We start from the raw sequence: 72,089 nt of genomic DNA on the forward strand, positions 1-72,089 counted from the left end.
TAGGTTTTTGCTTTAAGTCCAGTATGGGCTCCCTGCTAAGAGGCTCAAGCTTCCTTAGACAGTGAACGCTTTCAGTCTACAAGCCACAAACCTAGCCTCTTTTGCCAAGATAAAAGGGACGTAAATCTTTCAAAAGTTGGAAAATCACTTCGGGAAGTAAAAAAGAGAAGTGAAAGGGACCCCACTCATCCACTTCTCTTTCAAGGGGATATATGTTCTGAAATCCCTTCAAGAGTTTAGAAGTTTTCTGCATTAATTTGGAGGCATGTTACAAACTTTGCTCTTGTGCAGAGGATAGACAGTTCCATATAACATTGCACAAAAATAACAAATTACTTGGATTTTTAACAAAGGCTGAGCAGGTTTCCCAAAATGCCTCCTTTGCTTCTTGAACAGGCCTCTTCCAACTAAATGGTCTCTCCTTTTGCTACCGGAGTTCAGCATCAGACTATAAATGGAATCAGCAGTAGGACGACATCTCTGGCACTGTCATGGATGCTGGTGGACAGGACCTGCCCTCCATAGCCGTGCTTCTCCTATATCACTTGAGGCATGACCAGAAACACCGGACACTCCTCCTCCTTTTTGCCTTATAACCTGACTGCCCTAGGTTACTAAATTTTGAGTTCCAGCAAAGGAACAGAAGGGACTAAAATGACTGAAAAACAGACTACATTTTTTAATATCTTCACACACTAAAAAGAGGGGGAGGGGTTCACCTATATTTTCAGCATTACAAACCTGCAGAAGGAAAAATGAGATTTTGGCTCAAAACCAAAACCTCTTAATTTGTAGCTGTGAATATTGCACACTTCACTCTGAAACATTGAAATAAATGAAGTTTTGTCATTGGTTTTCACTAGAAACTGGCATCAAGCCTTCATTTGGTAACTTCAAGTCTGTTTTACAGCTGTAAGCCAATGCACAAAGCATATGGTTTCTGATGCATTACAAGTTAGAACTGCCTAATGAACATTGTCTTAGAAGATTACTTTCTTTTATGTATAATTTATTATGTCTTCATCTGTGAAACTCATTCAAAGCACAAATGCAGAGTAAATATATTGGGGTTGAAGTTAGAGCTACAACAAGAATACACAATAGTAAATGTGCAAAACACTTTCTCTATCTTCAGTAGTTCCAATGGAAACCTTCACAAATCTGCAAAAGAGTCTATTATAAACAAATACTGTCTTCTTTCAGCAGGGTTTGCAAAGCAAAGAAAGCTGGGAAAATAAGTGAGTTTCAACTTATTTTTAGTTTAAAGAAAAACCAACCCTAAAGCATCATCCATCCCTTTCAGGATTTTCCTTGAATCAAATCAAAATGGATGTTTATCTCCATAATTTAGGGGAGAAAAAAATGCCACTCTAGACAGTATCAAGAGAGTTAAAATTTTATACTACTCTTTTTCACTGCCACTTTGTTGTCTTCCTAGCAGGTGGCTATACAAAACCCACATTCAATTACTCAAAAATACTAATTGTCCTGAAACATGTATGGCTGACTGACAATAAGAAATCCTTTTTTAATCTCACTTCTTTCAAGGTCTAAATTATTAACTTGCAGTGTGTAACATATAACTCGGTTTAGGAATAAAATTATCTCCAGATATAATATTTCCAAACTGCTGCTAAACTGATCACTTAAAGTCATCTCACTATTTAATCTGAGTAGAATTAAAAAGAAATAGAGAGTGTTTCGTATACATACAAATACGGGTGGGAGACAATAATATTAACAGAGTATTTCTTATCCTTCCTAGTTACGCTTCTTCTGTTTGTCTAAGCAGATTCTTGGCAACCTTAAAATTCATTAATATGGGAAATATTGAGCTCATTGGCTGCAACACCTCTATTTTAGAAATCAGACTACTACTATCCACCACATGTTCTGGCACAAACCCAGGTTCATTCTCTCCCTCTCCATTCTTCTTGTCCCTCAACCTCATTAAAGCCCCACAAAATTACCCATGGAAGAAAGCACTTTAGAAAAAGTCTTTTCAAGGATCATGTCTAATGCTGCCACTTCATGGTCAGAGCCACAGCAGGAGAGCACAGAACCTCATGGAGCCCATGGGGGCTCTGACTGGGTGTAGGGATGTTCTCACATGGAAGATATTATAGAATTGGAGAACGAGGCCAAGCAATTTGTTCATTTTTCACATGATCATGTATTTTGCATATGTTGTGCAGCAATGTACCTTTCAGTTGGGACTGATTATGTTAAGCTGAAGTTCATCTTATGTAATGCTGATCACTTAGACCACAGATGCTGAATTAAGTAGGCCTTCAGGAGCTGGCCTTCTCGCCCCAGAGTGATTACAGAACCAAGAGCAAAGTGTACCAGGAGTAACATAAATCAAGAACTGAAGGACAGCAGTTCAAACAGAGCTCTATATGGACTCCTTATCCCAAACTTCTCTTATTTTTCTTTGCCATCTGAGCAGATTTTGATTACTGCAGCCTGTGTCCAGGTTTTCTTAGAGTTCTGCCAGAAACAAGAGTTGGGGCATGTTTATTTCTGAGGGCAGATCCAAGGGGATAAGTTCATCCAGCTAGCAGGCGCTAGCATCCAAGGGAGTGAAAGAGGACATGAGGAAGGTTCATAAATCCATAGCTTTAGAAACAGAAATGGACTTGGCAGTGATTGTTCCTACAGACATACAGACTGGGAGTAGGGAGGGAGGTTGATGGGGTGAATGTATAGGTGGAAAAGGATTTGACTGTAGACAGAAATGAGGAATGTACACAGATGAGTATCCAGGACACAACAGAGGAGAAGAAAACTTCAAGACATAATCTGAGAAGTCTGAGGTGACTTGGGGAGGAAAAAACATCAATAGTACCAGAGTAGACTGATCATGGGTGGAAAGGCCTTGGTACAATGAGATCAAGGGAGATGGAATTGCTGGCTGGGTGATATCTGGTAGGATACAGGTTTGAGGGTGTTTGAGGATTTGGGGACTAGGGTGGAGGTAGTAGCAGATCCTTGTGCAGTATCCCAGTTTGACATTAAGGATATAACAATGACATGATGATTTCACCACAGTAAGATGCTGCTATAGCCACTGATACCCAGTATTTCCCTTTTTTTCCCATCCCAATGAGGAGGTCTGCAAGCACATTTTCTGGAGGCTCTTTTTTCACTGATAGAAGTGCAGCAGTTCTAAGTCACAGTACTAAGGAGAGCTTAAAACATCCAGAAACATGGAAAACCACTGAGTATTTCCACAGAGCTGCACTGTGCCTGAGGAAGGTTAGGAACCATTAAAAGAAATGTGGTCAGCATTGCAGTCATGCTCTTTACTCTCACAGTGGAGCTGAAGCATTTGATATTCCTCATACAAAGTACAGCACAGCCAAACAGAAAAAAAAAAAAAAAAAAGGAAAACCTGCAACATCATGAAACAATGTTGAAACATACCTTTGAAAACCTTTTAACAGGAAATTATGAAAGGCCAATGAGAGAGAGTTTGGGGAAGTCTGGGGAATCTTACTTATAATTCAGGAGCCAAACAAATTCCCAATACAAGGCAAGACCTGGGATAAAAATTTCGGAATAACATTACTGGAAGAGTTACAATTTATCCTGGATAAGTGTTGGACCATGAAGCACCAACATACCATAAATCAACAGTTACTTGGTAATAGGTACATTGCAGAGGTCTCTTGCAATCCAAACTGGAGACTGATGGTTATATGTCATAGGTATGCTTTGCATAAAAGCATTGTCTCATTTTTTGGGTGTCGGTGCTTTGGGACCCTGTTCACGTTCACATGTATGAACACATATATTGTGGGTACTGCACGTAGCCACTATAGCTAACACACAACAGCAAGGTCTACGCTTCTTTTTGAGTAACTGTGACTTCAGGAAGGGTTGTAATTGCAACACAGCAAGCATCCCACCGCCCAGACATATTCAGCAGGGACTGTTTGATCACCTAAACATTTCAATACCCACTTGAATATCTGGTGCCTATTTATTTGCTTGAGCAAGTAGGCGGTAGGAGGAAAGTAGTACCTTAGGAAAGAAGAGGACAGTTTGCTCTCTGGAAAAGTTTGGGACAGCTGCTTGATTTGAGGGAGCTGCTCCCAGAGGGAAGAGCTTCTTCTCAGGCAGAGGAAGTGGACAGCTTCTCTGGGGGTAGAAGGTCACATATGGCACATGTTTGTGAGTGATTACCTGCAGCTTGAGGAAATATGACTGCTGTAGGAGGAACTGAGGAGTTGCTTGCAGTGGAAGGATGAAAGGGCGCGAGGCTGCTCAGCCTGTGGTGCAAAGGTACAGGGCCATAGGTTTCTAGGTGGGACAGCATAGGTGTGTTGTGCTGACCTGCAGGAGTCTGGGGACACATCTGTTTGATTCACACCAAATTTTAGTTTTGTTTCTGTAACTGGACCACCTGACTTTTGGTATCAGCTCTGGCCAAACACAGCAACCTTTGAGCCCTGGCTGCTAAGCATGACACTGAGTGCTTGGTGTAATCCAAAAAATAATGGTGCATGATTGCTATAAGCTTCATGTTCTGCCAACTTCTTGTACACTGGTGTCATTGCAGCATGGTGGGTGGTGGGAACTCAGTGAAACTTTTGGAATTAGAGATGTTTGAATTCAGAAATAAATCTGTTTCTCTTCTTTTTGTTCTCATCATTTTCAGCTAGATATAGATCTGTCTAGACAGAGTGAAGCTATATTAATAACTTCATTATTATTATTATTACTATAGCTAACAAAACAGTCTAAGTGCTTTAAAAATAGGCTAGTTTTTATTAGTGGGAAGAAATTTCATGTCCAAGATTTGTCTGAGCTGTCCTTCTCATGCTGGCTAAGTACAGGAAGGCAGTGACTGTCCTCCCACTCCTCTCTGAATGGCTCCTAAGAAAGCCCTTTGGAGTTTGTGATTTACCCCTAGACCATTAAGTGCGAACAGCTTCGTCTTATGGCATCTGGGCTTTTTTTTGTCAGTGTGCATTTTCAGGACAATTCTGTATTGTTTATTTTTTTTTGCTTCAGCTGAAAAAACAAATGGCTGTCAGATTCCAGAACAAAGCTAACTGTGGTGAGGGATTCTGAAAATACTACACAGGAATCCATTTTTATCCGATGGAGCTAGTAAAGCAGCATTTATATAGCCTACTTTTAGAATCTTGTAAAAGATGCTGAACTCACACTCAGAATCCCTGCACAAGGGTATTACCTAAAGTTTAAATTTTGGTGATGAGAGATTAGCTGTTGTACATTCCTTTGAAACGTCCTAAGTATTCAAAATGAACATCTGATTATTAAGAAAACTGCATCACTTTTATCACAGCATGAAAATCAAAGAACAATAAATTTCGCTTTTAATTGCACTAGTTTGTGTTTTAACTAGTTTGTTTTAATCCAAAATAATTTATCCTTAAAGAGAACAAAAAACTTGGAGGAAATCTGAAGCAAACCAATTTGTGCTCAAATGTAATTGCAAAATCTACATTTGCTTTCATTCTCCATTTTTTCCCTAGTTCAGCCTCGTGAAGCTAATTTGTCACTGTAAAAAACCCAAATGTACCAATCTCTAAGAAGCTACAGGGGATAGAAATGTCAGCCATATAAACAATTTATGCTGTGTGGACTGTAATTTTCAGACGACTACCATTAGCTTTTTTTTTCTAGTGGAGAATATTACATTTACTAATTAATACCAGCTAGAAAAATAGAATATCCTTTCAAAGAACTGAAAAAAATGTCTTTGATACTCTGCTCTGGGTATTTTACACATATTCCCAACCCAAATATCTGAGTGAGGTACCTAAATTAGCTACTCGTGACACCTTCTGTAACTGATTAAGAGAGACAGGTTACTGCATGAAAAGAGAGAGTCAAAGTATGTGGGTTAGATTTTTGGACTGAATTCCTCCAGGAGAAACTTCTCACTTTCCACTGTTCAGGGAGGGTTTGGTACATACTCTCAGCCTCCTTTGAAGTATATGAAGTCCTTAAGAAGTTTTGAGTTGAAGCAAGTGATGTAGCTCATCCAAAATATCGCCATTCCAAAGAACTTGAAATTTTTTGTCTCGTGCTGCCACAGTTTCTGTCCACTGTCCCTAAAGGGACATGTCTCTGATCATACCAAAAATGCTTGTTTGCAGCAAGTGCTATAACACTTAGCTCGAGCAGAAGGTGATTGTTCAGGCAATGACTGTAGAGATGCAGTGGCCACTGACTGCAACAACAAACTATCCTGTCATGGATTCCTCACCTCTTCACATTCTTAGATCAAAACTAGATGCTTTTCTGAAATACAAAATCTAATAAAATTTAAATTATTTGGTTCAATCTATGAGTAACTGGTTTAAATAATATAACTTCTTATTGTATAGCAGCTTGAATTAAAATATATAATTTCTTGAGAAATGCTGATATTAAAAATAAATCTTTGAATTTCAGTTCATGTTCAGTGGTTAGCTACGGAAGTCAACAGAAACTTATGATGTCTATTTGAACATTTAGTTAAATCCTGAGTATGAAAGAGAGACAAAGGAGATAGAAAGTGAATTTAGAAATAAAGCCAATTATGAAAGGTCATGCTCAGCAATGACACAACTACTTCAAGACAAAAAGAAAAAATGTATGCTTTTGCAACTGTTCTGGATTCTTGCCCCGAGTTGTTTGTTACAAAGCTGTGTGTTTGATTACACAAAGTGCTATTGAGCTGAGAAGCATCAAAACCAGGATCTGTTGGATTCTGAGCTATTGATGACACAATTAACAAGACAAATGCACCTGTGCAGTTAGAAGTGTCATTTGTACAGACCAAATTTTAAGACAGTCTTGTTTTGACAGTTTTGTTATGCTTTTCTTGTTTATTTTCTAAAAACTCCCACAGCACTGAAGAATTGATCCTGTGATGTAAATAAGGCTCTGGTCATCTATTTATATAGCACATTCTCTACCCTAAGTAAAAATGCATCAAATATTTAATGGAATAATATTATATTAAGGAAATTGGTATATTTTTAATGGCACAGATTATTTTTAAAACTAGATGTGTGTATATTCCAAATTAAAATTAAAAAAGAAGATAGATACAGTTTATCAAACATACACTTCTCATTAATGTCTCAGCTAGTTCAATAATTTTATGTTCAATTTTTTTTCAATTATAGGAAGCTCCCTAGTGACCTCTAAACCATCACAAATTATAACCAATGCAGGTTAGACCTTTCCCCAGAAAAGATTCTGTCCAGATGAATTTTCATTGGGAATGGGGTCTAATACTGCAGGAACAATAGTATGAAGTCTTTTTCACTATATGGAAGTAAATTGCAAATTAAGAAGTTTATTTTCAAAATTAAAGGTAAAAGCACAGGAAGGCTGCTCTAAAGGACACCTGTTGCTTTAGAAAACCTGTAATAAAAATGCAGTTTTTGTACCATAGCAACATGCGAGAACACTACCAGGAGAGTGTTTTCAATCAAGGCATTCATTTCTGTCCACAGCTGTTCCACATTTAGTTTTTTAGTTCACATTACTCCTATCTGTTTGTCCAGGGCTAATTCAAACTGAGAAGGAGCTATATGTCGCTCACTAAGCAACAGTATAATTAAAAGTCTCATTACTACAGCTGGTTTGAAACATTTGAGAGCTTGGGAATTTGAGGGAACTCATATTAAAAATAAAAAGGATGTAATCACAGCCTCCTGTACAGTTTAATGGGCAAAAGTAATTTCATGATTGCATTGGTTTGAATGAAGCACGTTGCTCTAATTATGTATATCGTGTATGCACGCAAAGACTAGAATCTATCTATATAATCAGAGTGATTTAAAATATTCCTGAAATTTCAGTATTATAATTAATCTGGGTAAACTATTTACAAATCACGAGATCATTTCATATCATGCTGTAAGACAGAGTTTTCTTATACTTGAATCCCAGTTGCACATTTAAATTATCCATTTTTTTGCACAGCGTCTGGCTTTCTGGATGGATGTAGGGAAGTACACTCATGTTGTAGCAGTTTGCTTTTCAAACACTGAGCAAGTAAACCATGTGTTTCATTGTTTGGCATGACACTTCTGAGGATGCCTACATGTTACTCTGTTCTTCACCATACTACTCTTTCTGGAAAAGTCATTCCAGACTGATGTCAGTTTGAGTATATGAAGGCTGCAGACTTGTTCTAATTGCAGTACTAAAACAAGCTGTGCTTATGCCAATATTTTCCAAATTTAATTTCAATCCACAGCAAGTTTTGCTTACTTTTGAGCAAAATCAATTCTGTCAGGTTTTTTATTATTAGAAGACTATACTTTTCCTGTATAATTTTTACACCAAAATGCTTGAGATAAAGCTGAAACCAGAAAAATCAAATGCTAGTTTTTTTGTAGATCACAGCAATGACTCAGGAAGCAACCCGAGGTTGAACCTCATCATCTCTGTATTTTTAAACTAGAACTATTGTATATTAGCATGTTTAGACTACTAGCTCTTAGAGTGTTGCTTTTTATAGATGGGCTTCTGCAGATTAGGACAAGTTTGGTGTTTTTTCAGGAAAGCCTCAATTAAGAATGTTTTGACATTATGAAAAGGCACTTTTAAAATGTATTTGTTAAGAAAACTTCAAGTTTTCTTCTTCCTTCTTTCTCTCTTCATCTCTCAATTAAAAGAACTCTGGGAATTAAAAAAAAGTCTGCTTCTACAATGTTCTGATTGCCTCCTACAAAAGCAAAACCAATGGAAGGTAATCATGGTCAGTGCCTGTATAAACAGACTGACCTGCCAAATCAAGAGAAATACTAAGAAATATTGAGAAATCAAAAACATAAAAGAGCTAGTGGAAAACCTGGTTTATATTTAGTGGAAACACTTATTTTAACACTTTGAGTTTAACTTTGGAACTGGGAGAGTAAACAAAAGTGTTTTTTCTATGCCAGCATACATGTTATAGAGTTGAAATTGTTTCTGCTGTCCAGAAGAGGGGTCATGGAGTTCCTAAAAGGAGCCAGGAGTATTCATTACGCATAACTTTGAATCATAAAAGTTATCCAAATGATACACTAACAGCATGAATGGTACATACCTCAGAATTCTGGGTTAGTTTGGAGAAGAGTACAAACTATCGATTCATGATATACTTGATCAGAACTTCTGAATATTTGTCCAATCCAAGGTTTCCCATCTGATGACTTATACAATGTTGCTTCAAATTGTGCAAGGTCATTTTAATCAGTTGGGAACTGCTTAATTCAGCCTCTAGTAATATAAATGAAATTTCTTTCATTATTCACATTGGAATTATATGTTTTGTGCTCATTTTGCTTTCTATATCTTTGGAAATTAAGTCCTAGATGTTGCCCTATTCTTAAGATTTTATTTCAGTTCACACTACAGTTTCACATTTCAGTAAGGAAAATATTTCTTAGCACAAGTGAAAACACACCGTATTAATTTTGAGTATATTTCATCTGTTTTCTCTGCATCAGTTCAGGTAGCTGCCTAGCCAAATGCTTTATAAATGTGGTGTGCTTAATTTACAAAGAACTTTATTCAATGAAACAGCAGAATACCCTTTTGGCTTGCCCAACTGGATGCATAACCAAGACATCTGGAAAAATGGCCTAATTTCACATTGTAAAATAACGCAGAAATATAAGATCTTCCCCTCTTTTCCTTTACTTACTGAGAATTATATCATCTAGGCAACCATAACCCAAAAGAACATCATTCCACACATTGTTGGTGTTATTTTAAGTATTTTTCTGAATACTACTTAAGAACTCATTTCTTTTTTCACTTACACCTGACATATCCCTGTTGTTATTCTGACATTGCCCATGAACCTCCTCCAAAATCAGGGAGATTGTCTCAGATCAATTCTCAGTGGTTCATTTCATATTTATTTACAGATACAGAAAATAGATCTGCCGCGTGCTTGTTTCCTTTCAAGCTGTCTTGGGCTAATTCTTTTCCTACCATGGGGCCATTCTGTCTTTATTTAACTTGGTTATATTTAAATTTTGTCCTGTAACCTTTGACATTATTTTTTTTCTTAATAGAAAAAAGATGATACATTATTAATGTGGTTAAATTTTCCATTTAAACAATTCTAACTTGGTATGCTTCACTACTTAATCTATTTGAGATTGCCTAAGTTTTTCCCCCCATCAAGACCAAAGAGAAACATATTGGTAAAATGAGCAACTTAAAGATGACAAGCTTACTGTCAGTATTCTGCTCAGCATGTAAAGTTGGCAGCTGCTTAACACGTATTCCAATTTCATAATGATGGACACTGGAAAATGCAATATTTTTCTCTCTCAGCCTTTCCTAATTCACTCCATATGTACGCAGAACTTACCTCATGCATCCAGATTTCTAGCACCCCCTCCCCATGTAGGGGCAGGGTCTCCAAAGCAAATAAATAAATAAAAATGACCTTGGTGGTTTGTGGTTTTTATACACACTTTTAGTCACACATACTCAGAACCACTAAAAATCACCAAATCCCCAGAGAGCCAAGATTTAATTTAGATCACACGTTACAGGCCAGAGTAGAGAGTATCTTTACAATAGCAATATTTACTTATATTCATCAACAGATGGTAAAAGAGCACAGGGGGGAAAGCTTGAAGAAAAGTGAGAAGCTTTTCACAGAAATAATGGTCATATCAACTAAAGGTCGTCAATAAAAAGCAAATCAGATATGGATAGAATATTCAATTCTTGTATAAGTATAGCTTGGTTTTTCAAAATTACATTATAGATCAGAAATTTCTTCCTTATGTGTCTAACTCAAAACTGAAAGTCAAGTTTACACTATTCCTCTCTGGTTTTTTGGCCAATGCCCATTTACTGTGCAAGACAGAAATCAGAAACAGCACTAGTATGAGATTTGACATATGCAGCCAGAACCAGAACAGTTTCTTTTAGAGTTGTTTCCAAAGAGATGACTTCATCTGCCATAGTTACATGTGGCCATGTGCAGAACTAATGGAGAAGAACACAAAAACCAAAGCAGAATGTAACTCCCACAATTATTCAGTTGTGTTTTTGTAACCATCACTCTTCTTTGGAATACCTACAAGACTAATATAATTTCTGCTTTGGTTAATTTCCCTCTCCCTAAAATAAGTATTATCACAGATTAATATATTTTTTTGTCCCTTTCAAGAAGGCTGGTTCATATTGGGTTTTCCTCTTCAATGATAATGTTCCTTAATTTCTTCAAATCCTAGTGCATAATCTTGATGTTCAAATTGGGCTTCCACTGAACTTTCACTTTATACACTATTTGCCTCGAGTTATAGAAATAAAAATAAGTCTCCTGCCACACAAACATACGCTGCAGAATAGTGCCATGAAAAAAGGCATTTTTTTGTAATGTAGATTTTCTTTATTTCTAACAGGGTGACACAGCTCTCCCTCACTACCAAGAAGACAGATGAAGCTCCTAACACTCCCCTCCCAAAAAAGTAAAGAAATAACTCAGAAAGGACAATTATTTATGCAGCTTGGAGAGGAATGCCTGCAAGAACTGGTGTTATTGTTCAGATAAAGGGTGATTTGCTCATTAAATTACATCAGATAACACACAAGTTAAATCCAGGCTGTAAAAGTCACCTGAAATTAATATGTATGAAACAGAAACCTTAACCATGAATCACATGCCATATACTGGCACATATGTCTACCTTTTTTTTTTTTTATTTTCTAGCATTTCATCCATTCATAGAATCCCCTCAGCCATAGAAGGTAGCCTGCTAAAAGGGTGGCAGAAGACAGTGAAATCAGATGATTTTGCTAAAGAAATTAATTTTTCTGCATTTTATTTGCTGAAATATAATACATAGAACATTTTTTTTTTCCTGTGATCAACTACAGCAGTAATCTTTTCATGACTCATCTGTCTACCCTAACCATGCCCCTAAAAGACAACCTGGTTCTTTGAATCAGTGTTCCTTAGGACAATTTACTACAGATGTGGAAGGAAACCTCAGCCCAGCATGAAAACAAAGACTTTTAATAATTTATTTAAGCATTCGTGTGAAACTGTAGAGTGAATTTCTGTTTGTACAACATGCAAAACTTTACTTGCCAGACAGCGAATGTCTAAATACATGTTCTGTTTCTGATCAATCGTTCATTCAAATTGTCAAGTAGTCAAAAATACATTTAGAAAAAGATGTAGTAAATGAAGACTAATGTGGTTGCTTTTGGAAGTTAAGGTGTGTGTTTACCTGGCTGTTTACCTCAGTGGAGAGGAAAGGCTGCTGCTGGCTATAAACTGAGAGTTCAGTTGCACAGTTTGCTGCAGCAGCATAGAGTTCTTGGTAAGTTAACTTAAATAATTTTCGTAACCATGCTGTAGACATACCACATATAAAGTGAATGTAAAAAAAGATGGAGAGTAAAAACCTCATCTGATGTAATTCCTGAACCATTATATGTCAAAAATTCAATGAGGCAAAAACAAAAAGACAAACTTTTCTGTTTTCCATATGATCTTGTCTCCTAAAGTCATGAGCAAGGAGACTACCTTGTGTACACTGGAGCTTCTAGGCAGAACAATAATTTGGGGGGGTTTCCTTGCTGATTTTTTGTGGGTTTTTTTCCAATCACTAGTAAATTTTCCTGACATCATTATGTTGGTTAGCTATCACTGACTGAAGCTTTTAATTATTATTAAAATATATGTTTTAAAAAGGCACTGGTATCTACACTATCATAACATTCAACACTTTTTTACCATAACACAATTGTGTGTTTGGTTGTATCTTTTATCTGGGACCATCCCAAGTAGTATTATTTGTCCTAACAAATTGAGTTACACTTGAAACTTAGCAGGTGCCAGCCTCTAAACAAACCAAACAAAGCTTGTTCTCAATATGCAATTACGGAGTGGAACACTGTGCTCTGGGTGCAGTTAACACGGGTTCAACAGAAGACTAGACAAGTTTATGGAAGAGGAATCCACTGAGGCAAAGACACCTCAAACCCACATCATTATTTCTATTTTAGGAAGTCCCTGACCTGCAAATTGTTGAAGCACTGGGAGAACAGCCTGCTTCCCTGCCCCTACACGTCTCTGTAGGCACAGGCTTTTTTGACACTGTCGGTGACAGGATGGAGTGCTAGCAACGCAGCAACTCCTACTGTAAACACACAGGAGCTTGTGTAGGTCAGTGCTGCTGGGGTTCAGCATGTGCTTCAGTGAAAACTCTAATGGATTGTTGACAGAAAGCAACCTTTTGAGATTTTTGTGGACAGTAGCTGCTCAAAGAAACTGTAAATTAGAAAATAAGCTTTCCTGGACAAGAGACAGCTTTTTGTTATGTGTTTGTATGGTGGCCACAAAGAGGTCTTATAATGAGGACAATAGGTTTACTGGGACAGTAAGTCCCGAACATTTCCAGTCACAACTTCACTGAAAGGGCATCATGACCTCTCTTTCTGTAACACTTCTGTGTTACAGAAAGTTCCTGTGCATTTTATATTTCTGTGATTATAACCCTAAGCAGGATTTACAGGCCCATATTTGGGATTAAGTGTCCACGACTGCTACTATTATACAACAAATACAAAGTCCCCAGAAGACTAGTTCATTAGCAAACAGAATAAACTTCTTAGAGACTGAACCATAACTCTCTCCCGTAAAAAGTCTGCCATTGCCACTGCAAAGAAACTGAAACAATAGACTAAACAAAGACAAGAGTTAACCATAGTGTTTTTCATTCTTTAAAAGAATAAGCAGTGTAGCCATAGATTCTTGCCAGCTTCTGTTGCCATTTAAATTGTACCAAAGACACAAGTACTTAGAAGAGGAAGGATGAATATGAACCTGCCAGGCTGCAACAACAGTACTCTTATCTGTGGTGCAATAATATGGGTACAATAAAATTAGTTTATAAGGGTGAAAATAGCAACTTGCCATAACAGTTAAGTTTTTTCTCCCTTTAAAAATTTCTAGTAAACAAAATAAAAAGATGTTAAGAGTTATCCTTCCCCTATTTTCTTTTGTACATCTGTTATCTTCTTGCAGCCAATTTTTTCTGAAAAGTTGATGTTTTGTTGAAGCAAATCCAGTAGCTGTACAGCTGTGCTGCTGTGCAGAACAGCAACCCATTGCTCACCATCCTGAGAGCCACACAAAACTTGGGAAGAATAATTGGCTCTGAATTTCAAGGTTCTCCATACTTTCTTCCCTCTTACAGTATTCCAGAGAGCAAGACGTTAAAATAGAGCATTCTTTTATGGTATATCAGCTATTCCTGCTGTGAATGCAAGGCAGCTTCTTCAACCTTTCATAAAGGAGAAGTGACTTTTCAGTCAGTTTGCATTTTCTGCTGGGCAACAGCCTGCATATGGACAATCATCATGCCATAGCTGACAAATTGCTGGTTGACTAGCTTATCTAATTCATATACCCTCACCTTCAGAAAAAGAAATTGGAAGGTCACCTATTTTCAACAGCAAAATGATGCAATTTTAGACTTTTTTTTTACCTTACAGACAAGCCAGAAAAACTAGGTTACTAGCTCTTTTTAAACTAATTTTACTACTAATGGTCCATATGCCAAGTAAATTTTTTTAATCATCATATAGTAGAGTATTTATATGTATCCTCAATAAGCAAACTGAATTTTAACCAGCTCCTATGCAACTAAATCTAAAAAAATAACATCTTCTAGCAGCCCTTCACATGGGAGATAAGAATCTTTGAGAATTCAGGCCCCAAGATTTTTCTGCTTGGTAAATTTTTCCATTTCTTGACCAGCTTTTCTCTGTGTATTTCACAGCTGTACTGGTCCAAGTAATGTTCACTGGTGGGAAAATATGGGTGTATCAAGTGGGTATTGAAAAGGCTTCAGTATTTATGCTGAATGTACTTTAGAGGAAGTAGTTCTTTAAAAGTGTTAAGAAATGCAAATGTGGATATTTTATTGTTACTGTTCAGGGATTCTAGGAATGCATCAAAGGATATATTCATAATATCTGCTGGAGTGTAGATTGATTTTTAGTTGGTTAATGGTTTAGTTGGTTAATAGCTAACAGCTTCTATTTTCTTACCTCCAAACAGTCTCTGAGGATTGTAAACTTCCATGACATGAAGTTTCAATGTGATGTGCAAAAGCTCTATGGGTTATCTCATGCTTCTGTTTACTAAAGAGACTCACAGATGGCTTTTAATGACTATCCTTTTGTTTCATATATGAAACTAATGTTCTTTTCTAAAGAAAATGACACTGTGGAGATGAGGTATGTTCCAGTTAGTCCTAAATTAGAACCACAGTGTTCAAAAATATCTGAGTGTTCCTGCCCTCAAGTGTTGGCAAACTCTGTAGAATACTTGTATAACTTGCTCATGTTGAGTGTTTCTTTAGGAGGAGTTGTATAAACCAGCAATACATCAGGTCTAAAAGGCAGTAGGAAGAAGATGTGGTTAATGGCAAGTAATGGCACACAAAACAAATCTATGAAATCCCATCAGCAATTTTTCCTTCATGGAACAAAATATTCTGACATTCAATCATCAGAAAGGTATCAGTTCTGAAAGGCACTAAGCAGTGAAACGCACTGGAGAAAATATATGAATCAGTGTGAAAATCATTTCCCCAGTGACATATCACCCTACCTCAACGTTTCTTTTATCTGCTGCCTCCTTGGTGCTTCCCTCATTTTACCTTGCATGCTATTCACTTCCACAGTAGTGGAAATACATTCAGTTTTCTCATTTCACTCGCTTCATCCTCATATATAATTTCTACTGAAGTATTATTTTTATTTCTCTGTCATCACTTCCAACTCTCAAACCACCTTCACCACTTTTCATTATTGCACTTATTTTTTGCTCTTTTATTGTATATCTTCCTTTACATTCTATTTAAGCTTTTTAACAAAACCAAAGAAAAGATGTTGAACCATTTTTCACAACAAAGAACAGATATTCCATTCTACATGTACTGTGATTACATCATGTTTTGCTTTGCTGCAGATATCCTCCTAAGCACTCACATCCCTGATGTGTTTTTCGGTAGATGGAACCTGTCCTGCTCAGCATGTCTTCATCTCCTCCTCACAATCATTTGCCAGATAACTCTATGCTCCCTTTTCTGCTCCAAAGCAGAGTCTTTGCCAGCAACTTCATCACAATTTACCTGATGCTTTTTCTAGAGATAAAGTCACAGGTTTCCAGCGCAGACTTCTTTCCTTCAGGTATTAGCACTGTGCTCTTACTCCATGTGATAAGACATGGCTGCACACTTTGCCTTTAAGCTAACAAGCTAGCATCCCATCAAAAATTTCATGAGGAATCTGGCAAACCGTTCTGGATATTTTTCCGTGTACCGCCATGTGTATCTCAATATCTGAATGGAAAGCCAGTCTTATCCTGCGGATGCTTCACCAAAGAACATGAGACATGGAATATTTTAAAGGTATATATTATCTGCAATGGAAGCTCTAGAGAGAGACATCAGTATGAATACCTAAATATTTCCTGGATTTTCTGCATTAAAAGGCACAAGTGTAGCCATACAGACTCTCTGATACAGGTTCTATTCCTAGTTATCAATAACTTTAATGGCTAGAGAACAGAGAAAGGAAATTGTGAAGAGACCTACTTCTACAGTTACTTTCACAAAGATGTTAATTGGGGGGTGAGTTTCACATAAAGAATAATCAGATCGATATATCTCATATCTTAAATTGTAAGTCCAAACTGGAAGCAAGCCTTCCAAAGGGTGACCTAAAGTTTTTTTCAGACTGCCTTAAAAAAATGAAGCAACTAAAGACCAATCCATTTGGAATGTATGAAAACCGACGACAGCTAATGCAATGTAGATGTGTTTGTGAAAATAACTACCTGTGTATTTAGGTATGCACAGGATTACACCACATAAATAAATACATATAAATTTACTTACTTCAAGTCAATAGGATTTTATGTTGCAATTTTTAAAGGAAGTGATAACGATAGGATTGGACCAGCAAAGAAACTGTTATTAAACTGGTGACAGAAGAGTTGGAAAAGTCCTTGTTTGCCTTTACAATATTCATGCTTAGTCTCCAGTATTTTGGACTCAAACGTGTGATTAGAGAAATCTAATTTAGCTTAAGACTATGTCTCTATTCAATATAGATATCTAATTATGCGTGTACCTATATATATAGGCACGCATACCTACATAAATGTCACAGCAGTAGAGGAAGCAAAACCATAGGAGATAAAACCTTTAGCTTCCCTCTGCCATTTAAGAAGAGTAAGACATTTCAAAGGTATTCCATCCACCTTATCCCTTACTTCTCCACCTGCAAAATAAGAACTTGCATCTATCTTAAACAGAAGAACTTGAAGAACACTCCATTAATAGGAGAGTTTAACTAAAGCTGACCTCCACTAGGAAATTGCTACCTATTTCTAGTGTAAAGGAAAACTTCTAGCGATAATGTTATGCTATAATGACATACACTAAGTAGAGGAGTATTACAAATGTTTATAGAATCTGGGGTGAGAGAGATCTAGATGCTTTGCAAATAATTTGCTTTCAGTCACTTTAAAACTCTTTCCATTCAAATATTAATCACAATAAATGTAATACACTGTACAAAGAATTAAGATAAAAAGTATTTCACACTTAGGTGTAGATTTGTAGTACTGCTAGGTTTGAACTGACTGTAATGTAAGTATATCACCGCTCCAAAATCAGAAGATAAATAAGGCCACTTCAGACTATATCTGTCTTCCTGAAGAAATTAATTGCAGAAAGACTTTCTTTAAGCATTGCTCAAAGTCCCTTTCTTTAACCTGTAATAAGTTTCACATAAATGCATGTCCTTACTATGGGTATAATTTACTATTTGTGATGTCACAAGAGTGTTCTTACACTGTTTAGGTTTTAAAGTACTACTAATGGGAGAAAAGAAATTGTGTCTCTTTCATATATATCTTACCTTACAAAAGTAGAAAGAGGGTATAGTTCCCAATGTGTGATGCTCCATGTTTTTGAAATTACAGCCCTTAGAGATTTTTTTGGCATTAAATAAAACCACTAACAAATTGCTAGTGGTAAAACATTGCATGAACATTGTTTCTTGCAAAATATTGGAAATAACTATTGTAGCATTACTCAACAGTTAGGCAACCTCTGTTTACTGTAAGTATTAGCTCCTTGAACAACGTGTCCTGCATACGTAAATTCATTCCCTTTGGAACCAAACTCCCAACTCCTAACACTTGGATCACAAAAGTAAAACAAAAATATATGAACAAGTCCTCTTGCTAACTGGTCTAATATCCATAGCTGGACAAAACTGCTTACTTCAAATAAATAAATAAAACATGGCTAAACAGAACCATGCTTATTTTTCAAACATTTCCCCACAAACAGTCCTAAAGAATATATTTCATTTAGTGAAAAATAAGATTTTGTTTTGCTTCTTGTATATACATCTGAGAATCAAACTGTGTAGCTACTTCTCTTAGGAAAAGTAACTAGAGCACTGTCCATCATACATCTCAACATCCCTTATTGGTCAGTGAAATTTTCATCTGAGCAAAAGAGCATTAACATGTTCCTATCTGTCTCCATCCACGAAGGAAACAATATACTAGGAGAAGAACTGAAAATTTTGAAGCATTTCATCCATCATTAAAAGTTCAGTAGTGTGATGGGAAAATAAAAACTCTTTTTTTTTTTTCCTTTTCCTCCATATAGAACTAGATCCAGCAAACTAAACATTGGCTCTCCTCGGAGGGTAGAATCAAAACTCAGATTTGGTTCCTACTCTCTCTAGCATACTTCTGTAGTGTTGAACAGTAAATGGAAACACTCTTGATTTGTAACCTTAAATCCAATTCCCTATTTTCCTCTCTCTGATTTTTTAGACTGTTCTCCTTGGATTTTGTAAAGATGGATTGGAAGAAGTCTTCTGGATTGAAATATTTCCGGTTCAAATCTAGCCTCACAGTGGAGCTAATACTGACTCTCCTCTGAGTTCCAAGTACATTCCTAATTATTCTTTCCCATTTTATTCCAAACATACATTGTAATAAATAAACAAGAAGTGCTGGTTTTTTATACATGTGTCTTTGATTTTATCTTTTTTTTTTCTTTTAAGTCGTAATTACATGTAACATCAATTGTAAAAACACACATCTTAGAGGAGAGCTTGTTATTTAACTAATTCTACTGTGGTTGACAACTAACATGCAGAAAATTAATTTAGATCCTACATTAATCCCAGAAGCTTAACAAAATTGGAATTTGGGAAGGAGCACAACCATCTTTACCGGAGAGAAAAGAATGTCACAACACATTTAGCACATACTATGCCAGCAGTAGTAAAGCAGAGATGGGAGTTAGCACCTGCTTAAGAAGAGAACAAGCATGCTAACACTGGGAGTCAGGGGAATTTCCCACTAAACTACAACATATAGAAAGTAGGTCACTTTTACTCTTTTGAGAATGATAAAAAGCAACAAAATTCTGAATTATATATGAACCATTACATTTAATTTTCTTCATCTCCAGCAGCTCCCAGGAGCCTTGAAGACAGAAAAATCTGGATTTTACGACTCTGGCAATTATCTAAGTTAATACCGTAGAGTTCTCCACAACTGTTTTTATTACAGTTATGGGTCTGTCAACTTTTCTATTTTACTCCCCTTTACACTTCTTTCTGTAGTGCTTGCCTCTGATTTAATGTTTGCTGTAAAATTTACTCCAGACATTACTTGGCACACAAGCATCTTACAAACAGGCTTTACCTAAAATAAATCTTGAACATATCTGCAATGTAACTTATCTAGCTCTCTTGCCAGGTGTTACTGGCAGAAAATAGGGTCAAGTTCAAATTTATTGCCTTTTTAAAGGTAATAAATGTGATTGGCTAATGTACCGCACCCAGAAACCTGTGAAAACTAAATATCTTCTCTGTGTGACCTTAAAGGTCAATTATTTTCTATTCTGAAACATGGAGTCTATGCAAAACAAGAAAAACATTATGTGGGGAAAAGGAGAACTGCAGCTTGATAGCATACAACAAAACCTACTCCCATTTATAAATACAAAAAGCAAAGCTATCTGATAATAGAGTTGAATTTAGGAGTCACATTTTATATAACATAGTAGGCTAAATGTAAAAAACTGATTACAACACTTCCATCGAAGAGAAGAAACACTGGAGGTCAGCACCCAAAACAGAGGCCTAGTAAAAGAACCAACCACTGCAATTTTCCTTAGGGACTAAGTTCAAATTCAGGGCAATGAATGTTGTTCACTTGAGTTATGCACAAAGGATGAGAAAGGGCAAAAATACAGGCACAGATAGAGCAGACAGCAGTAAAGCTCCAGAGACAACTAGAGAGAATGCAGGATGATTTTGATAAGAAATTAAGCAAGAAAGAGGGGCTTAGGGTAGACCATTTCTGAGGAGACTGTTAAAGCAATGAGCCTCTCATGTTTACTTCTTATGGCATTCAGAGAAATGGGAGTTCACAAATATAGACAGAATTGCAAAAAAGAATGATTACATTTCATCATCAATTTGTAAAAACATTGCCCCCAGATATCAACTAATCACCATGGATTAAAAAGAGTGAAACACCATCAAAGTAGCTCAGCAGCTTTGCACCTGATTTCCACCTCTCCCAGTGCAAACACCTTTGTAACAGCACCTCCCCTTCACCTGCTGAGAATCACACTACTGCCAGCATAGCACTAGAGTCAAAAGGCATATTTTGGTAAATCTATTCCCGTTGGAAATGCTTCCCTGAGCTCATGTTGAGACTGCTCCAAAACAAAGCCAGAGAGAAGTCAGGGACACTGGTACTGAGAGGGGCACTGGTGTAGCACAGTTAGCTCAGGCCTCTGCATCCCTGTCAGCCATCAGGACTCACTCACGCTTTATTCACTCTTTGCAGCCTTTAAAAATTAATATCACCAAAGGCCTTAAATGTAGTCTTTCCCATCTGGGAACACTGGCTTGCCACAAGGCTTCAGTTCTGTTACAGTTCTTTCAATTTAAAACCTTAAGAAATGTGTTGTTTTCTTATGTTGCTACTCAGCATGTGGCATATGGAAGATGACAGCAGAGGTCAATCTTGTGAGTTCCACAATAATATAGAAAATACAATTTATAAGGAGACAAAATATGGGTGAGAAACAAAGGAAATCATCAATATGGAGAGATGCCAACTACCAGGCATGTTGAATTTCCTGACAAAATCCATGCACAGGCATTAAAACTGTGAAAGCGAGAGCTAAGTCTCCATAGAGAATTTATAATGGAAGGTGAGAAAAACTGTTGGTATAACATTGTGGGGTTGGGGGTAGAGGGGAGATAATCAGGATGCTCCTGTTGGAATAATGCTCCCAAATGCTGAAACAGATCATCAAAATATTCAATGAGTCCAGAAAGAACAGTAGATACAAAAATGTTTTGTTTTGACTTTACCTGAATAAGTATTTGTATTGAGTAGCAAGAAAAAAATATACTACAGAGCTCACATTCTTGGCACCCACAAATAATCTCAGAAAGAATGGAAGCAGATGAGTTTTACATTTTTAAACCAATAGACCTAGCTTTAGAAACATGCTACTCATTGCAAGAACAACTACAGTGATCAGTGAAAGGAATATAACAATAATGTATTGATACAGAATAAGCACTCAAATTCCAAACTAAGCAAACAGTATGGAGCATGCAGGTGCCATGTATTATAGATGCCATCTAACACATATGCTACAGAGTGCAATTTGACAGAAAAATTAATGGCCAACCTATAAACTGCAGTGACAGAAACAGAGGAAGCAGAGCCGATATATCTCCATGTACTACTGATATGCCAGGAAAAACAACCACAAGCACCTATTCTTGCTGTATCTGAGACAGTTTGGAAAGACCTCCACTGAAGGGAACGCAATCTGCACTGTCAGATAGCAGATGCAGAGATTCTTTATGTACATTTATTACAGAAAAAGGCAGACAGACGCTCAGCTGCCATTTTTGCTCTTTTAAGTCAGCAATCGATCCAAATCAAACGAGATTGCAGAGCCACCTGCACTTCAACTTCAGCCACATCATGGATTAGCAAAACCAGGCACTGATGAGGTGTAATGAAACTGTTTCAAGACCAATAAGTTGTTGATAAGAAGCCCATGAAACAAGTGATAATAATTCTTGGATTCAGTAGCAGATGACAAGACTGGATTTTATTTAAAAGGGACCATAATCCCATTGGATGCAGTAGCTGACACTAGGAAATAGATAAATACTACATAACCGAGAACAGGCATGCCAAACATAATTCAGGAAGCACAGCTCTTGCCAGAGATAAATTCCAGTTCTGAGTGTATATGATGCAGCATGAGGTGTGCAGAAAGTACTGTGATCTTTGTAGCAAAATGAGACTGCATATTTTCTCAAGCCCAGCTTCAACTGGGAACAGATCAGAAGAGACCTCCCCAGCTTTACTGATGTAGCTCTATGGTCCAACTACACCACTCCAGTTTCTGGGAGAAAGACCATCTGAAGGACACTCAGACAAAAAGTTTGATTTGGAAAATGAAAACTCAGCACAACTAGCAGACTGTGCTCAAACTGCTAGTATGTCAAATCTTTTCACGCTATAGTCCTTAAACTTCTCATTTTATTAATGTACTATTTATATAAAAAAACCAAACCCTCTTTCTTATACAATCACTTTGTTCTTGGAGGTACCTTCATGTCTTCAATCACTACCTGTATAAGACAGGAAGCAAAAGCAACATACGTTTACTAAAGATAAAAGAATATAGGAAAAGACCAGGATATGAAGCTCTGGTTTGTTTTCCTCACACATCATAATCCACTTACAGCTTAACTGCTGTTCAAATATTACTTAAGTAGTACTCAATTTATTTATGATACTGGTCAAGACTCAAAAGTGATAAATGTTGCACATTACAAACATATCAGATTGGCCAGATCACAAGCTCTTAAAGTTTTACCCCAGTAACCTCAGAGGTCTGGCAGATTAGTAATACTTGCATATTATACAGAATATTTTCTTCTAAAGAATTTCAGCAGGTCCTAAACACAAACTATACCTCTGAACAATAAATGTCATGTTTGCACACAACAGTGATCATTTTTTTGCCTCTCAATGCAACTCTAGCTAATATGCCAAAAGGAGTTGTCCTTCCCTCAAACCAGCAAACACATCATCCATGTCAAGACAGCGCAAAGAGAGGTGCAACAGTTCTGTCCAAGCACATTCCACTGTCATTTTGCTTGTGAGTTCAAATGAGATTTCCTTTGAAGTGATGGGATAGTAATGGAAGTCTGATAAAAGACTTCCATTAGCTTCATGGATTGAAAAAGCCCAACATATCGGTTTAAGATTAGTAATAACAATTACTGCCTTCTCTCAATCTGTTGAAAACTGTATAAAGGTCAAGCACTGCTGATGCCCACATTTTTTGCCTGTTTTACACAGCTGAATAGATAGAGTGACTCATGACAGCCAAATTCTGAGATCAGACTCTAAGCAACGATGACATCAGATACTGCCAAAAGATATTTGATTCCGCTATTGTGAAATGCCAGGTTGGTTCTGGGACATGGTAAGAAGCCAGCAAAGAAGCTATAGTGAGCTATTGTGTGATACTAAATACAAGATCATCACTCCTGCGGCTGCTGCAAGTCACAGGGCATCCAAGGATATGTCTAACAATATTGCCACTTTCTACTGTGTTTACAAAATACTGCAACAAAGCTTCATGCATTCAGACTATAGAAAGTGTCTGTGAGGGAATGGAGACCCAGAACTCAATGCTGGGACTACAAATTAAGAAACTGAAACTAACGAATCTAATGAAAGCCTCTCAGCAGCAATATAGGCAGCATAGTGCTTCAAAGGCAATCTCACGTCCTGAGCATCTACAAGTTTCTCTGCACCTGACATTTTGCAAAATTTTTGCATTTATTTCTGAGCAATATGGTATTTTTATTAGGTTCAGCATGCAATTAAAAGGATCAGATCTTCCTTCCAAGCTCTCTGATACTAATTTAAATGTCTAAACAGAAATATTGCTGATTTCAGCCAGTAAGTGTCCTATCCCAAAGCGTGAGTGATGACATTGTGGTCAATTCACTATATTCACAATAAAAGGAGTAAAAGATAGCCGAGGACAGCTCCTTAAACCTGAGTAGTCTGTGCTTAATAGATGTGGGCTGGCTTGATTGGCAACTGTACAATTTATGTTGCAAAACAGCACATGATGTATAAAATGTATTATGCTTTTAATTAACTTATTTTCTGTCAGTTTTGACTTTGGGAAAGAGGACAGTTATGCAAAAGGAAAAAAAATACACCATTTATTTGATTCCAAATAAAGTGATATGGAAAGGTTCTCAGAGCGTAGGGAACCAAATTAATCTCGGTAGAGCAATTGTCTTCTCTTTTTAATTACATAGAAATATGGCAAGTATAGCAAGTGTTTTGCACTGATAATAGCAGTATTTGGAAAATTCAAATAACACATATGCATATTCAGATATGCCAAATATTTTGTTCTTTTTTTTAAAAGATGACTTTATAGAGACCCTTCCATACTATATTTGATCAGATCAAGCTTCCAATTCCCCCAGCAGCCAATCCTGATGGTGTCCTAAATGGGTCCCAGGGAAGAGTGTGAGAATGGTTTATTATACAGCACTAATTCCCCAGAATATTTTTCAGCCTCCAGGGATTTATGGTTGAGCAATTCCTGAACAAGGTGCAGCAATTCTATCTTTAATAGTTCTCAATGGTTTCTTCTTTTCATCCAAGGACTTTTCACACCTGAGAGTTTTTCCTGTCCATAGCATCTTGTGACAAGAACTTTGACAGCTTAACAGTGGAATGTGAGGTAAAAGTACCTTTTTTCCCTATTTTAAAATTGCCACTTCATGGGTTTACATATCCTACTCCTTTCTATAATTCTTCACAGTAAAACATATCCTACTCCTTTCTATAATTCTTCACAGTAAAACCTTACTGTGCCTAGGAAGCTCCTGGAACAGATCCTCCCAAAAGCTATGCTAATGCAGGTGGAGAACAGGAAGGTGATTCAAAGCAGCCAGCATGGCTTCACCGAAGGCAAGTCCAGTCTGACAAACCTAGTGGCCTTCTACAATGGCACGACTACATCAATGGACAAGGAAGGGACAGATGTCATCTATCTGGACTTTTGTAAGGCCTTTGACACGGTCCCCCACAGTTTCCTTCTCTCTAAATTGGAGAGGGATGGATTTGATGGATGAACTTTTTGGTAGATGAGGAATTGGTTGGAGAGCCATATCCAGAGGGTAGTGGTCAACAGCTCAATGTCATGATGGAAGCTCAATGTCCAGATGGAGATCAGTGACAAGGGATGTCCCTCAGTGGTCTGTACTAGTTTATATCTAGTTTATATTAAAAGTGCTGTTTAATATCTCCAGCAGTGCAATCGAGTGCACTCTAAGAAAATCTGTAGACTCCACCAAGCTATGTGGTGTGATTGACATGTGAGGGATGGGATGTCATTCAGAGGGACCTGGACAAGCTCGAGAAGTGGGCCTATGCCAAGATCACAACGTTCAACAAGGCCAAGTGCAAGGTGCTGCACCTGAGTCAGGCCAACCCATGGTATCAATACAGGCTGGGGGACAAACACACCGAGAGCAGCCCTGATGAGAAGGATTTGTGGGTGCTGGTGGATGAGAAGCTGGACAGGAGTTGGCAATGTGTGCTTCCAGCCCAGAATGATACTAGATTTGTAAAGCATGATCCACCTTTAAAAATCCATATTGATTCTGTGCCAACACACAGTATTGATTCCTGAGTACACTGGTTCTCCAAAACAATTTTTTTGCAGTAACCCAGCTTCCAAGTTTCTCTAGAATCCTTGGGTGAATATCATATATTGCCGTTCATTATTAACAACTTCTTCTCTAAGCAATTCTATCAAAAACCAGCACTATGGAGTCTAATAGCTTCTTGGAAACAATGTGCTTTTTTAGTTCCCAAGTCCTTACACAATCACAAGGTTATGATTATAACCAGGTAACCAATATGTAGAGTGAAACCTAACACAATTAATGGGATTTGGTGAAACAGGTATTCTTAAACCTGATGAAAATGAGGAATCCAATAGAACTGACTTCTTCAAGACTTATTTCCTGCACTCAAAACTTAAATTAATTCTAACCTAATCTGAAATGTAACTGTAGAATTAATCTCTACAGGAATCTGTAAACATGAAACATCAGCTGTTGATAGCATTCATCATCCCAAACTTCCAGGTCAAACTTTTTCTTTCCCAAACATAAGATAAACCCCAGCCATAATCCTGCTTAATACATGGACAGTGAACTAATTTTTGCAGCTAAAATGCATTAAAGACAGTAGCTGTATCATCAGAATACACTGGTGTCTCTAAATATTCCCTTCCCACTCAGGTGAACAAACTTCATAAGGTGTCAGAATAACACCATTTGCCCTTCATGATGCTAACCTGCTTCCTACCACTGAAGCCATTCCAGACCCAGTGACAAGCTAGGCGCAATGAGTACTTTTTTCTTATCTCCTGCTTTTAAGCCAAAAAACTGAAATCAAATCAAGTGACCATTTCATCAAGAAAAATTGATTGAGATTCATTAGAAAACAACATTCTTTCTAATATTTGTTGACTCTAAACAATCCAACAGTGAGCTTGGTTGATGAATATTCCCTCTTTTAGGTCATAATGCCACCCTAAACCTAAGCCTAATTTTCTTTTAAACCAAAATGGCTAATTTGTATAGTAAATAAAATTATAAGGCATTTGTTCCCAATTATGCAAACTTTCATCGTATCTCTGTCAGTATTGCAGAATGTAAGAATAAAAAGGCTTTTTACCTTCTTTTCTGAAAACCTGATTCTAGTCCTAGGCCTAAAATTAACATGTACTGTAGAGAGGGAAGAATCTGTACTTGAATACCTAATATGAAGCATATGCTCCTGCCTACGCCATAGTACTCTCTCTGACATGTTTTTTCCCAGTTTCCTAGCCTTATCCCAAGCCTTCCTTAAATGGAAGATGTGTCCAGGAATACTGAAAACAAAATAGTTGCTTATGACTACACTAGCTGCCTTCTGAACCCTTATAAATCCAGCAAAAATCAGACTTGCTACAGCTTTCCTTTCTGATATCCTAACCCTATATTTCATCAGTTCCTAATGAAAAATTAAAGATATTCATCCCCAGTGATATCAACATTCTTATTCCTGCCAGTCATGTGGATCTGACATAAAAACAGGTTCTCAAGCCTTTTTCATTTTTTTTCAGATTTTAAATCTAACCTATAGGTTACCTATACACAAGAGCCCTCCAGAACAACTGAACATTATCCATTCTCTCTTTCTTTCTTGATGGCCAGACAAGTATTTCATTATAAAATGACCTTTTCAAAACTTATTTTCAAATTTTAATCCAAAACTACACATTGAAAATCAGTAATCCAGACTAAAGTTCAAGAACTGGTGAATTTAACCACAGTGGCTATTAAAGCAACTCTTTCAAAATGTTAAAGAGAAGTTGAAGAACAATCGTAAGGCACTGGGTCAGGTAAAGCTCTTATTATAAGTACATTGTTTGAAGTTTAAGGTTGGTTTCAAGACTAGCCTTAGAAGAGTGAAACAGTGTTTAGCACTGAACAAGCAATAAATAAAGATAATGTTTGCCCCATGAAACTCACCACCAAAAAGAGAACCTGGAAGAAGACAGGATGCTGTAGAAGGCTTAGAAGAGGACACTAGCAGTGTGATTTCATTGCAGGTCTGCCTGACCCACCTGACTAAATAAATGTTGACAGTAAAGATTTTATTGGACTGTTATTGTTAAGTATTAGCATGCCTTACAAAGACGTGGTTTGAATGAGATAGCAGTATCTGGTATATCAAATTCAGAGGTTAGTTTACACTTGGAGCACTCAGTAGGCAATCTGAAGATGGGAATGAGAGATAGAGTGGGATGTGAGAACCTCTGTGTATCATCTGTGCTTTTGCTCATTAGATGGGAGAAATGTACATTATATTCAGCAACATATTTGTGGTTCTGGCACACATACAACCAGATTCAGATGTTGCCACATCGTTCTGCCTTATATAACCCACGGTGATGACAGAAACTGCTGACAAGCTTGCTGCAAAGGACTGGTCAGTTTTTGACTGGCTAATGCCAACTAACTATCTCCACTGCTAGCATCTGTCATTCCAGAAATATCTGTTTTTAAAGGGATTTAAAAGAGCGCTAAAGACCGCACTACACATTATCTGCAGGCAAAACTGCAAGTGAAATTTTGGACATTTCTTGTTAAAACCATAGCTACCAACATGCCATCTAACAATTTCTCCAAGATAATTCAGGTGACAATTTAACTGTAAAATGTGGATAAATTACAGAGAAATACATATATAATATAATACATAATGTTATCTTTGAATCAGCCTCTTTCTCTATAGAATTAATATTTTTCCCAATAAGTATTTTCCCAATAAGTATTTCATTACACGTAAAATAATTTATAATACTAGAAAAAAAGTAAAGCCAGGTTCAACTGGAAAGACAAAAATCCATCCAAACCACTTTTACTGAATTACTAAGCATGCCTTGCAAGAAAAGCTTCCATGGTCTTGTCAGGAAGGGAAGCAATTTATCACTGAATCCAGCCCTTAGGTATCTGAACAGAACTTCAGATTTCAGAAGTGAGCTCTGTGGCTTTCTTTTACAGGTTAAAAATACTTGTTAAAGCCATCTAAACTGTTGCTAAGAGAAGTGACACATTTGGCAGGGATTTGTGAGTGCTAGCTGGAGATTCTAGAAAATAAAGTGGGTTTGGTTTAAATGTTGTTTTTTTAATTTACTTCAGAATCTTTAGCAATAGTTACAGATAAAATTCAAATCATTATATAACACAAATTCAGTATACACTCACCAAAGGACTTCTATGTCTTCTTCAGGATCTTCCTACGAAGCCCCATCAGCTGAGACAGAAATACACCATTTAGACATAAATTTTAAAACATTTGCAGAAATTTAAAATAAGTATCTTCCATGTCATACATGGATTTAGATAGAGGGTTCCTCCTGCAAGAGGGAACACTGAGCCAGACTCTCAGCTCTTCACAGCTCTCTATGCCCGTGTACCTTGTGTGTTAGTCATTCAGATGGCTCTTAACATACGCTGGAATAAGTTAGCTGGGATTTAGGTATTATCAGGCTGAGTTGGAGGAAGAATATGACTAGGAACCAATTTCACAGGTTATGCATTTCTATGAAATCTTTAAGAAAATGGAAAGTCTGGGTTTTTTTCTGTTTTCACTGTTTGGAAGAAAAACATGATGTTACTGAAACATGCTGCTAAACGGTACTATAGAAATATGCTTAATGTGCTTAATGGCTTAATAGAAATTAAATTGTTCCTTCAAAACTCTGAAACAGTGAAGTTCTAAACCACTCCTTGACTAGAAGCACATGACTATTCCCATCAGCTTCCCTTGGGTGTCCTCAATGGTTTATGAGCTGCCTGTTGGACTAGATCATGGTCATGTACAGTACTCTGAAGTCAAAAGCAGTCCTGTAATTGGGTTCTTAGCACTAACACCTCAGACTGTCCTTTGTATTCCTAAAATGTTACATATTTTTTAAAAAATAAGAAAAAAAATAAAGCCTTGATGTTGTTCTGTAAGAATTGTTGTCAGTCCTAAACAGCTCCAAAACTTTTAATAGGAGTGGAGTATTGCTTGAGATTTTCAGGCATTCATATGCCAAACTCCTTTAAGAACCTTTGCATTAGTTGTAGCCATGACCTCAGCCAACCCAAAGAAAGCCACAGGCACGTCTCCTTCCCTATTGGCAGCTACTTTAATTGGCAGGTTCACAATGAGCACTTTTGTTTGCATCCTAAACATGCACAGGATGATTAAAATGTTTAATACTTTCATCCTGCAAGTGCAGCAATCAATATGTTGGGTTTTTTAACAGGCCAAGTCATTACACATTTAAATAACCTCATTCAAACACTTAAGGAACTTGTTTTACAAGGACTAAAAAGGTTCCCTATTGAAAATTATATGGATTTAGCTCAGTTTAAAAATAGATATTTTGTTTGTTTTCCATTCAGTTGCTCCGCTATTTGCTGCTCTTTGCTTGCATATGTAGTCTCTGAGTATTTTACTACCCCCTGCTGTATGGAAAGAAAACTGTGCAGTAGTTGTGTACTATGCTGCTAACACCTCTTGAGAGCTCCCCATCAGCTGGAACACCAAAAGGATGGATTCAGAGTGGTTGGAGATATAGAATTCTGTTTGGGTTGTCACATGAAGTTCCTAGTGGGTATGGCATGGATAACAGGGAACAAAGTTTTCTTGACAGCACCGAGATCATAGACCCTTGCTGGAGCAGAAGGGTTACTGGGTTTGTATGGTGCATATCATCATGTTTCCCAAGCAACTAAAAGTGCTTTGTGAAGCAGTGAGTCAGAGTCTGGTTGTGCAGTAACCACACACAGCGATTTATGTTTTCAGAAACCATGTGTTCAAGAACAGGATATTGTTATATATGTCTCTAGCACTAACACTGTTGAGCAGCCACTGAATCAGACTGACCACCTCTAAAGCGTGTGAGCAACATTTGGTGTACTACTGTGCACCAGAACAACCCACATAATATTCACTCACTTGGGCTGCTATATTATGTGAAGAAACTCTCGCACTTTCAACTCAGCTGAACTGCCTCTCTTGGTTAAGGGCATAATACTGAATTGCCTTCCACACTCACATGAGAAAATGCACATTCCATGTGCAGTTTGCAGCTCAAATAAAGAGTACACTCAAATTTTGCTCACCTATCATCAGAAGCCAGAGACAAACATTTCTCTTACATTTTTTTCACAAAGTAATTTGCCAGAAAATCTCATTCTTCTACCATCAGTTCCCTGTGCTGGAAGAAAAGGGATTTGAATTTGTGCTCCATGGCATTTCCTCTCCTGCTGCAGTTCACACTGGGTTAACCTGGTGCTCACACAGGGTAAACTTATTTGAAACTGGTGTCGAGGCTGGTTGGTGGCTGGTTCACCATAGCCCTGCCCCACCTGCCTGGCTGAGTAGCAAGGTGGTCTGCTCCCTGGACTGCCCAGCTATTTGTCCCAGTCATTAAACTGGAGCACCCTTGAAAAAACAGGTTTTTTAAAGGCAGTTCATGTTGGACTGTAACCTACTGTCAGGAGTAATGGTAATTTAATATATGTATTCCCCAGCAGCAGAACAATCATAAATAGGAAGTCCCAGAGTTCAGATTCAATCCCTTGGTCCACAGGGGAAATGACCTGCTCCAAAACTTTTGCTGGCACCAGTCATTTCCAGCTTGGTGCCAAAACTGATGCATGTCCAGTGATGGATAAAATCTGCCAAGTCTTCAGTACTATTTGCAGTCTAACATTGCCTGCATATGAGACTGCCAGCAGTTTGGCATTGCCTGTTCTTCCTTGACAATACCTCCACCTTTGACAATAAGTTTAGGCAGAAAAAGAAAGGAACTGCTTATAATCACTTGTTCCTTTGGGTGAGCAGGAACCTTAGTCCATAAATAATTTCTTTTGCTTTGGCACAGTGCCTCTGTCTCTGAGTAAGGCACCAGTCTACCACCCTCTCTTCAGGGCAAGCCACCTGTAAAGGGTACACAGCAGTATGGCCACATGATTTCATTCACTGCAGCAAAATAGGCTCAGCAGATAGAGGCAGACAGCAATCCAAATTCCATTTCAGTTCCTAAAACAGAACTGATAATCACAGAATCACAGAATGTGCCAAGTTGGAAAGGACCCACAAGGATTATCAAGTCCAACTCCTGGCCCTGCAAAGGACCATCCCCAAGAGTCATACCATGTGCCTGAGAGTATCATCCAAACACTTCTTGAACTTCGTCAGGCTTGGTGCTGTGACCAATTCCCTGGGGAGCCTCTTCCAGCATCCAACCACTCTCTGGTTGAAGAACCTTTTTCTCATATCCAACCTAAACCGCTCCTGACACAACTTCAGGCCATTTCCTTGGGTCCTGCCACTGGTCATCACAGAGAAGAGATCAGTGCCTGCCCCTCCTCTTCCCCTCATGAGGAAGCTTTAACTGCAATGAGGTCTCCCCTCAGTCTCCTCCAGGCTGAACAGACCAACTGACCTCAGCCATTTCTCACACAGCTTCCCCTCAAGGCCCTTCACCACCTTCATTGCCTTCCTTTGGACACTCTTATAGCTGAATATCTTTCTTACATTGCAGTGCCCAAAACTGCCACAATATTCAAGGTGAGGCCACCCCAGTGCAGAGCAGAGCAGGACAATCCCCTCCCTCGACCAGCTGATGATGCTTTGCCTGATGCCCCCCAGGACATGGTTGACCCTCCTGGCTGCCAGGGCACTGCTGACTCATGTTCAACTTGACATCGACCAGGACCCTCAGGTACTTTTCCATGGCACTGCTCTTCCAGTGTCTCATTTCCCAGTCTGTACAAACACCCAGGGTTGCCCCATCCCAGGTGCAGAATCCGGCACTTTCCATTGTTGAACTTCATTTGGTTGGTGACTGCCCTGTCCTCTAATTTGTTGAGGTCTCGCTGCAGGGTCTCCCTTCCTTCTAGGGAATCAACAGCTTTCTGTGATCTGCAAACTTGCTTAGTATCCCTTCCACTCCTGCATCCAAGTCATTTATGAAGATGTTGCAGAGCACAGGGCCCAAGATGAAGCCCAAGATGAAGTGTGGAACTCCACTAGTGACAGGTCACCAGTCTGATGTTACCCCATTCACTATTACCTTTTGTGCTCAACTTGGACTATGGACCTTCTGATGACATTCAGCACTGAGTGATGCTAGTGGATTATAAAGGTGCAACAGGTAGAGGCTAGGCAATGTATACCATGAAAGAGATGGATTAGCCAGATAGTTTCCTACAACCAACTCTTTGTAAATCTAGTCATGTCCAGCACAACTGACTTTTCTAAATTTCTATTACCAATTCTTATAAGAAATAATGCATTTGACTATATTTTGCTATGATGTCAAATATATTATTTGACAAATTTTTTTTTAATTTAATTTTTTTTCAGGCAGTTCAGCTAACTCCAATAATAAAAATGCCTTATTCTGTCATCATTCAATTCACTTCCCATTTCAGGAAAAAATATCAAGACTAAACATCTACCAAATGTTATTCCTCTCCAACTGAATATGACGGATGATCTGAGGATCACATAAAAATTAAACAAAAAGTGCATTGTTCCTTTCCAGATTTTTCAGCTGGTGTAAATCAACATAGCTTCGCTGATGCCAAGTTGCAGAGATGTACATCAATTGAGAATCTTGCCCTTCATCTTCAGAGAGAGATATTTTACCTACAATTTAGTTTCTCTGTCTTTTCAGGCTCAGGCAAACTTCAGCCTACTTTCCTTTCATGCTCTGCATATCACAATAAATAATCTCCATTTTGGTAAGTTCCTCAGTGCTCCTAACCTGAGAAGAGGTCCTGTGGAGAAGGCACAGAACAGATGTAACTGGTCAGCCACTCTGTCCAAGACTGTCTGACTGAGATCCAGGCATCATAATTACTCAGTGTTTCAGTCCTGATTTGTGAAATACATCCTTAGCAAAGAGAAGTACACATAGGTTTTTGCATTGATCAGGTCCCATGATGATATAAAATCTATAAAAAACTTAATATCAAAATGAAATAATTTCAATTTAATTTAAAGTGCAGTCCTAAAGGTACTACCACTTTCCATGTAGTTTGATCCTTCTAACTCCTTTATTCTCTCTCCCTGAAATCCAGAGGACCCCAACTACAGCAGGGACCAGGTATCCTCTTCCAACCACCTGGGAAGCTGCAAGCATGAGGGAGAAAGAGCCTCTATAAGGTTAAACTCCAGGACTGTCAGGCTCCAAAAGCCTCTTGCTCAGGGTGTCTCATGCACAGGGAGAAAGGTACCTGCAGCCCAGACTCAGGAAAATGACTGCATCGTCAGTCCATGTCTTCACTTCTCCAAAGGAGCTGGCAGGGACCCAACTCTTAACCATCATCTCTAAAATGCTACTTCCAGACTTTTTACCCTCACTTGCTGTAGCACCATTGGTTGTTTGTCTTCCTTCAACCTTTCCTGTCTCCCTCCCCAGGATCCTTTCCTCTTCCCAGTCTTCAACCACAGTCCCTCCCAAATCATATTAATGAAAGCTTTGTTTTCATTATATAAGCCCAGCACGTAATCAAATACATTTAAAAAATAACAAAACTGTGGAACTGACAAGACATGTGTCTACCATCAGCCCATATCCAAATACTGAGGTTTGAACTTGGCTCAGACATCCCTGAAAATGCCAAATGCGGATTTCCACAAACACAGGGAAATGGATCCATAGCTGATGTAAACAGAATAAAGGTACATTGTTTAAAGTTGCTTAGCAAACACATATGGTAAATCGTAGATGAGAAGAGAGTTGCAGATTTCAGGCTGACAAGCTCTTACACATATATTTAACACTAAGCAAGTGAGGGTCCCACCTTCAAATGGGACACTCACAAGCTTAAAGGTAAGTAGCTGTTCAAGAACTTGAACAGAAGTCTCAGTTCTATAGGTTCTTTTTGTACTGAAATCCAATCCACATTTAGACCTTAGACATCTCTGTAATAATTCAAATCAGGCATCACCAGACAGACTTCTTTTTTTGTTTTAATTGGTTTTGAGGCTAAGATTAAAAACACATTAAGCTCCCCTATAACTGAATTCAATTAATTTTCTGAGGTCTACAAGTGCACACGAAACCAGAACAGAACATGAGGGATCAACCAGTCTAAGTTACAGGAAAAAAAAATGCAAATTTGAAGATTTCTTACAGACAGTTTTTAGATGGAGGATCTGATTTATATGGCAAAAACTCAGCCTTGCTCCAAGGTGCCTGGCCACAGACGAAACAAATGGTAATTCAACTCTTGTCCCAGGGATCTGACAGAGTTGGACAACAAAGCAGACTGGCAGCCCTAATGGAAGCCTTCAGATGTTTTCACACTATAGAGATGTAGCATCCAGTTTAAGCATTAGCAGGAGCACAGAAGTTGCATTCCCATCTGCAGAGTGTTAGCATAAGCTGAGCTCTAGCTTGGTGCAATTGCATTGCTCATGGCGAGTTGACAATGCTGCAGCTAGCCAGATCATGCCTCATCACAGCAGAAGACTGACCTGAAGACATGTCAGGATAAGAAAAGTCAATACAAAGGAAATGTAGGGATGGGAGAGGTTTGGGGGGGGCAAGAAATGAATACAGAAATAAGGAAGCAAATTAATAGAGAATAAGAAATGTTTAGAACATCAGTTTTCCCTGTTGAGTACAATTCTCTTTGTGTTTGGGGTGTTACTGATTATTTTCTATTTGGGCTGTTTTGGTTTTTCTTAGTGTTGTTACATATAATTTTTCTTCTAGAACAATCTTCTATAAGGTAATAAAATGCTTCTGAGTTGACCATTCCTGAAAATGATTTTATGAAAGAAGGAGACAGCAAGAAGCCCAACTCCTCTTTCACAATAAGTAAAACTGTCCCACTGGGTCTCTGGTCATGATAATATACTATGGGAAAAAAAGGACTACAAACATATTACAAGCAATATAATAAATAGCATGTGCAAAATGTACAGTATAGTAAATACACTACAGGGACTACTTACAGAGTCTCTTCCACTCCATAACCGTCAACCATCTTCTGTGGTTTGGCACATCAAATATTTGCTATGTACGTTACTATTTTAAAAGCATTGTAAATCCTTGGCTGGACACCAAACAAATGCTGTATGTTTCTTTGTCAATTATTGCCTTGTATTTTCAATATCCGACACCCCCCCCGTGCAGTTCAATGTGTAGAAACACCAATAAAATACACAATGTTTATTTCCAGTGACACATATTACAAAATGGGTTTGTCGCATTGACAAAGCAAAGGATTTGTCTTTAAGGGGAAGTCTCAAAGGAAATCTACCCCATTAGGAGACAAGGACTTCAAAATTATATTTGAGAATCACTTCTGTTAAAGAACCGTTTTGCAAGTTGTGTAAGCATGAGGTCCATTATATGAATAATAATATGGGACTTTCTGCACTGCTGCGGAAGGACTGACATATGAGTGATCCTTATGCACTCCTTGAATACACCACTGAGTAACACCACACTACATATTAATTAATATTTATGTCACTAATGCACATACATACCCCAAACAGAGCCACCTGCCCAGGTAAGGGAAGAGAGAGAAAAAACTTTAGGCAGGTAAGATGGGGACACTTATCCTTGCTGGAGGCTTGGCTGGGCAAGAAGATCTCAGAAGTCAAATTCCACAGCAGCTCCCAATAGCAAAGATGGATCAGTCCATCATCTCCTAGCAGGCTGGATACCCTGCAAGGGTTTTCTCACTCCTGCCTGCCTTGGACATGTCAAAGAAATCAGCATCTTTATAAATTAGAGAATACTATATCTTATCCAAGAAGGAAAAGAGAAATAATGAAAGAAATCAAAGGAATCCAGAATGGAAATACAGAAGCAAATTATTGAGATTCTGCTTATACAGGGAATAGAAATAAGACTACTAAGAAGGTTGCAAATTGTGATATCAGGCAGATGCCAGCAGAAAGAAGAGTGATTGCCAGCTTACTGAGTACAACCTAGATATCAGAAACAGTCCATCATGAGTAGGAACCAGATACCGGGATGTTGTCAAGTGGCCCTGGCTCAGATCAGTAACAGGGGATTAGAAAATATACTGGAGGGTGATCGTGGTTCCATGATCCAATGTGTCCAATTTCTTATCAGCACATCTGACACCTTTTTTACCAGCTCTAAAATATTTCTGCTACTGGTCTGGCCTGGATTCAAGCTGGAATCTGCAACAAAAAATTCCTCTCTAGTACAAGCAAATCCTAAACTTTTCAGTCCATACTTCTTTCTAAGTAAATTTTCTGTAAATAATAAAAATGAACTTGCAGAAATTGAAGATGTTTCAAAGAGGCATATTTGAAATGAAGAAATATGTTCCAGATTTTGTTGAGAAAAATAGTACCAGGAAATTAAAACACATACAGCATACATTAGGATACAGAAACTACTATTATTGCTATTATATGCCAGTCATAATGTCACTAAAAACCTTGTCAGTTCTCATGGATTTGAGTTTGTATGGAAATCGTTTACATTAAGTACTGCTTTTAAAAAACTGTTGTGCAGCATATTACGGTTCCTCCTAGGTCATTGAGGGTTTTTTCTGAGATACATTAAAATCTAACAATAACAGGTCCTGCAGTTCGTTACAAAAGTTTAGGATTTTGCACTCTCTTATAAAAGAGGACATGTCAAAGCATTACATTAGCAAAGTGTTTACCTCACTATCCTGAAATTATATCAGTGAAGAATACATGGTCTAGGACATCCAGCTGTCTCTATTTGTACTCAATGACAATCTTCCATCAGAAAGTGCATCCATAGTGAGGGCATTGGGCATTTCTGGAGCATTTAAGTTATCTGTATCCCATGTGACATAAATTCTTTTCTTAAGGTCAGCTGAAATGCAGAGTCTCTCCTTCCCTTCCCCTCAGACTCTATTTAGATCTGCAGACAAATGTATATTTGTCAAAATAACTCCTTGTAGAAATGTAGCCAACTCGATTTACAGATTGATACATCTGCACCAAAGACTGACCCCAAGTCTTGGTTTGAGTTATTTAACTCGAGGAAAGCAGTCACTTTATCACTGTTTTTGTCAGAAGATTGATTACCAATGGACACTTGCCAATGCTAAACTGATCCAGCTTGAGGATGGATGTTAAGTCCAGACATTTCTTTCAGGAGATTGTTTTCTTCTGTGCAAGCAGCTAAGCTTACATTTCCAAAAATATGTGAATGTCCAGAGTTTGGTGCTGTAAGGATAAACTATAAATTCAGAATCAAATATTAATATTACCTGATCCTGCCATGTGAGACTGAAGCTGCAAAAAAAAAAAAAAAAAGCTTTTGAGAATTAGAACTTGAAAGTCACCTCAAACCATGTTAGCACTGAACTCTAATAATGGTCCATGTCTAGTGAACGTTGTCTGCCATTTCACATATATTTCATATATATATATATTTCACATATGTGTGTCTTAAGTGTGTTACAGTGATTTCCACATTCTTTTAAGAATGACTTCTCATTTCAGTGTTTTATTATGCCAATAACTATTCAGCATTACAGTCAGTGGCATGCTAGCCCTCAAGCACTTACTTGCCCTCAAGCTTCTCTACAGTTCCTCTGCCGGCAATTTTCCAGAAAGGGTTTTGGCTCCTCAAAAGTCTACAGACTTGGTTAAAAAGCAGTAAATATAACCAACAACATGAGACTGCAAAAAGTAAGACAAAGAAATCACTATATATCACTAGATTTTGAGGTCCAAAAGACATCTGATTGTATAACAGAGGCCACAGGGTTTCATCCAGGTACTTTTGCACTGAGCCGTATAATTTCTGTTTGAACAAAATATATCTTCCATAAAGGCATTTAGTCTTATTTAGAAATGTCAAGAGAGAGAGAATTTGCTTCTTTTCTGGGTAGTTTGTTCCAGTGGTTTACGCCAACAATATTTCCAGAGCCTACAGAATGAAGGGATATTTTCTGTACTTATATAATTCCAGCTCTCATCTATGCAGACAGAAATTCATTAAAGTCAACAGACCTCGATCATCACTGATTTAAGCCAAAAACTTTCAGTTCCATTGACTGTCTTTGCTTTTAATATCATCAAACATTTTTCTCAAGCCAAGAACCCTCAAAATGTTTACTTGTTTGGCAGGGAATAGTAAGATGTGCACCAGTTTCTCAGATTGTACTGACTCTATTAGATAAGGACTGAGGATGTTTGGGTGTGCAGATAGCATAGTAAATGTGGATCTCCAAAAATTTACCCAAAAAGACATGGCCATACCCCACTGGCAAACAAACTTGTACAGCTTGGAAAGAAAGTCAAGCATTTGCTAAAGAACTGGATGTTTAGCATGGATCAAGGAACACAGTGGGTGGTTGTTCTCAATGCAAGATCATCCTTTTCCTCTGCTTTGGAAATCTCTTTCCACCAGCTCGCTTACTTAGGTGAACTGATTTTGCATTGTCTTCAATAATTTCTTACTCTCACTGTCTTCATTCATTACATTGTAAATAGGGATGTCACAGTCTCTTCAGTTGTTTGCAATAAAGTTGTTGCAGTAAACAGATGTACGGGGTGGGCTCATGGTCAGTGAAGTCAGCAGTTGCTGCAAGGTACTCCTACCACAAGAACTGCCACAGAGGCAGTCAACTTCTGCTCGTCTCACATAGCTGGTTTTCTAGCAAAAAAATGGAAATGGCACTGCTTCCCTGTAAAGAAGCACAGAGTAACTGCCCTTCCCATCAGCCAAAAGCTCCAGCTCAGCTAAGAAGGCAAAGAGTTAAAGATCGTATGGGACTTGCAGGATATAAGAATGGGATCACAGGAAAGCAAAGGCTCATGAGCAAAAAAAAGGTGGAATGAAGAAAGGATCATGAAGGGAATTAATAAAAAAATGGTGTAACTGGTAATGTCATCTTTATCTGAGTTTTTTGGATACTCCTGTAAAATATCCCATTGTGGGCTACAGTGTTGTTCTATTAAATTTTTAATATAGGGAGTCTTTCTGCAGCACAACGCACCACTGCTAGAAAGTGTACTGTCTGGGTTCATGAAGATAATCAATAGGGAGACCAATATTGCAAACATAGGCTCCACCCTGTCTATCATGGAAGTAATATTGTTAAACATTTCTTCTGGCACCTCATAATACTGTTCTGCTGGGAATACACTCAGGGAAAGCAACTTTTAACACCTGAGCTGACACTCGATGGAGCATTTCTCACCAAAAATTCACGGAATCTCTTGCACAAGCTAAATTACACTTTCCCATTCTTCTCAAGGGCCAACCTTGAAAACTTTCATATTAGGACTGGTCTCTCTCTATGCTTTGGTACTAAGAGGAGTAAGAGGAATAATCTGATGTTGAATGTAAAATCAGTATTTGGAACTCTAGAAATTTCCTTGCCATTTAGCCTTTAGACACAAGATGGCAGCAAGAAATTCATTTCAAGATTTTGCTATCAGTAACTCAACGTTACCTGGCAGTAACTGTTCAGTATATGGGCTTGTGGCCTTGGTTATTGCGAGTATTTGATGATAGTGTCCACAAACACTCCTACTGTTCTCCTATCTCCCACGACCCTGAACTCTGCTGTTAGTTCTAGTCGTAACAACCAAGGATTATTGCTCTGGGTACACAACCATGCACAAAAATAGTTCTATCACAAACTCAGTTGTGTAAGGTGGACAAGCAGAGCCCTTCTAGTGGACATAAATCAGTAGAAAATTCATTCAATAAGTCTTACTTTATTATGTAGCCCTTGCTTCCTATTCTTTCTTAATGTGATTTTTTTTTTCTCATGGTTTTAACTTTTAGGATGTAGAGCCTTTAGTAGTACCAAAATTTTTTTTGTTGTTTTTGTTCTTGTTGTTTTGTTTCTGTTTTGGGGTTTTTTTTAGATTTCCCCAACCTATGATGTTCTATAATTCTTTTGGTCTAAAGTACCAACTTTAGAGGTGTTCAAGAAAGACTTTATAAGTTCCTAAATGTTCTGTGTTGGAAGGATTTTCTGTCTTTTAAATTCAAGTGAAAAGTGGGTTTTGTCATTACAAAGAAAATTTATTTAATTTTACCCCACTAAAAAAAAAAAGGTGGAAAAATTCAGATCTTTAGTCTATATCTCCAGAGTTCCTTAGTATTTGCGGAGCATTCACAGTTTTTGCTGATATGAGAAACTGCTCCAAGGATTCTTACCACCAAAGCAATGCTCTAAAATTAAAGTTTGTGAACCAAACTTGGTACCTACAGCCTACGACAGACTCAGATACACTTTGGATCAAAGGAACAGACATATAATACACACAGGCCATAATAACTTATTCAAAAAACAAAGCGTGCTAAAGAGGACCTAGAGCATATCCTCAGAGCCAGCAACATTCTGGAGCAACGTTCCTCATGTTGCAAGTAAGCCATAGCTGCAATGACATCGCTCCACCTAATGTTGAAGTAACATGACTAAAGCACCCCGACTAAAAAAAAAAAAATAACTATAATAAAAGTACTCATATATATATGTCTGGTTCTACCCATAAAAATATGGATATCTATCCACCTCTTATATTTATTAAACTTCCTGGTAAAGAAGCCCCTGAATTTAATAACACAGTCCATCAAGAGATGTATGTATGTCTACTTTATTGCATATTTTTATTGTCTTTCTTTAAATAATTTTCTTCCGACTGTTAACAATTTTTTCAAGTGTCTTCTTATAATGGGACTGTCTGGGTTGGTCTGATAATGCACATTTAATGCTTTAACTTCTCGGAATAAATATTCTGCTTCATAGTAACCAGACATTTCACTTGACACATTATAAGGACTGGTATTACCTTGTTTGGGACACATGGTATACAAGTGTACAGAAAATTTGGCCCTTTGTTAAAGCTTGTTAGTGTTTTTCCCCTCAGAAACACAATATTTTTCTTCAAAAAAAAAATCTCACAAGATTAATAAATATTCTCTGTGTTAAAAACTTTCTTATTTTCTGTTCAAGAGGAACGAAGTCCAGCTAGTAATTAATCTGTACTCAGGTTCAAGGGCAGAATTACTTACTTACAGTCTTGGAATGCCAGAGATTGAAAACACATTTTCATCAGGATACTAACAATAATGAGAGGGGTGGTGAGGTCTGAAGAACTCAGATGAAATTCTTAAAATAGCTACCTAGATATGTGTTTAAGTATTTATCCTTACTAACATTGAAGTTTTCACTGGGCATCAGTATGTCCGCCTCAAGCTAAATAAACCTAAAATGACCCTCAAAATTACCTTATTTTTTTGTTGGAAGCAGTCCTGATGTTCTCTTTAATACTAAGAAAATGTGCAGCATCTATTGTGTGTTTAGATGGAAATCAATTCTTTTCTTCAGGAATATTATTCTAACATAACATTTTAGAGACCCTGCACTTACTCTCTTCTACCCACAAAGTTCTGAATAGCTTCTCATTTGACCTGTGCTTGAATAGCTGAAGAGTGAATTGCATTTTTAACTTTTCCAGATAGCAATTCCTATTTTAAGAACATTTGTTCATTTGATTTTATCTGCTACATACAGCATTCACTTCAGAAAGCAAACACCACAGGAGCAAAAATCCCTCTCAGCAATCTAATTACTACAAACAAATTCCCGAGGCCAAAAATTCACACCACATTGTCTTCCTGGCAGGGCAGGCAGATGTTGTCATGACCTTAAATCTTCACACCTTCTTCTGGTAAACTACAGGCAAAAGGTGGAAGCACAGATCTAATTTTTATTTGTCATCCTGAGAGAAAAATCCTAGCAGTTCCAGTAAACTGCTGCCCGGTTTCAGGGAGGGTGAGATTTTTAACTAATCTCCTTAAGCTTTAGACTGTGCAAGGAGAAGCACAGACCTATTACAGGGGTGCCTCACACAGGATAATTGATGCAGCACAAAACACTGAGACCGGGGAGAACCGGAGCCAAAAGGTTCAGCCAGTAGAGCAGAAAGCTGTGGCAGACCTTTCCACATTGTCACCCAGTTCTGCACTTGGTACAAACCTTCCTCCACTGAAGTGGGCAGACCTGAATTGGAACAAGATGAAGCTATAGATTACATAATTTATAAGCTCAGCCAAAATAATATAAAATTAATTGTCTCTTTCCCTTCAAACATACTTATAAAAAAATTCACCTTGAATATGCTCAAATACTGTTTATATGTGCTTTCCACAGGCTCTCAAGCTATCATATGGTACAAATACTATATATAAGTGAGCTTCTGAACTGATGCCCAAGTATTCATAGAAACCATATTTTAAAACTTCATGATGAACAATGGTGCCAGGCACCCAAAAGTTTAACGAATATTGTAGCAGAAACTGTCTCTACTGTGTACCAGAAATTAACCAATTAAACTCCAGTTTCAAATTTATCTGAGTCAATATTCCCAGGGAAATTATCATTACCAATCAATTTTTTTTATTATAAAAATTGGTTTAATCTGAATAATGAATAATTTAAAATAACTGCCTTGCTCTTATAATGTAGTGAAGTGAGAATCTACATTTATCAAATAAATTATTCATTGCAAGATTAGTCATTCTGTTCTGCCAATACATATCACACAAACAGATTCACTTGCTAGAATTATGGTTTGAGAAGAAATCTTGGCTCATCTTAGCTTCCAGTTTCAGCAAAATCACTTAGTCAAACATGGGACCTCAGCACAGAGGCTACCATAAGGATAATGTCACATATCAAAGAAAATAAATGTAGTCTGAAGAGACCACTTAACCTAACAACATATTTTAAAACAAATAAGGTAGCTTTAAAAAATGATATAAGTGATATGACACTATTGAAGTAATAGGTTATTCTGGACAGAAAAGGGCATAATAAATTTTTGAAGAAGATATTTATTAGAGAGTCAAATATTGTAGGCACAATGTTTTTGAAAACTAAAATGAAATGTTGCAAGAGAGTAGGAGTCTCTAATTTGGATTGAAGTCTGAGACTCAGTGACTTTAGAAACTATGACATAAAGAAACTTTTAATACTAACTCTTTGAATTCTTTTATACCATTCAAATACATCTAGTGAATCAGGTTCATGAGTACAGATGACCTGCAGCAGAGCTTATACAATACTCTTTTGCTGGAAAACATCAATTTCAACCAACTCAATAAATAGTGAATATAGAAATAAGATGAATTTTTCAAACCATGAGACATCATTAAAGATTTATAATATTTTAAACTGGAGTGAGTCCTTATTATTTGTGCATGTTATAACAAATTTGGTTTGTTTAATTTTGCCTAGACTTTTTTATATTCAAGGGATGTAGGGACTGTTCAAAATCAAATAAAAACTGAGTTGCAGACACAAAAGTAAAACACAAAGACCAAACAGATATTAATTTCAGAAAATGCAAGTCTTTCCTACCAGGAACTTGACAATAAGACAATAATTGAAGAAACTATTATAACCATGATATGATTTGCAAAGATTTTGTGTTTTTCTTCAATCTCCAGCTCTTAAGAGTCCTGTAGTTACTAAAGAATAGAAAATTTTATTTAAAATGGCATAACTAAATCTCTAGCTTACACAACTGAGAAACAAGCCTCACAAAATGAAGAGAATGTGTTTTAAAGAATTAGAAACCACAATGCAATTAAAATTAAATAATAATATATTGCTGGGAGAAGCACCCTGATATTGATACTGAGACTAACCTGATTAATGATTTTTAACGTAACACAAGTTACTTTCAACTATCTGACCAACTTTCATTTTATACAATATCTTGTCATAGAATCACAGAATGGTTTGGGTTGGAAGGGATCTTAAAGATCATTTAGTTCCAATTCCCCTGCCATGGGCACATACACCTAAAATTAGGAGCTGAAAAAAATACTATGCATCAAGTTATCTGTGCATTATTGTATTTATATTAACAGTCATATCCTGTTATTCAAACCCTTACATGGTAATGTCTTACTCTACAAAATCACCACAAAAATTACCAGATGTATCTGTCTACAAAACTAGAAAATACTCCAGCACTATTGAAGTCAATGATTTTTTTGTCCAGAAGCTTAAATGGAACCAGGGCAAGTAATATTTAAGAGAATTAAAATATATATACTCCTCTGTATATTAAATATATTTTGATATTGCACTTTTCATAGGGAACTTTACTAAAATCTGAAATTTTGTTGATAGTAGTGGAGAGATACAATATCAGCTCCATCTTATCAGAGGTGACTAAACTAAATAAATAAGTAGATAAACAAAAAAAAAATTAAAAAAGCAGAAATATTTCAAGCCCACTCATATTCAAGGAAAATCCTGAGGCTATTCTGATAAATATGAAAATCTAAACATTTCAAACTAGAGTGGTCATTTTAAAAACAAGCAGTTCAAATGCTAGACTTGAAGGAAAAGACAGTAAGCAACAAAAAACATCAGATGAAGGAAATGCAATTAAAAAAAATATTGTAAACCAGACAAAATTGTATAGCGCTAATGGAAGGAGCATAGAAAAGATATTGTGACAGACAGGCATGTACCATTAGAAGTAACACTCTTCATTTTGTACTAAGTGTTCCCTTGGCTTGTCAGTGTATAAAGAACAAACACCAAGTAGGATTCTTATTCACCAGATAAGGAGCTGTGTTATAGCTGAACTCAATTAACCACTAAGCAAAAAAATTGATCCAGGAAGCTGAAGATGCTTAGAAACTAAATGAGTAAAATGAGATGAACAATTTTTAAATATTTTAGAATAATTTTACTCAAGAAAAAAAAAAGTATAAATTTAGGTAAATAAATATTATAATTACTAATATTCTCTCAAAAACAATTTCTTCGCTAAGAAAACTAATGGAACATTATCTAGATTTTATTGCTATAGGATAAGTGTACAATTGTGTGGAAAAAAAAGTGGCTGCCAGTGGTTCATTTTCAAACTAGAATATTATGCTTGAGAAGGTCTCAGCACAGTTGAAGTCATTAATAACTTGGTGGAACACAAAATAGTCAAATTTGGGCCAAGACAGAAGTGGAAGAGACTGCAAGAAATTTGAAAGATCCAAAGTAAGTGTGATAAATTAGTAGAGAGAAGGGAATGAAATCATTTAGATGAAATTTTATAAAGTGCAAAGTTCTGCATTAAAAGAAAAACTCCAATATAGGGTATAAAAAAGGGAAGGCTGGAAAAGAAAGAACTGGGTAAGCTGGATCACAGACTGAATATGAGTCAACTGCAGATGAACGTTTCAAAACAGAATAATATAATTCTGTGTTTATTAAAAAGAAAGCTCTACATAAAACATTGAAGGAAATTATCCACTCTACTAATGACTGGTAAGCCTCTATTTCATCTATTTTTGTCTCTCAGTTTTAAGAAAGATGTGGTAAAATGGAAAGAGTCCTGAGGAAAACAAAGAACAAGGGGAAATTTATAAAATGTGACCTATCAGGAAAAAACAGAAGACTGAAAACAGAATGATAAACATCAGCCAATGTTGACTTTAAAAATTTTAAAGTCATCACATATCCTGTTTCCATCAAAGGATAGCAAGAAGTAATCAGCTTCATGTGTGAGAAAAGACAGATTAGATGTTAGGAAAAGCCTTTATACCAGGGAGATAGGCCCCTCCAAGGTGGGTGCAAGAGAGCAGGTAGGGAAAGTAATCACAGCATTACTTTGCTCCAAAGAAAATTTTCAGCTGAAAATGGAATAAGCAAAATGACTGCAGTGAAGTAGTAGGAGGAAGATGCTGGCTGTCCAGCAAATAGCCTCTTTCAATCACAGTCTCGATCTGCTACATCAAACACTACTCATGGCTAATTTCTTTCCCAGTTAAAATTGGTACAGCTGCAATGGCCTGAAGTTTTTCTTGGTCACTATTGTCTGGTGGCATCAGACCTTGTCCTTTGTCTATGAAACGAAAAGTGAGAAATGCTTTTAACAAAAGGCAGCTGTGGACAACTTTGGATGGTAGCCTCGCACCAGTGGTCGATTCTTACCATCTTAACAGATTTACATCTTAACAGTTTCCCAAGAAGCTGTGCTTGTACTTCAGGGAGGTACTGTACTAGACTTTTAATTATCTGTGACCTTCTGATATAGCTATGGTTACATCCAGCATCTTCCTCCTGTCCTTCCATTACATAGATCATCCGTGTTTATGGTCAGTCCCTAGCATGCAAATGCATTGGACAGGAATACAACAGTAGCAGCAAAAGAAACTCCAAAACTCACCAAATGAGGCATAAGGATATTAAATCTATAACACTGCAGTTGCACTAGAAATATTTATTTGCCTCCATCTTGGTATTCTGGCCAAGCAAATTTGTTTGGATTTGTAAATAGTCTGGTTCAAATGAGCTGTTTTTCTGAGTAGCTGATTTTAAAGTTTCCTCTTGTGAGGAAATTTTCTTGTTGTTTTGCAGATACAAATCAAATATATTTTGAAAAGACTGCCTACATCCATGGGGGCAGAATAATATTTTGACAGAGGAAATGCCAATGTTTCTCTGCTTCATTCTTGGCCAAAGTCACTCGCCAAGGTATGGGAGGTGCTGGACAAAGGTCAGGCCTTTGGGTTTACGTGCATTTTGGCTAAGTTTCTTCTTGGCTTAAAAAGGTTATTTGGGAACTATTGGCTTCAATGAACACAGATAGTATCTATGACTCTTTTCTGGGTAATCAGTTTGCTTAGTGCTCTTACCACTGTGGAAATCCTTATTTTCAAAGTGATAATGGTTGACAATCTGACTTATGCTCATCTCTTTTTAATCTGCTCTGGGCTATAGTCACTGCAGAAGTGTATTATAAGGAGCAGACTGCAGTGCAGGATGCTGTTCAGGTCACAGCAGCTGACTGCTCCACTTCAGGATCTCCTTGGGAGTAAAAGCATTATCCAATCTATGCACAGAAAGTAGTATCTTGCGAGGTGACTGACATCCTACACAAGAACTATTCATAAGATTGATTTTCATTTGCTGCTCCACGCTTAGGTTGCAGAGTATGGTATTGGTCAGCTGCTTCTCCCTCTCAAACCTGAGGTTCCCCAGGGTGATACCTGGCTAGTTTTCCTTCTGACACAGGGTAGGATCTGAGGGCTCAAACAGCTGTACTATAACAGCCTTACTCAAAAACTCAGCTGCCTAGTGTGCAGTCCCACCCTGACCCAACACAAAACCTCCATCTGTCCCCATTTGACCTAGCACATTAGAGAGGATGAGAGGGTTTTTGTCAGATGCCTCACCAGATGCTGCCAGATGTTGTCAGATGCCTGCCAGAATTTACCCTGCAGCTGTTAGGCTGTCACAGCTCCTTCTCTAACCTATTCCCAATGTGGTGCAGCTACATCCCATCCCTCTCTTGGAACAGCGTGTCCAGTTCCAGTCAAGGCAGAAGCTTTGAGTAACAGACAGTAAAACTTTCGGCATTGAAGTGCAACACAGGCACAACAGCAACAGACAAAACAGACTGACAATTTCTTAAAGTATTCCACCTAAGAGCAGGAATTGACTATAAAAAAGCACTGGAGCACTGCATCAGCAAAAGGTTTGGAGATAAAATAAACACTGTAAACATAATACAGCCTTTCATAGTAGGAGAAAGACTGAGGGAGGAGGAACAGTACAGCCTTTACTGTTTTGACTGGCATCACTGCTTGTCTTGCTCTGACAGGTTGCCAGGTTAAGGTTTTGTTTTGAATCAGTCATTTCCCTTTGAACAGTGGCAACTGTTACCATTGTTACCCTGTTACACTGAATATAAAACAAAATTTCCACCAGCAGCTTTCCTACCATATGTTTATTCTAGGAGGCAGCAGGCATCTAAGATTTGGTAGCAATCACAGTGAAGAAACATTTGCAGGACCTGTCTCAACAATATAATTGCCTCAATCACAGTAATATCATACAGAAGGAGACACTGAATTCACAACTGCTGTCCATGAGACCTAAGAAATCTAATAATGTGAGGAATTTTTTTCTTTTTAATTTAAAGGTTACTATTTTGAAAATCATCCCTCTAAAGCATAAAGCATACACTTGAAGTATTAGTGCTGAAACTGTGTCAATCAGGTTTTAGCTGCAAAATTATTTAACAGGTTTTCTAGAAACACTTTCACTTTTTCTCTGCAATAGATCTAGCCACATCCTGGTAAAATCAGTTTCACATAGAAAAGTGATATGAGGGGTTTAAAATAGGATTTCATAGGGTTTTCATATTAGCCTGGCTTTAATTAGTAAGATGTCTTTGAATATCTCTAAAAACTATCATGAATTCCTAATTACTTATTGAAAATATTATTATAAAATTACTCTTATTTACTTATGATGTTTTTTCTTCATAATTATTTAGATATGAAGAACTAACTCTATTAAAATTGGTGAAATCTCTCTTTATAAGAATACCTTTACAGTTAAATCAGAGTATCACTAAGTGCTTAGTATTTCAATAAAGTTGTTCAGTAAATAATGAGTGCTCCTTCTTTGCCTGAATTCCTAGAATGTATGCCAAATTGCCAGTGATCTCTCACTCCTAAACAAATTTTCTTAAATATTTGGTAAGAAAGCTAGAAGTTACTAGAAGTGGTTGAGAATAAAGTACCCATATGGTCTCCTGGACTTAAAAAAGATGAAGTCTGATGTAATGTTACAGGCACTGGATGATAGTTTATTAATAACAGCTTGTATTTTTGAAAGAACCTAGAAGAGTTAGACTCCCAAATCCAAGTGCCCTTTAAAGGGAAATTGTTGCTAAATCCCATAGGTTCTTTTGAAATCCCAGATATCATTAAAAACTAGGAGAGGAGAAAGATACATCATTTTGACCTTAAAAAGAATCTACTGTCAATAATGTCAGCTGCTTGATCCTGAATGAAAGAGGTATTTTTTTAATGAATGAGAATGAGTGGTCTTCTCCAATCATAAAAATTAGCTAAATTCACATTCACCTTCTTGAAGGTAAAATAAACTTATATCAAAGTATTGTAGTTCATTTATTATTCTGCAAGTAGTTAGATAATTACCTTTGACTTGTTCTGCTGCACTTCATTTTTTGAACATTAACAGGAACAGTTTATACGTGTGAGATTTATGTCACGCTGAGACACTTTTTATAAGATTTACAGACCAGAATACGAAGGAAGCAGAGCTTTTAGAAGGTAAGACAAACAAGATAAGGATGAGGGTGTTGAGCTTTTAATGAAACATAGATGCAGAATATCATTACAAAAATAAATGCACGAGTAAAAAACGAAAGTCTAATCAGCCAAAATTCATTGTTACAGCAATGGATCTGCCCCAGTAGGGTTTACCTGTCCTTGTTTTAACAAGTAATTTGTAATTTCTTGGTGCCAAGTGATTTCTCTGAACATGAAAGTTGTTGCCTTCAGTGATTCAGCTGGAGGGAGCAAACTATTAAGAAAAATTACTATGAAAGTAGATAAAAAATAAATTAAAATATTGTATCGGAACAGGGCCAGTCTCTGCTTTTTCAAGTGGTTAAATACAAGACAGGAACTCTTTTTTCCAAATTTACCTCCCCTGCCCTCTACCTATTTGTTTCCAAGCTCACAGAGTACGTTAGGAAAAGCACCACTGAAAAAAAATAAGAGGAGGTAAGAGAGGGAGAACATGCAATAGATGTTAAGCTATGCACAGAAAAACATGCAAGTAAAAACCACACAAATTATATTCAAGGTTTTTGAGTTGTTTTCTTTTATTTACTCATGCTGAAGACTAACAGGCTTTCCATTACATCACATTATGATCACATTATGTGTAATTAAAGTGTGTTACATTTACGGATTCTGAAAAACTGATGTGGCAAAGCAAGTTCCTGGAAAATATGTATAAAGATATTTGGATTGAAGTATTTGTACCCTTTCACTTACTAATGTTCAGTTAAATAAAATCTGACAGCTTCTTTATTAAAACTATGAAGCGATGTAGGACATCCTCCCTCAAGGACTCCTCAAATGTAAAATAAACAGTATGAAAAAGAGGGTACACTTTTATCTCTCCATAAAATGTTCCCATCTTTTGGCTGAAACAAAGAAGCTGCATAAAGTTAGCTACAAGTCCCAGTAATCAAGGGAAGGAATTGGAAAATAACCCTGCCAGGGAAACTGCAGGAAACTGCAGGAGTTCTTTTGGCCAATGTAGTGTCAACACAGTGTCCCTTTGGCCAACCGAGTGGTTATTGGAATAACAAAAAAAAAAAACCAACACAGAGTTGTCAAAAGTGTCCATGAATAGATAGGGTCAAATTTTCCAAGGGCAGAAACCTTTTTCAAGTAGACAAAAGAATCAGCATGAATTATACACCTGTATTCGCCAAGATACCACATAAAAATGTCTGAGGGAAACTAGATGCAAAACAAAACAAAAAACAAAGCAGTGGAAAATGTCCAATCCTGCTTTTCTTTTCCCATCAGAAAGAAGTACAAGAAGAATTTTTTGTACTCCGGCATGATGGATGTCAAAACTTTCAAATATATAAGTGAAAATCTGTGCAAATTTCATCCATCACATAAGCTCTCAGCTTGGATCTGCTCTGGCAATTTGGACATAAGGAAATCTAGTTGTGTACCATGATACTAGTTGCACTTGCAAATATGAGCACAAGTTTTTGTTTGAACAAACCAGTCATTAAAGACAGAGGGTCAAAAGTGATCATAAAGTGCCAGAATCTCCTATTGCAAATTTTTTTTAAAAATTGATTACCCACTGCTAACATAGGAGAGATGTAACATCTAATGAAACCAATAACACTTCTTGCAACCAGTTAACTGGAGGGCTGACATTCAAATATTCCAGATAGTGTCAGTGGTAGAATTCTCTGGAGACCTGATTGGATTTAGGGGATGAAAGTAAACATGACTTTAATCTTTTTTGTCAAGTGTATTCTTACTTTGGTGGACCCCTTGTAACTTCTAAGCCCCTTAAATGAAATGGAAAATAGTTGACTGTCAGAAGACACCTGGCAGACTTAACGGAATGCACTGATTGTGTTCAATGACATCTGCTCCACAGAGAAGCATTACCTGGCTCTGTTCAGAATAAGCCAGCTGTTCAGTCAGCTGGAATGAGCAGTCAGAGGTGTCTAAAGAAATCAGAAATACGACAAATACATATTGTCTTGAGATTAATCTAAAAAGGGTCTTTCTTGGCAAAAAGCCAGGCATCCGAAGAAAAAAGGATTGCCAGCTGAAGATTTAATGTCTCTCTAGAAATATTTCCGTGAGGACATTTCTTTGGATCAAGATGATGGGAAGGAGAAGATTTGTCAGCATATACTCTATATCCACAAGCAGCTTTCTGAGAAGTGGCAGCCAAAATGGCTTTGTGGCTTACATGAGATTTACATTGAATAACTCTGCTGCCAAATCAAGATTCTTGACTTTATACACTCTCTACAGGGGCTGTTTCTTGAACTGGAGGGAATCAGTTGTTTACATCCTTTTATGGTAAATGATAATATTTCTACAAAATTCTAACTTCTTTCCACAGGGGAAAAAAAGAACCCAATCATTGTCATGAATCTAGACCTGATAAATACTTTAAGTAAAATAATATAATAAAATAAATATACAGGGAAACATTTGGAGAAAATGCCCACTTGAAACAGCCTCTACCCTCAGTATTTGAGGGACTGATTTTGTATGATTCAAACTAGCATGACTACTCAGAAGAGCTTGAAACTAAGAGGCCCAAGGAAGAAAACTCAAAAAGAGTTGCATTCAACTCTCCAAATCTGACTTTATTACACAAGCAAAAGAAAAACAGTTTAAAGAGTTCAGTAAAAAAAGAAAAAAAAATGAGCAGAAGCAGCAAAGAGAAAAGTATAAGCAGAGAATATAGGAGTAGCCATGGAGACAGTTCAGTTGCTGAAAGGATCGAGTTAAAGTGGGTGAGGTAACAGAGAGGCAAGTTTGGTGTTTGGAATCCGATGAAAAGTGGCAAGGTTACAAACCAGGGGAAGTGAAACCAATAGAGCAGGACATGAAATTAGACAGTAGAGCCATAACAAGATTTGGTGGACTATCGTTCATGACTGGAAAGTAGATATTTAAATACATGATAATCTTTTGAAAGCTAGAAATAAAATCAGGAGTAGAATACTGCCATAGTCCAATAAAGATCACTTCTGCAAGTAAAAATCGGCAGTAACATGGATAAAACTGAAGCTTTTAAGGTCAAAATCAATTTGAATGAAGGGATTTAGTATGAATTACGGTCAGAAGTTTGCCATTGCCTCATATGGATCAAATTTGAACCTGGATGAGGACCTCATTAATATTTTGTTGGAAAGAAAATGGCTATCAGAAATCGTATCATTGTGTGGACACAAAAATTTCCCAGACACATATTGGAAAAAACATGCTACCAAATATGGTAGGACCTACTCATTCCTGAATGTGATAGCCAACATATTTCTTCACCAAGTGTACTGTGACTAATATGTACTATTACAAAAAAGGTTCTGGTCAGCTGCAAGCGAGAGATCAAGCAGAAGACCTGGGCATGGAACTTAATCACAAGATTACTATGAGTCACCAGTATGATGATAAAGTGCAATGTGATACTAGCCCATGGCAAAAGCAGAATATTTCCAATAGAAATTAGAATGTATTAATATCATTATAAAAAGTAACAATAAACTGAAGACAGTGCTCTGTGTTATGCTGTGTGCAAAGATGAACTCAGATCAGAATAGGTAAAAGGAAGGGGTATTCATCCTTATAGAATACTGAGAGTCTTCTTTGGGAGGAGAGACAAAAATGGGAGCACAGATAAAATGTGACTGCTCTCTATGAATTGCACTAGTATAAGGTAAGAACGGGAGGGAAATAAAGTTGCCTGAATCAATTTAGGAAAGAAAAAAGGAATAAGTTTCCTTACAATCAGCTTCACAAAGTCTTGAAAAAGCTTCCTGTAAGAAGTACAGGAGCAAATGTTAATTCATTGGCTAATGAAAAGGATAATGAGGTCAGGAATGGGATTATATGATGCAGTTCATCCCCAGTGCAGAATACTGCAGATAACAATCCAGTAAAACCTTTGTCTTGTTCAATGGATGCAACTTTTCATCAGTAGATACCAAACTCTTCACACAGGACAATTAATACCCGTGTAATATAGCATTAGAATCATAGAATCATAGAATAGTTTATGTTGGAAGGGGCCTTAGAGATCATATAGTTCCAAACCCTCAATATACTAATACTTAGTTCTCTACTTGCTGTACTGTTTGATTTATACCAGTGTAAGACATTTTTTAATATGTTGGATTTCATTTTCACACTGTATCTAATAATATTCATAAGACGTACACTACGGAAAATGCGGAAATATGAACCAAATTTATGTAGCACCAAATAGTATCAAATACCAGTGGCTTTTCACAACACAAATTGCATTTTTTCAGTCCATTCTTTCTTTCTTTCTCCCACCCTCTGTTTAAAACATGAACATTAAATAAAACAAAAGGGTCACATTTAGAAAGCAAAGATGAAAATGGGTGTTTGCTTTGGCATATGTAGTTTAGGCTATGTTTAAAAGGTAATAGAACACTACATAATATGTGTTTATTTCTCCTCTGTCTCAAAGTCAGGTGTGTTAGGGTAAAGTTTTCTTTTAGATCTTATTGTCACAAATGTTACAAAGTTTAAAAACACTAAAGACTTCTTTGTGTTATCTATGGTGGACCTGCGGAATGAACTGCTCCTAGTTGTCACTGAGTCAGTGGACTTTTAAAATGAATGAATCATTTATGATCAGTAATATTTTCTGTAGCTATGCAAGATAGAACAATGAATTCAGCATCAAAATTGCATTTTTCAGAGCGTAAGTTTTTATGAGTATGAAAAGAGTCAGTTCATTCTCAATTTCAGCTATCCACTTCGACAGATACAGGGGTATTTCAGCTATCCCTGACAGTAAAGTTAGTAGCTGGTGCTGTATGAAGACAAGAGATGAGATATGGATTGGGGTGTCAGTTCAGTGCAGTTCTCTTCCATATGGAATATGGGTCTTTCTTTATATACGAGGACCAAATTCAGCAAAAAAGACAACGTAAAACTGACATAACCGTAAGAAAATTCAGGATTGATCTTAGAGAGAAATGGGAAAGATATTGTCTGAAATTGAAGAAGCTTTATGTGTGTTTTCATTGGTAATACACAAAATTATATAAGCCAATGAAATTTCACCACTAGTGTCATAATCTCAGTGCTTGAGTCTATGCCTGTCTGACCTCAACTAAACTCAGAATTGTCATCTTGGTAAAAACATCCTCTCTAGTCTACACAAAAAACAGCTTGACCATTCTCAGTAACGAGGGGAGTTACAAAGCTGGTGCAGCTCATTCAGAAAGAGTTACTATGGAACTTGAGCATCACGTGTATTTCTGCATCTATGAGAAGTAGGCACACATGAGATACACAGTTGGATAGAAATGAAGGAGGGAGGAAAAAAAAATGTGTAAATTAATTATGCTTTCCATTTCCAATTATGCACAATTCTAAGGTCCTCACATGAGACTTTAAATATCTGTAAACCCCACCTCAAAACACATGCAGAACTAAAACTAGTTTACCTAACTTCAGATTGCACTTTGAAGCATATATAATCTCAAAGACAACTAGAAGGCAGATACAACTTGCCCTGAAAATTCAAGCTTTGGGAATTCAGGCTGCTTCTCACTGTACTAATCATGCAAAAGTATAAGAAGTTCAGAAGATAAGTCAAAGGAAATGTAGTCAACAGCAGTCTTCATGATTTTGCCAGAACATGAATACATCAGACTTCCACTGTCAAGGACAGTTTTCGTCTATCTGCCTGAGTTGGGTCCATTGGGAAACATTCTTCACAGCTTTCATCTGGAAGAGTGTCTAATAAAATGTAGAGGATGATGTAAAATCAGATCCATCAAAATCAAAATACATAACCTATTTGAATAGAATCTAAGCTGGTTTTCATTATTATGGCAAGTCTCCTATGATACAAATCATCATATTTTGAGATATGTGACAAAGACATTTTGAGACATTGTAACAAGTGATTCAAATCATTTTCAAACTGGAATTATGGGTAGATTGCTTGCAATACAGCTGTCCATCTGGAAATGTCAGATTTTATCTATTTTCACCAGAATTCTAACACATCAAATACTTAGAGTTGCAGAAAATGACAATGTATTTTGACTACACGCTGTCTAGGTAAATATTTGCAAATGAGGAATACTGAAATTAAAATAGGCTTTTGTGTATGTGTCACTCCATATATTTTGTTTTTTCTGGCTACCAGTTCAAATTTTGGTTACTACTTCAATACCATTCAAGAAGATAGGCAACATTCAGATAGTTGACAATTATATAGCATGAATAGTTGAGTGGCATTATATGTGGGTAACAATAAATATGTGGCGCAACTGTTGAGACCTCTTCACTGGTGGCAATCACACTGGGGATGAGAGTAGACCAGCCTCACTTTGAAATGATTGAAGCAAAGCATTTGGAAACAAATATACATTGGATAGTGGAAAATTTAGTAGAATTGAACTTGTCCTAGCTGGAGGTGTCAGCTAGGAAGCAAGCTTTTAGGCATCTGAAGATAGTGAGCTTGGCTTAGGAGTCAAGCCTCAACTTGAGAAAAAAGGGAATTCTCATGAAATATCCGCCCAAACAATTGTATATCCCTTGTGATCAGCTGTTCCTACCGTCTTAAATTTACACAAGACATAATAAAGGACCAAAGAGGAATTTAAAAGCAAACAAAAGCCAGACCAGTAGGAGAAGGTTTGGATCCCAACCTGCCTGAACTTGGAAAGGCTCACTGCACTGCTTTTCAGTTTGAGCTCATCTACAGTTTTAAGTGTGCTTGTCAGTTTAAATTAGACCTTTACAAGTAAAAATAAAAATTTATTTTACCACTAACTCTTTAAGTGTTATCTTAAGAGCTGGATAAAGTATTTGCACTGAAATTCTGACTGATTCAAATGGGCCCCACATTCCAGGCTACATGGGTTTATGAAGCCCAGTCCATTTAAATGCACTCTGCGATGCAGTTGTCCATAAACACAACAAGCTCCAAAATTTCTCTTCTTAATCAATCTCTCTTAATCAATACACGCTCCAAATTCCTCTTCTTCTACTTTCTCTAATACTCTCAAGCACTTCATGCTTCCCAAAATCAACTAATGTAAATGGAGACCTAAATTGTAGAGGAGATGAAGAATAAGATAACACAGTGTTAGTCTGTATTCCCTTCCAAGCATGGAAAATCAAGGCTAAAGGTTCATTTACCCTGCAGAATCTAAAGATTTCAAGATTAAAACAAGCCTAGCCTGCAGCATACAACAACCATAGGTAAGGAAGGGCCTTCACATGTATTTATCCATATTTATTTTTTGTATTTATCCATATTTATTTTTCAAGTACACAAAGTGTATGCATCACAATTCTCTGAAAACTGCAAAATGTATCATGCCATGGTAAGCAACCATCAGAAAATGACCAGGACAGCTAAAGGAATCATTTATAAATCAACCTAAAAAAACACTCAGTAGATTATTTGCTGGAAAATGCAGCTAGGATGATAAAAAAGAGGCAGATAAAAGATTTGAACATATTTAATTGTTTTGTCTGAATATTTTTTCAGGAAAATGGTTTGGGTTTTCTCTTCAAAATAATTATTTTCTTTTCAAATATATTTAAAATTAATAACTCAATGTTAAAGGAAGGATTAAAAATCCCACAGTGATGTGCAATTTAGTAATCTGGAGCAGAAAATGTTTAATGTAAGCAGAAACAACGTTTTACTTGCATTACACTTGGATTTTTCCTTACCGAGGGATAAAGAAAAATTTTTCACTATGAGTTAATTTGAAATATTTTCTTAATTTTTGTAATTCATAATTTAAAGCAAAAAATTAATTTTCATAAAGACCTAATGGCAAAGTTTTAAATGGGAAGAGGTTGGAACTTTCTACCGAGTACAAATAAGATCTTATTTGATTATTTAAATTCAGTTCAGTAGGTGACTAAGTTCAAATAGACACACAGAAGAAAAGAACTGAGGCTAACTTTTCACTCTCCGTGTTTTAGGAAGTGTGCTTCTCCCTATATGTGACATTCTCACATATATTCCAGCTCCATATGTCACACATACTGCATGTACATATCAGGTTGCCAATATGTCCTATAACCGAAGCATCACCTGACTCTACCTGAACCCAAACTGATCCTATTAGGATCAGATCACACAGAAATGAAGCTGTTAATAAAGTTATGAATTTGATGTTAAATTTTATTACAGAAAGACCTGCCAGACATTTTGCTGTGAATTTTACCCTGTACAAATATCTGTCAAAAAGCCCAGAAGTAGCCACTGAAACAGAGACTTTAAAATTCATCTTCAAGCACACGATGCAACCTGGTTTAATGGTAAATGCATATCAGCTACTATGCAATGAGCCTGACATACTAAAGTTATAGATCATAAAACATGAAAAAGACATTTGTTTTCTACTTCAAGATATTCAACAGTTGCGTTTATTCTGAGATTTTTTTTAACAGATAAGAAGTCAGACATGATGCCTTTTCTCTAACAGGAGTAAGAATGTTTTTAATCATTTTCTGAAGCTATTAGTTTCTATCTTAGCCACTCTCTTAGTGGTGCTTAAAACAACAGCTGAAAAAACATATCTGTGAGTGACAATAATAGGAAGACCCTGATTTCTGGGTTTAACCTATTGAACCACCCCTAAACACTTTGGCATCCAGGTGTAGTAGCATTTGAAATGCCACATGCAACACAGAAATCCAGCATTTCTGATAGCTTTTCTCACAGACCAGAGTTATCTTAGTGCAGATTAAGAGCTGCCCATCCAATATGCTCTGGTTGTTACAAGCAGCTCTTGAGAGTCCAGCCAGCCATGGATGTATCCTAACAAATCCTCTGAGGATTCTCCTGTGCAGATATTATCAGCAAGGCACATAGCTCCTTTTGTGATTAATGCTCTAACTGACATGATGGCTAAGGAATGGCCTTCCTCATGCACTGCAAGAGTTTAATGGTGCTCAGCCAAGCATAAATTAATCATTTTTAATCTTTTTTTTATATTATATGGCCACCCACCAATACCAAATTTTAGCCTTCTTTTAGTCTTTGCGATTCTGCCTTTTTTTTTTGTTTGTTCACTGTAGCCTTGATAGCAGGCAAAATTTACTAAAACATAACAGAATAACCTCTTTCCTGTCTAACAATTGGCACTGAGAGGAACTTTTAAGTTCTGGAAACTCTTAAGGTCTTCTTCATAAAGCTGATGAGCTCCTCAGCATTCTGCAGACATTTTTGTAAAATTACCTAGGCAAGAGTGATCCCAGCCAAAACCAAGATTTATTAAAAACAGAGAAAATGGAATTCAAAGAAAAAGTTTCCTGAATAGCAGTGAACTTAACACTTCAGTGAACCAGGATTTCTATGATGGCACATTGTAGTGATGGGGTCAGACATATAACTTCAGGCAGTCCGCAAAATAAAGGTACCTGATACAAACATGCTCTTAATATGTTTTAAACTTGCCTGAATACACATTCAAGTACATGTATTCCTAATAAAATATCACAGTTCCAATTTTTTTGCTGTTTATTCTAAATACTTTTTATGATAGATAAACAAATTAAAATGCAGTACGGGTTTACAGAAGAGAATATTCCTCAGGATAGCTCCACATAGCAACATACACACAATGTAGATAGTTAAGTTACTTTGTCTTCTGTCTTTAAACTTAGCAAATTATTAATAGTAACAAAAAAATAGTGAATTTACATTGATGCAGGTATCACTGGAGCAACTGATGTAAAAGTTGGAAAAAAGTCACAAGCTTTCATCAAGTGAGAGTTTCTGTTTCTTTCCAGTTCTATCACTTCTCCTAGTAAAAGGCATTATCTCTCTCTACAAAAATTTTGCCCTATCTTGGTTTACCTAAATATCTCAGAAACATTAAAAGTTAAAAATATCTGCTCATCAACTTTTCCTGCTGTTAGTCACGTGTATAGGTAAAAGAGAAGGAGAGTGTAAAGATTAAACTGTCACTAGCTTTGCTAACCATGCCAAAGGCTGTATGCAGCAGAAACGTTCAAGTAGAGACCCTGGTTTTACAGCACAGTAAGTTTTTTGAGGCCATGTCTCAAAGGGTCAGTGTTGTGCTAAGCCAGCCTGTGTCATTTCCCTGATATTTCCTGAACTGGATGACGTCTACCCACAGCAGGAAAGAGAAGGTCAATGTCCATTACTGGCAGATGTGCACGAGAATGGTTGGATTTGAAAGATACCATGCCATGTTAAGACTCTAATCTGTTTCTGGACTCAACTTTTCATAGACTGTGGGAAAGAGAAAGGAAATCTATACTACAGTATACATTTTCATGGCAAATGAAAAATATTATACATCTTAAAATATTGTTCTCAAGTATTCCTCATATAATCATTGCCTGCATATGTTCAAATACACCTATTTATTGAATTCATTGGCTGAACATGTTTTCATCAATATGACTCAGCCATAATTATTTTCACTGGAGTTAGGCACAAGTTTCATAGTTTCCGATCTAGTCCTATTCTTTGTCGTCTTTCTTATTCTTAGCTCTGTAATTAAGGCCTTATGTTTTAATAAGTGAAGAAGATACAAGATACACTACTGCCACAACCCAATAAAATTTCTTTTTTTTTTAGGCATATTCACACTGGGTTGAGTCTTTGTTTATAAAATGGTTAAGGTTTCTAGTTATTAAAAGAGATCAAATATATATTGAACTCTATTGCAGAAATCAGCTTCAGAGTTTTGTTATAAAGCTGTAAAACACAGCACCAAGGAGAATCACAGATTCCAAAATCCTGTCAGAGGACCCCTTGGGCACTTCAAGAGAGATTAAATCTACAGATTATTCAGGACAAAATAACTTGGCATGCTTTTTGGCACTAGAAAAAAAAATACCACCATTTCTAAGACCTCAGTTTCAGTTTGCTCCTGATTTCCCAAACATCTCAAATTCTCACTGCTGGAATTCCTCACAGCCGAATTCCTTCCAGCTTTTGTTGAAGTGCCTTCTTTGCAGAAATATCACAAAATTATCTGATGGCAAAAATAGGTATTTTCTAAATCCACATCTTAACTATCTAATCCCTGCATTTTAGCCTCCATCTTCATTTCAGTCCAACCCTGAAGGCTCCAACCCTGATTTAGGGAAGTCAGGGGATACAATCCCTTGGTTTAAAAGAAAAAGTAGTCAGAATAGCAGCAATATTGTACTCTAACCTTCTGAAAAGCAATTGCAGACTCTGTAAACATATCCCCACAGTCTACTGAGACAAGACAAGGAAAAAATACCACCTGAGCAGCCCTTTCATCTGCCTAGGAAGGGCAATGCAGACTAGCACAAACTCTATCACTTACACAGGAGTAAGATTCATGATCAGGGTTGTCATTTTATGCTGACCTGATGAAACAGCTCATAAAATACACTATCCATCAGGTGTAGCCCCAAACCCTGTTTTCAAACAGAACTGCCCCATAGAACTGAACGTCTCTAATTCGTTGTGGCACCAAGACTGCATAATCTCAAGCACGTAAAACTACGGCACTACAATCTCAAAGCAAAATAGTCATGCTTCAACCAAATTACACGATCTCAGTTACCTGTTCTTGCCACTCGCTCATGTCCATATTAACCTTCCTTTTTTCTCGTTATCAGTTTTCATTTGGTGAAGTTTCCTCATCTGACACCTTTTGCACTGACATGAACACTTCAGCCATCACAATGAAAGGGTTTGAAAAGGGCAGTTGATCACTTTTAATAATAGTTTAGGTAGCTACAGCCTCTATTCCTCAGTGACTGGTATCAGTGGCAATTAGCCATAATGGTATTTGTAATGTTGCAGTGGCAGAAACAGTAATCTGTGCTTGCATTTAATTCGAAGTGTATATTGCACTGCCTGGTGCTGCATCAGGCAAAAACTCAGAGACTGTACATCTCATTTTCACTTTGAAATTTCATGATACAAGAACTGTATTTCCAGGTAGCTTTGTGGTCTTTTGTTTTTAATGGGGTGGGGGGGCAATGTTAGGGGAAAAATGGGCATTTTTCTATGTGGAAAGTATTGCCTTTCCTTCGGAAAAGCCAGCTATTCAACCTTTTCGAAATTTGGTAAGAGAAAACCAAATAATTTTGGCCAAAGCCGTACAAAAATAGTTTGGGGGTTTCCCGCAAAAAGCCCTGCAAGTTTCTAAGAAATGTAGATTCTATCTGGAAGTACATTCAAAAAAGTCTTTTTCCCATTCAAACAAAGATTCAGACAGAAAGGTCATTTTGGGTAATCTCCTCCCTCCTTATTTCATCAATTATGCTATTGAATCTAATTTCATCAGAAGGAAGTCTCTCATGAACTACAGTATTTAAAAAAAAAAGAAATAGCTTTCAGGCTGACATGGGAAAAAAACCCAGCCATTTTTATTTGTGTCTGTTGTAGTGGGAACCTTGGAAAAACAAAGCAACCCAATGCCACTAGTGTTATTGCACATAAATCCAACTGCTGATTATATATTCTGACAATGCTAAACTGTTCAGTTCGATCTCAGATGAAGTTAAAACCAGGCAGAGCTACTGAAGGGAAAGACGGTGACAAATTTCAAGCAAGTATCAAAATATCTTACCCTGACCAAGAGGATTTATGAGCCTGAAAGCATCTGACCTCAATTTGAAGAACTTTGGAAAATTTTACTGTTGATTTGTTCAGTAGTATTTGGGCAAACAAGAATAAAATGCATAATAAACTGTGATCCATGCATGAGAACATATCTAAACAGCTGAATATATAAATAAGGGGGTTTCTGTAATCCAAGAAAAACAGTAGCATATTTGACCAAAAAGAAAGGAACTTTTTCGCTTAATTTTTGTCCATATCCCTAACAGGTTTTAAATTCACACAGACGTATAAGACTTACAATCAGAAAAATATGGAGAAAAAAATAAACCAGAGAGAAAAAAAACAGACTTCACATACACTCTTAAATTAATTTACATGCAGAAGACGAAAAGTGAACTAAAAATTCAGGAACAGAGCACTTAGAATCTATTATTGCACTTCCCAATACCACAGATACAGGCAAAATCAGAGGATGTAAATGAGTTCATTTAAGGCTCATATTCCTGATATTTTTCCAATGAACATTTCAGACTCATTTTGAAAAACATGCCCAAGACAGATTTTCTTCTGGTGTTTGCCTGAATGGCACTCTTGCCTCTGCATAAGAATGCTGCACTGTTTTCGGATCCATTCCAATACTTTTCCTAGTGTTTCACTTTGAACTGAAGAAAATGAGAATTCTCAAGGCGCACCCTTGTAGTAAACTGAGTCACATCAGGTCACAATGATTTGGCTTATACGGCTACATAAAACATTGCAGTTGGCACAGATATATCATAAACAGCTTGGTAGTGATTTTTAACGAAATGTGTTTGCTTGGAAGTCTGCTGAAAGACGAACATCAAGACATAGATTTTCAGTTCTCAATTCCGTTCTTCATGCTGGCAAAGCACCTGCATGTTGTTACAGGCAAATGCCACTCTTTGTTTGGAGGCAAGAGTTTCCTCCCTCCCTCATTTATACCCACTTTCATGGCATTCTAATGTAGGCTTTCCTCTCTGTTTATTCTCAGCTTAGTGGTGTGACAGCCTCTGATGTTCCATCCCAATAGTAAATCTTGTTTTCAAAGTGCCTTACTTGTCAAGAACCACACTGTAAGATTCATGTATCTGCCTTCATCAGAAACCATTTTTAAGGATTAGCTGGCAAACCTGGGGTTCAGAAGTTCCTGCCAGTACCAGGAATATACCCCAACTCCGCTAAGCAATGCTGAGAAGCTTCCAGCTCCCACCTTGTCACAGCTGGACACAAAGAGGACAGAATTGAAAATATCAATATGGCTCTGTGGAAGAAATTCATGCAGAAAGTAAGAAGGATGAGGCACTATTTTTTCCTCAGTTTTACCCTAGGAAAAATTCACTGACTTGAATGGAGGCACCCTGGAGTAAAATTAATATAATACAGTGATAAATCAGGCCTATTGGTGCACTGACAGTGCCCCTGTAGGACCTTCTCGAGCAGCCAACCTAGTGAATATTACTAGCAGCATTGTCTTCCCAAGCACTGTGCCATGCCATTTCCACAGACAAATTGTTTCCTGACACAGCAGAGACTGATCTCCATGCTTCCTGCTTAGCTAATGCATTATAACCACATTGTTTTGCACTGGTGCCCTCTAATTTGTGTGCAAAAAGATTTCTGAGTCAAACACACAGGCCTCAGCTGTGGCAAATCCATGTGGAGTTTTGACTCCTGAAGCATCCAAAGATCACAGAAGTTACAGATGCAAAATATATTTCCCTAACTACTTTTATGATTTGATTATTTGAAAAACCAGTATAGAAAAGATGGATCAGAATACTGGAGCCAAGAATGCTTTCTAAGGAGGCAATGATATCCAAACTCCTGGCCTTGAAGTCCAAGGTAGAAAAGGATGCCCTGAGGAATATTTATACAGCTCTTGGCCTTCTTTGGACTCCTCAAAAATTTTCTGCCTTTTCTTTTCTGTCAGATATTAAAACCAAGAGGCAGCTTTAGACAGTGAAATATTGTGTCTGGTCATAATTGCTTGGTAATTAGCAGCTCTCAGTGGCAGCAAGCCAAATAATAAACGTTTCTTCCAAGTATATCTAGTCATTGTTTTGATGACACCTTTCCAACTCAAGGCTTTTCATTTCTGGCCAATGTGAAAAGCACCACAGGGGTGGGGCAATGTGAAATGAAAATCAGATTCCTCTTTGGAAATCAGATAGGAGGAAAAATACCTTAAGAAAAGAAAGTCCAAGAATCAGGACTGTTCCATCCTTCTTTCAACAACTCCAAGAGACCTTTGATGGTGGAAACATTCTGGTTTTCTCCTACAGATCCAAAATGTCAGTGTATTATGTACTGTTCCATGCGAACATAAAATGAAAAAAATCAAAATTTATATTCAACAGACTCATTTCATGCCTACTCTGAAAAGTTCTGTCAACATTTAGAGGAGAGAAGGAAGGCAACCTGAGAACAGAGACAAAATACAGACCACCATCTCTACAAACTGTTCCACCACTGTAAGCAGAAGACAAAAAATCTTAGGATTTTTATCTTACCTTGGTCTCCCATCCAGTCAACATACACAGACGCTGTTCTGAACAGAGTCCATTTGGCATTTTACACATCTGCTGTAGGGTAAGAAGAGCTGGTACCTACAGTCCATTGACTTCACTGACTGCATATCCATAGATCATAAGATGATGCTCAAGGACTCTCATAACAGCAAACATTTGCATTTCACATGCCTTTACATTTAGTTAGATAAAATCCACCCTCTTTCTCTAATCACAGAGGCCTACTGCTCTTCTAGACTTAGATGAAGAAGTCTCCTTCAGAAAAGAATGACTACTATCGAGGTAAAACAACATGGCTTGTTGTCCACAATCTTTAGGAAACAGTCAGGGATGTCAGAGACAGAGAATATTGGTCAAAAAATTGTACGTTGCTCTTGCCCAAAAGGCAGAAAAATAGAGGAAGTTCTAATACAGAAGGGGTAGTTCCAAAATATCTACAGCTGTTATCTTCCAGACATCTGTCCCACCTTTTCTAACATGAGGAGTACATCTTGAGTGTGTGCTCACACTCCAGAAGGCCGACTGTATCCATCTGCATCAAAAGCAGCATGGGCAGCAGGGCAAGGGAGGTGATTCTGCCCCTCCACTCTGCTCTGGTGAGACCCCATCTAGAGCACTGTGTCCAGCTCTGGGATCCCCAGCACAAGAAAGACATGGACCTATTGGAGTGAGTCCAGAGGAGGGCCACAAAAATGGTAAGAGCACTGGAGCACCACCCCCACGAAGAAAGGCTGAGAGAGTTGGGGATGTTCAAACTGGAGATGGGAAGGCTTTGGGAAGTCCTCATTGCAGTACTTAAAGGGGGCTTATAAAAAAAGAGGAAAAGTTACTTTTTAAACAGGTAGATAGGACAAGGGGGAACAAGGGTTTTAAACTAAAAGATGAGAGATTAAGAATACTCGTTAGGAAAATAGTTCTTTATTCTGAGTGGTGAGACACTGGAATGGGTTTCCTAGAGAAGTTGTGGATGCCCCACAAGTGTTCAGTGCCATGTTGGATGGGGTTCTGAGCCTTTCTATCATCTCCCTGGTTTAATTGTAAATTGGCTGACAAATAACCAGGGCTCAGCCCAGTTGTCCCTCCCTCCTCAGGACTAGGAAATTCCATCAAGAGGATGGGCAATATAGTTCAGGAGTGGGTGGAGGTATCTATTTAGGCACTTCCAGACCCCACAGAGCTGCTCTTCTAGAGCCCTCTACAAGCTGAGCAAGGTGTTTTGAGGGTTCCAAAACATGAAGTGTATCTTCTTGTATACACTTCCATTTGTTTGTAAAACAAAGCAACCTCCATAAACCACATAAAACAGAGGGCCCAGGGAAAAAGAAAGTACAGATTAACTAGATATCCCATGTATTTACTTTAGACTTCAGTGCTAGTAATGGTCTCTATGTGGATAAAATAAACTAGCACATTGACAAATTAAACTAGCTTGAACGAATAACAAGAGTTGAAATTATTGCAATTACACAATCTTCACAGAAATGCCAAACTGAAGTTCTCTGAACTGTAAATGAGACCTGAGGGTCAGGTTCTGTCCCAGGAAACACATGAGAAATCTCAACCAAATAAGTGAAGTAGCACTAACAATAATCCAGTGCAGGACTGTGCGGGCTGCCTCTTCCCTGGGGAATTTTTCCCACCATTTAGGCTCTGACTTCAGTATTAAAAGTATTGTCTTCTTGTAAGCTCAGTCATCAGTCCTTTCTTGCTCCTCTACTGTTTACTTTCTTGAAGGAAAAACTGATTCACAGCCATGAGAACACAGCATCCTGGACAGCCTGGCCTGCACTCACTGAACTCCCTGAGTTCCCACAGACAGGTGCCTAAAACACCAGGGGATGCTCTGCCTTAAATAACTGCAGTCCTTCTGAGATCGCTTAAAAGGGATAACCCTCATATTTTATTCTGCAGCTTTAGGTCCACAGTTTAAACTCAGTTCTATTTTAGCAGCAGATACAGTAGGGGGAGGAAAAGTAAAGTAGAATCTCCCTAAATCTAAACACTATATTTGCTCAGCCTAAAGGCACAACACATCCCTTTAGACATAATTCCTTATGGTTTCCACAACTCCCAAAGCTTTAGGGAGCCTTTCTTGGATAGCCTCCAGCCCAGGACAACCAGCAGACACTTCACATACTCCTCTACTTGCCCTCAGTCTACTGCTACACTTTGACCACTGGACCATTCTGACTTTACACACCTTCTGCACATCACCAGTATCGTGGAGTGAGTGTTTCATCTATTTCCCATCTCCATCTGATATGAACTTGACGCAAATTATAACTACTTTTCATAAGTTATAAGTTGGCAGAGAACTTACCTTGTGATTTTCCAACAGATATTCCATAGATTTGCAAGGGGTTGCACCTATTTATGCGTGACCCTGGAAGCCTTTTTAATGGGATATCACAGAGCATATTTTGGCAGGCCATTGAAAACGAGTTTATTTTACTTGCAAGATCACATAGTCAGCTCAGCAGTGCTGAAATGTGGCAATGAATTCCTCTCATCACGTAGAGATGATGATCAGCAATACTACCAATAGATAGGAAAAACTAACCAAGTCATCCTAGTCAGTGGATCTTACTTGCATTTAAGGCTGACACATACACAGCAATTTGCCTCTGTTCTGCAGCAGCTGCAAACTATTAACTATGACAATGAAGTTGATTTTTAAACCAACAAATATGATGGCTATTATGAAAGTTTTACCACTGTCACATGGTGTGCAGTCTTTAAATTCATCCCTTGCTGTGTGGCTGAACTTTTATTGAATTTTTTTTTAAATTAAAGGAAGGTCATGCAAGGACAGAAAGCCTCTTTGTCAATCAGACTGTGCAGTGCACAAAACTCTTCCAGAACTCTCATAAAAGCCAAGACCAGCACACTGTACTTAAAGCACAGTGTTGCAGAGATACCACAACTGTATTTGACAGATAAAAAGATACTCCCACTCATTCCCCATTGCTTCTTTCCGCCTCCAAAATGCCATCATCTTTGCTGGGTTCTCAGAAAATATAGCACTGAATGATCTATTTGCCAACTGAGGGAGTTTTCAACATAAGAAACCTTCAAAATTATACCCATGGCCCAAAGCACACACCTTTGCTCTAATACACTGATAGAAACAAATCAAATGAAAACCAGCTTCCAATCCAAGATCTACACAGAGAAGAAGAAGAAGGATTTTAGCTTCCTCCGATATCAGGAGATGTTGATGATTTGAGGAATACTTACAGTGGGATATCATATAAAATGTCTCTCATCATGCACAATTAAATTGTGGCCAAATAACTCTGTAAAAATCAAGATGTAACCTTTAGATAATGTTCATTTTTTTCCCCTACAGGCCCAGTGACACAGTACAAAAAATCTTTGAATTCTAGAAGCCCTTATAACTATTCAGCTGAAGAACTGATTCCTCCTGGTTTCTATTTCCATTCATCTTCTTTCTCACCTCATCATATGAGCTACCCTTCTCCTTCAAAAGAACTGCAGAAACCCACAGGCAGAGCAGGGGGTGAGCCTCACTATTTTACATAACAAAATCATATGCATCAAAACACACACACAACTTCCCAAATGTCTGAGGTTAGTTATCCTTCATGTCCTGACAAGTTACACCCACCTTTCCCAGAGGAACTAACTCACTCCATAACAAATCCCAGACTTCTGTTAAAACAGCAAATAAAGTAGGACCACCTACCATCCAATCCTGCAAACACTTACTGGTAGACATCCTTGCATGCCTAGTGCCATGCACAACCTCAGAGTTTCAGCTGGTCTGTCCTTGTAACAAAGTGCCATATCTCCAGCAAATGTTTCCAGAGTTATGCTCTATTGCTAGGTCAAACTCAGCTCAATTCTGTAACCTCTGTTTACAGTCAGCCTCCAGCATTGGCTTATGTTGGAATAATTTATAAGAATGAAACACAAATCTGGATTTCAGGATAAGACCCTCAGTAAACATGTGGGAGCATTTATGACTCTGCGAGACCTACGTTAAAAAATAACTTAAAACCAGACACTATTTCCCTATGATTGCCCTGTTTTCCCATGTTCCAGTTTGCTCTTTCAAAAAGGCTGGTAGGCTGAGATATTGGTCACTATGTGAAAATGACAACATTCAATTAAAACAATAGCAATTTTCAAGTGACGCGCTTTTTTTCAATAGATGTATGACATTCCTAGACATTCTATTAATTAGCAGGCCCCAGGCAACACATTTGGTAAAACAGAACAATCTGGCCTTTGATTTTTATCCAGGCCTTACCCAAGATCACAAAGAGGTAGCCAGGCTGCTGATAGATCCCCCACACAGAGCACACACCCCCAGCAAACAGCTGCGCTAAGAACTGCATGTAAACCACTTTTAAGAGTTCTCAATCTGCAGTGAAAGAAAGAATGATTTATTCATTAATAAAAAACTGCTGGTGTTGGACTGGACAATCAGAATTTGCTAAATGGACTCTACTAATGAGTTCCAAGTTTGTTTTTGCATCCTTTTTTCCAGTTACCTGTTTCAACTTTAAGTCATGCTGGATGAAAAACATATCCTGAATGTTTTCTATCCTTCAGGACCAGGAATTCAAACAAGCCCATTACTTTCAAAGTAAGGAGGATATTAATATCCTGATGAGCATCAGAAATTAGCGGCATCTCATGTTCTACACCTACATGATGTTTATCTAGAACTGGCATCCTTGTTATATATTTTCTGGATGGCTGTAGTTACAATCCATCAGTACACTGGATGAAAAACACCATCTCAACAGATGTTGTAAGATGCCAGCTGAAAGACTCCACCTTTTGATACTCCCACCTGCATTAATAATTTCTGGTTGCATTGGATAAAGATCTGTGAGTTCCTTCACGTTTAGGAATTTATTAAGGTAACCAAAACTTTGGAATCTTTCTTACTGGTTGTATTATTCATTTTGTCTGTAGACAATAATGGCCCTCTTACATTAGGGATAATTAGGGCCTTAGATGGGCTTTCAAAGACATTTCCACATTTTTCAGTGATGTAGCTGACTAAAACAAAATCCAAAGGGAAAAGGAGAGGAGTATTTGATCTTGAAAGCAGCCAGACTGTCTGGAGGATATGTGTTCTGAAGGTTTTATTGGTAGCCCTCAGAGAAAGGCAGCTATAACCTAAGCTTGAAGGCTAGCAAGGGCTATGTGGGTTTGTGTGGGAGGGGGTTAAGTCTAATTTGTAAATGGTGAGTTATTAGCCCTGACATTTGAGAATAGACACTGCATTGTGTTGATGATGAAAGCAACCCTAGTTTTCTTGTTAATGGCAGTGATTCATTCTTTCCCACTCCACTATTGTTCCCATTTACCTGGCAAAGAGAATTACTTCTTATGTGCTCCCAGTTGCTGATTTCTGGAAACACTGTTCAGATGAGCAAAAGCACAGGAGAAGAAATGCACCAAACAGGCAAAGTTCTGGAAACAGCCCCAGTGAATCTCTGAAAGGGTGTGTGGCTTTTTCCCCCCTGTCTACTCCCCTCAGCACCCGAGAAAACCCTGCCTCTCTTCTGCTATACTCAGAGCTTTCAGGCTCCCTTCCTTTCAATTCAGGATCATTCTCTTAAACCCATGCTTTTAAAATTAATTAAAATATCCTAAGATGTGTTAAAGTTTTGGAAGCTTCAAATTACTTTAAACATGTGTGTAGTCATACATTTGGTAACACAGAGCAACCAGCCTTAGATTTTCCACTACAGCCTTACCCAACTGCACAAAAGTAGCTATGGCCACAACTGGCCTCCTATAACACATTAAAACACACAGAAATCCCACAAGGGCTCTCAGCCAATAGCCCTTACGGAAATCCCTATATTAAAGTTTTTTAAATTGTCTTAAAGCCATGCAATATCAGGACAATGACCAGGAGTAAGAAAATCAAGACCAAAGCCTCCACACGGAGCTGTCTCTCCAACAGCCTGTTTTGTAACATGCCTGGCTACTGCGCTCAAATTCTCTGTTTTTCACTTGGCGAACTGCAAACCCAACACTTCTCAGGCTGCCTCCCCTCCTCCCCAGCAGCCTGTGACACTGATAGATGGGCCTGATCCCTTGCTAAAGTGGAAGAGCTGCATTGACGTCAGTGATGATACTTCTCTTTCTTGCAACTACCAATCTGGCCCTCCCACTTTTACAAATGCCCCCGAGGGGACGACATGAAACACAAAGCTTGGAAAACTACAGAACTATGACTTGGGAACAGCCCATGGCACAGATTAGGGGACAGTAGCCATAAAGAGTTTGAATCCAGATGTGAAATTCCCCCAGGCTAGTACTATTCAAACCCTATCTCTTATGTGAAGCAAACAAGTTAAATTAACTATTGGTTCAACCTTACCCGTAAGACACAGCTTATTGTGAACAATGAAGATCTTTGGAAGCAGTTTACTTTGGGACATGCAAACAGCTATATGTCTGCCAAAAGGCTGAAGCATATTCCACCCTTGGTGCAGCCAGCCAGGACCACTGCAGCAGGCAGGGCAGACAAGCTGACTGACACACTGGGGTTTGCTCTGTGCAAATATTTCTTGTGCCCAGGGAGTACAGAAACCACAGCTGCAGTTCTGCCAGTGGAGTAGAAGGTGTCACGTCCAGAGACAGCAGCGGGCATTCAGCTGACCGCAAGCAAACAAAACCTAAGTGGAATGTGGTATCCTCAATTCCATCTTGGGTTTCAAGTGACTAAGTGAAGAGATGCATGAAGTTCATATTGAGTCCCCAAGCCACCAGGTGCCTACTAAACAGAGCTAGAGCTCTCTCTAAGCTGCTGCAGCCAGCCACAAAGGTAGCTGGGCTTTGGCCATGCAGAATTCCCACAGATTTCAATGGGAATTTCAGTGTTCCAGTCTGGACTCCAAGAATGCATTGCTGGACCCAGAGCTCTGACGGCTGGAGCCGTATTCAATATCAGCGTCTGGCAACACCCATTTGTAAAACAGTGACTCATTCACAGGCACAGCTTTAGAGGGACAGACAGGATGACTTTAATCATACATTTCCATTTCATTAACAAAGCTCAGTAAAAACAGATGAGCATCCTGGATGATAATAGTTGGTATTAATCTAATGACTGCAGTGATCCAC

This window comes from Manacus vitellinus, unplaced genomic scaffold (assembly GCF_001715985.3).
Source record: "Manacus vitellinus isolate BGI_N305 unplaced genomic scaffold, ASM171598v3 scaffold_6_pilon, whole genome shotgun sequence".
NCBI classification, from domain to species: Eukaryota; Metazoa; Chordata; class Aves; order Passeriformes; family Pipridae; genus Manacus; species Manacus vitellinus.